Source organism: Staurois parvus, unplaced genomic scaffold (genome assembly GCF_062004578.1).
Source record: "Staurois parvus isolate SC_StPar_1 unplaced genomic scaffold, SC_StPar_1.0 ptg000327l, whole genome shotgun sequence".
Taxonomy (NCBI): domain Eukaryota; kingdom Metazoa; phylum Chordata; class Amphibia; order Anura; family Ranidae; genus Staurois; species Staurois parvus.
This window is the reverse complement of record NW_028318123.1, coordinates 3,594,083-3,655,030: the sequence shown is the minus strand read 5'-3', so window position 1 is coordinate 3,655,030 and position 60,948 is coordinate 3,594,083. Positions and strand designations below refer to the sequence as shown.

The 60,948-nt window shown below is 44.4% G+C and overlaps 1 protein-coding gene across 1 annotated transcript; it reads right to left on the bottom strand.

Annotated features, from left to right (window-relative positions):
• Window positions 1–491: 491 nt before the first annotated feature.
• LOC149457300 (arylsulfatase L-like) lies at window positions 492–44,970 on the bottom strand. The gene is made up of 9 exons (XM_089683870.1): window positions 44,830–44,970; window positions 42,067–42,188; window positions 40,723–40,845; window positions 36,304–36,718; window positions 32,314–32,450; window positions 25,974–26,108; window positions 14,588–14,750; window positions 9,299–9,420; window positions 492–1,330 (listed from the first exon to the last, which is right to left on the bottom strand). Exons 1-9 carry the CDS (start codon window positions 44,967–44,969, stop codon window positions 981–983), a joined length of 1,707 nt encoding a protein of 568 aa, XP_089539996.1. The 5' UTR covers window position 44,970; the 3' UTR covers window positions 492–980.
• Window positions 44,971–60,948: the final 15,978 nt, after the last annotated feature.

Genomic DNA, 60,948 nt, shown 5'->3' with positions numbered 1-60,948 from the left:
ATCAGACTCCTGGGTCCAGATCAATCCTGGGATTCCTCCTCCACTCTCCTCCAGCTAAATTTGAACAGCGACTACACTGCACCCTTCCCGCGCTGAGCTGTGAGTGGAATGTCGACATTCCACTTTACGATTTAGGATATATATATATATATATATATATATATATATATTTTTTTTTTCCCTCTCTTCTCACATGCACAGTTTTAGTGTGTGATGTAATTCACAATTAATGGCACTAATTTTCATTTTGTATAAGGATAATACACTATGTTGAGTTTTTTTGGTTTTTGAGGTTCATGAATATTTGGACATTACACAAAGAGTGAAAATAAGATAATTTTTGGAAGAAATAATTGGAAGAAAAAAAGAGGACTATAGTCTTTTGGAATCAAACTTGGGGATATATATATATACTTTTATGAATTTTATTTAATTTGGAAAAGAAAAGATTTGATAATTTCTTGTGTAGCTTTCAAGGGTGAAAGTGAGTGTTTTTTCTTTGGGATATTTTATTTTATTTATTTAGAACTTTTTAGTGTGCTAATTAGTAATTTATGGTTATAATTACCAGTTCTGTAAATCACAGTGAGTGGATTATTTTCATAGCAGATGAAATAATGTCTAGGCTCCATCCGCATATGAGTGATGCAAAAGTATTGCGGTTTTCATGCAGCGTTTTTGCGTGTTTTTGGAGTAGCACCAATCACTTGAATGGACTGCTCTCTGCTTCAAAAACACATCAAAGATGCTCCTGTACCCTTTTTTGGAGCTGACTTTGGTGCGTTTTGGAATGGTGCATTTTTGCACCAAAAACACTGACAAAACTCCTGTTTCTTTAATGTATTTTAGGTGCCATTGATAATCAATGGCACCCAAACATATGTTGCATGTTTTGGAGAGTTTATAGCACATTACAACATCATGGACAGAATACCGCGATTCTGCTACTCTCAGATGTGAATGGGGCCTAACTGCTAAATCTATCTACCGCTTTCTTTGCTGCACCAACAGAATGGAAAGCTTCCACAGCACAGTTGCAGTCTGGGGTCCCATATATTTTTTAGCCCATAGAGCTGTTGAGGCACTGGATGCAATGTTGAGTTATGATGTGCTGCAGCTAGCTGGGTTTTTTGTATCACTTCTCTATAGGTCATAGAATCAGTGGGCAGAGGATTCTCTTCAAAAGGATCATTGGTAAGGTTGAAAAGTAATGGAGGAATGTGGTGTACAACATTTTCTCCAATGCAAGGACAAATCTTTGAACCATAGCAGGCGTTTTCTCCTTCTAGGAATTTTGGAGAAATATAGTGGACTTTCCAAGTGGTATTACCTATTGACAAATACAAAGAAACATTAGATTGCACAATTAAATCAAATCACCTAATCCGCCTAATTCTTTCTTAACGTTTTGCAAGTTCTTTGTAAGAGCTTACTGTGCTGCTGTTCAAGTTGACACACTGCTTTTATTCTGATTTCCTCATAAACAAAGATTTAGGCTGGCCATAGATGGAGTGAAATTCAGTTCAGCACGGACCAGCCAAGCTGAATGTAGATCTGTGTGTGGCCACTGTGAATTTTAGCAGAAGTCAATCAGCTTCTGTTCAATCGCTCTGTTGGCTCAATCAGTGCCGCACGCAATAGACTGTGGTGCTGATCTGTGTGTGTCCGTGTATTGCGGGAAAGTATCCTAGCTGTCAGAATACAAAGACACAGCAGGAGGTTTCCCCCATCCACATCAGATGTATGGAGGGGGGAATAGGGTCAGTATTTTTCATTCAATCCACTGGCTGAATGAAAAATAATTGATTCATGTTTGGCCAGCCTTAGACAATTTCTAAGTAATTTGTAGCTTATGACTGCTAAATAATCTACAAATGTCAGTTTATATTTGCACTACTGTGTACTCCAAATGGTTCCAGGCCTTATTTGTAGGCCTTACAGTATATTGTGCCGTGACCTTCATTACTTATTGCCATCTTCCATAAATCCAGATAGGAACATCTCCAACACATCATGAATGCTCAAAATGAGCTATTAATCAGTCGCATGAGACTTGCAACTTTTCTAGATTCTTAATCAATCCCCTCCTCAGGCAACAGTGACAAATTTAAAATGGAGTAGTATGCTTTTAAAGCCAGATCACGCCATGAACCACACAGGAACGCAATCTGGGTGCAGTGCAATTTCAGCCTATTCATTTGAATGGGTTGAATTCACGGTGGGCTGCACCAAATGTAGCGCATGCACTACTTCACCAAACATACAGCAACTTTACCAAACACACAGCAACTGGCTCACATGATACTACTATGCCATGTAATCTGGTGCAAGCAAATGTAGCATGTAGCACTGCTGTCCTGACTGTGAGAATTTGGGTTTAAAATTGCACTCACAGTCAGGTCAGTGCTACATGAAAAAAAGAAGGTACCTTTTTTTTTTTCCAGTTCAGCGGTACACTGTGATCGTTCACAAATCTGATGGGGACACCAGCTCTATGGGGTCATTCTGATGGGGACACCTGCTCTATGGGGGTCACTCTGATGGGAAAACCTGCTCTATAGGGTCACTCTGACGGGGATACCTGCTCTATGGGGGTCACTCTGATGGGAACACCTGCTCTATGGGGGTCACTCTGATGGGGACACCTGCTCTATAGAATCACTCTGATAGGGACACCTGATGGGGATACCTGCTCTATAGGATCACTCTGATAGGGTCACTCTGATGGGGACACCTGCTCTGTAGGATCACTCTGATAGGGACACCTGCTCTTTGGGCCTTATGAAGTAAAGATATCCTCAACTGCAGCCCCTGACATCACCAAAGGGCTACACTTATATGTACTGTTATAGAAGACTATCTATGGCCATAATACTAGAGAGAGTTGGAGACTGCGGATATGTTACAGATATTGTTGGAGACTAAATACATTCAGACACAAGGGGAGATTTACTAAAATTGATGCATTCAGAGTCTGGTGCAGCTGTGCATGGTAGCCAATCAGCTTCAAACTTCAGCTCGATCAGTTAAGCTTTGGCAATAAAACCTGAAATCTTATTGGTTTCTATGCAGAGTTGCACCAAATGTTGCACTCTCCAGCTTTAGTAAATAACCTCCACAGAGACTGGGAATAGTGTAAAAGAAACTTCTAGAGATCACTGCCATTGCTTTACAATTCTATGCTCACACTACTGATTGTTGGGATCTGAGGGCCACACAACAAATACCAAAGAGGCCATCAGGCAGAAGGCTGGGCATCAGGGAACTGAAGACTCATTCTGAGCATTAATGATGAGCTGATGATGTTATCTATGTTACCATTAACAGCCTGTGATATTTTATGTAGACTCTAGTTATAGCTTCTATGACAGGGGTCTAGGGGTAGAATGGTTTAATCCTGAAAACCTTTCTACCCAATTTTTTAAATATTTTTTTTGTTCCAGCTTTAACACATCTAGTCAGTTTAATCTTGTGCTCGAAATCAACTTTTCTTTTTCCTTTGCACAGCTACCAGAAATTCATGCCTATCGCCATTATTTTTTGTTCTGTGATCTCTCCTATCTGTCACATTGGATGCCCACTTGAGTGTCTGCACTTGGTTAATACTCTTTTTCTTATGGCTGTTGACAAATTGAGCTCCTCATGCCTTGGGGTCATTCTAATGACTGATATATGTGTAAATAACCAATTCTCCTAGTGAATATTCCTTATGTACAAAAAATTAATGGAGTTCTTAACCGCCTCCTGCCCAATATATATGAAAATGATGGATGGACGGCGGTTCTCTCGTTCTGGGAGGACGTCCTCCCGCTCTATCTGTGCATGCACGCTCCCCGGTGATCGATGGTGCACAGCAGATCACTGATCACAGTAAAGGGCCGATGACACAGGCTCTATCATGTGATCAGCTGTGTCCAATCACAGCTGATCGCATGCAAACAAGGAAATGCCGGTTATCGGCAGTCTTCTCCTCACACTGACAATGTGAGAGAAGAGGAAAGGTAAGCGGCATTGCTCAGAGGGGACATTTGCACTGATCACTGTTGCCCCATCAGTGCCACCTGTCAGTGCCCATTAATGCCACATACCATTGCCCATCAGTGCACATCAGTGTCACATATCACTGCCTACCAGTGCACGTCAATGCCACATATCAGTGCAGCCTATCAGTGCTATCAGTGCCACCTATCAGTGCCAGTCAGTGCCTCCTATCCATACCAGTCAGTGCCGCCTATCAGTGCCAGTCAATGCCGCCTATCAGTGCCACCTATCAGCGCCATAAATGAGTTCTGCCTTTCAGTGCCCACCAGTGATGCCTGTCAATGCCCACCAGGGATGCCTGTCAATGCCCATCAGTTCTACCTACCAGTGCCTCCTCATCAGTGCCGCCTATTAGTGCCCATCAGTGCAGCCTATTAGTGCCCATCACTGCAGCCTCATTAGCGCACACCAGTAAAAGGAGAAAAATTACCTATTTACAAAATTTTATAACAGAAACTAAGAAAAAACTTTTTTTTTCAAAATTTTCAGTTTGTTTAACAAAAAATAAAAAGTGGTGATTAAATACCAATAAAATAAAGCTCTATCTGTCTCAAAAAAATTATAAAACTTTTGTTTGGGTACAGTGTTGCATGATCACGCAATTGTCATTCAAAGTGCGACAGCGCTGAAAGCTGAAAATTGGCCTGGGCAGGAAGGGGGTAAAAGTGCCGGTAGGCAAGTGGTTAAAGTGGTTGAAAACCTGGCATAGAATATGAACAAAGCATATCCCTCAGTGTGTCTCAATCCAGAGCACTAAGTGTAATTTCTGTCTGTCAGCATGAGTCAATTCTGATGAGTTTTCCTGACACCAAGAGAAAAATGGTGACGGGAGGGCACAGCTTGTGCTTGACAGCCTCGGCTCTAACCCCATGTGCTGTGTGAATGGGGTTGTGTGTCCCTGACTTCCAATCTGCTTTTAAAGTTCTCCTCACTGAGGTTCACTTCAGCTCCCCGTCCCCTGCATGTCAGAGTTGAAATATCCTGTGTAAATTGTGCACTTTGAATGGATGTAGGGGACAGATGACTGTGGATAAACAGGTACATCTTATGTAGGATGATGTGTTTCATCTTTGTGTATCATCTGAGGCCAGCCACTATAAACAATAATCCTGCTGTGTTTGACATTGTCTTGATTGCAGCACAAACTGATTTGGCTCTGTAACACTGACCTTATCTTAAAGGGATAATAAACATTTCCCAAAGAGAGACTCCTTATTAAAGACAGTAATCCTGTTGAATGGATACATGTTTTTGCCCTGTCCACCTCACAGATCAGCTCTTGTAGAAATCTCTATATCACATACAGGGCCGGACAAGAGGAAGTGTTATGGACCACCTGGTGTACTCTAGCAGTCTACAGGACAGGATTCCCCAGGGCGCGGAGTCTAAGCCCCAGTCCGCTTGTTCACCAGAGCCCCTGATGGTGGGGATGGGCTTGGAGCGGACAGTGACCAGGTCGAGGCCCCTGAGTACACCCACCTGAGGTAGAGGAATCACCAGAGGTAATGACAGGTAGAGAGCCTGACGTGAAGAGGCAGACAGGTCTGGAGAGTAGCAGCTAATCCGTGCGGGTCAGATGGATGGCTGAGCAATAGCATGGTCAAAAGGGCCAGGTCAGTAACAGAGGGGTCAGCGTAGTACAAGGCAGCAGGCAGAAGAATAGTCAGGTCACTCGCCGGGATCGGTACCAGTAGTTCAGATCAGGTAGGGATATCCAAAAGAGAGGTCAAACTTAGCCAGGGGTCAGAGCAGGAGAAGTCAGCAGGGGTCAGGTCCAGGCAGGTCAGCAACGAATCTCAAACAACAGGAACACAGGAACAAGATCAGACCATACGGCAACTTCTGTCTGTGCAGGGCTGGTTTAAGTAGCCCGCTCAGCACCTGACAGGCACAGCCTAGGTCCTAGTGCCTGCCCAGCACCATCATAGGTGACGGGTGCGCCTGGGTCCTAGTGCCCTGCTGCCTGCATGTCTTGACAGACACCTACGCATGTGCAGACCCATGAGTCGTGATGGTCCCTGACAGGAAGGCTCAGGAGATGGTTGTTTGTTAAGTTCCTGCTGTCTATCCCAGTGACACCCACCATGACTGCACTGGGCCCTCAGGTGGGAGAGTGGAGCCCAGTAAATATGGCAGGGGTCATGCTAGGGGGCAGGGGGACATTTTGGCAGTTATGGAAGTGATCAGCTGCTGCACAACTGCTTGTATCACTTCATCACTTCTACATTGAAAGCCAAAAGTTGGCTTTACTAAAGTACACACACCACAATACTGGACAGGAATGTGTTAAAAAAACACATGGCTGTAGCAAGGATAAAAAATCCAAATCGCCAGCATGTGGCTGGGGATTCAGATTTTACCTCCCCCCTATCTTGGCACCGTGCCTTATGCAGGAGCCAGCCCTGATCACACACTGAGCCTCTCTTGAAGGGGAAAACACACCACAGTGCTCCACAACAGTGTGCCAGAATTGTAATATGGAAAATCTAAAGTTTTTGGCCTTTCAAAAAGTGGTCCATTTGGGGGATGAGATGTGATATCCCTGTTAGACCACAAAGAAGTGGGTTGGAATGTAGACTTTGCTTGAGGTGATTGTAGCAGTATTAGTGCATTTGTGACAGAAACAATTGAGTACTGTCCGTGATACTTTTTTTATTTGCACTAACATACAATTTTCAGTACTGCTCGGACCTTGAAGGGGGTAAACTCTGAAAGCTGGTCCTGAAAAATTGTATCTTAGTGCAAATACAAAAAGTATCATGGACAGTACTCAATTGTTTCTGAATGTAGACTTTAACATTATTTGTTTTTTTTTATAGTGCTATGAAGCTGAAATTTTAGTCTTATTTTATCAAGTTTTTATTTCATTAGAAATATTGTTATATATAACTTAAAAATTAGAAGCAGTATTAAAAGTTTGTTCCCTATTCTTTTTTCATTGAAATCCATCTCCTGTGCCAATCTGTAATATATCCTTTGATGTTTTTGGTGAAGGGTTGGTTTTGTTTATTTTAAGTTACAAAAAGAGTTTAACAATATGTGTGGCAACATGGGTGGGGTTTACTAAAAGGAAATGGATGGTAAAAATATGGGAGTGGTTTTGGGGCTCCCACCCCCCAATGAAGAAGGATGAAATAGCCTTTGAAACGTGTTGGGTTTCTGGTAGGGAGTGAGGGAGCAAGGAGCATCTCTACTTGGTGGCCTGTTTTCAGGTGCTGGTCTTGGACAGGAATTAGCAGTGGAGTTCTATCTCTTTAAGTGCAACACAGGAGGGACAGAGCTTAATTTCCACTATCTGCTGCAGACTATGCTGGGATGTTTTTACATGTGAGGCACACTAATTTTGAAAGCGTTGCGGCTGCATGTCTTGATCAGACAAATCAAGAGGGGTATGGTTTGTACTTTACAAGGTAGGTGGACAGAGCAAAAAATTTCTCTGTTGCAAGAGAGACAAACATTTATCCATTTAACAGTACTTTTTTGAATTTGGAGAAGTTTCTCTTTAGAAGTGTTTCTTACCTCTTTTACTGTACTGTCAGGGTTACCTTCTCCTGTTACAGAGCCAGATCGGTTTTTGCTACAGTCAAGACAATGTCAAACACTGAGTTATCTAGCAGGATTAGCCCTAGTTAACACCAATGAGACTTGGCATGCGACATGTCACTTCAAAACTGCATAAAAAGTTGCAGCGACTCCAAAAAAGGTTCTTGCACTATTTTTGTACAACTTCATAATGACTTGCATGCATTATTGAAGTCGCAATGAGTGGCGGCAAATGAAGTCGCACAGCATAGTCGCATGACTTTTGGCTCCCATTGGTGTGAACTGGGGCTTACTGTTGTAGCACTATCCTCTCAAGAGCTGCTGGCTTTGGGTTCCCTTTTTTTCCCGCACAGCCAGGCAACACGCATTTTATAAGTTGTATCCAGATGCAAGAAACAGTCCATGGGCTTGTTTTTTTGTATTTATTAGGGATTTCAACTTGGATAGGGAAAATGGGTATGGGATGCCCAATCTGATTTGAAGAATGACAAAAATGAGCACAACTTCCTTCTCTGGCATACTGAAGCAAAAAAAAATTTGACTGTATTTCCTCAGGAACAGCAACGGTCTTTAGCAAAGTAATCCCCTCATAGGAGTCTGGTGTCCCTGGGTGGATTTTTAGCAAAGACCCAATTTGTAAGAGCTCTCTGTCCCCTTAGTGAACAAAAAAACCAGCCCACCTGAACACAGTATCTTATCCCAAGGCAAGGGACTGGGTAAGCACTAAACTGTCCTCTGAAGATTTGTCAAGAACTTGCATCTAGCAGACTTCTCCCTTATAGGCCCTGGGGTTATAGAAGTACTCACATTGTCCTTGTCCTGCAGCTATAGCCAGAACTGCTTTCAGGCCTTCCGCTGGGCTGGTTATTTTCCAGATTATGCAGGCAGTCCTTCCCTAGTGGACTGCAGGGCAGCGGAGCTTCCTCTTTCAGCTTTCCTCCTCCCTCCATCCTGGAGGCAGAACCCCCCTTTTCCTGGCCCCCCTCTCCGGCTACACAGCAGCACTTCAACCATTCCTCTTCCACCTGACTCCCCTGCTGGCCAGCCTTTCTCATATTTATAGGCCAGTCTGCCATGCTGCCAGGCCTCCTGCCTGAGATTGGTCAGATTCCCATGAATATGCAGATGAGCTCCTCCTTGCCTTTACCTACTGACTCCTAGAAGCTTCTCCAAGCTTCTAGAGCAGGGGGAGGTACCAGAGGACTGACCTGTAGAGCCCTCCAGCCTGACCTGAAATACATTCTCTAACTCACACCCAGGCTTCTAGCAAGCCTCCAACTACACTTAACAAGCTACATTTTACATTTAGGAGCAGCGTCTCTTTATAAAGTTTTTATAAAGTTTTTAGTAACCCTTTTGTGGACTGTCACTGTTACTTTTTCCTGTTGTGTGGACATTAATTCATATCGGCTGTAGGTTGTTGTGAAGAGGAGTATCTTTACTTTCTCAATTGATAGGTAAGGGTTCATATAGAGCCAGCTATATGTGGAGTGGTTCCTCTTGGCACATGCTAAAATATGATGCATTGCAGTTGTTAAACTCTAGGAGTTGATCCTGCATGCATTTACATGACATACACATAGAGTGGATGGTACTTGAAGCTCCCTCTACTTGACATAAGGTGGAGGGACAAAAAGAGAATTATCTAGTGTGTAAGCAAAATAAATAAATAAGAAGCTACTTTTTTGTAAATTATATATTGTATTTTACTTACTGTTTTTGTCTTGCCATCGTACTGCATGCAAGTACTCATTACAATAATGAAACATGAACTCATGTTCAGAATTAGGTACAGTTCCTTGCACCAGAGGCATTAGATCCTTTCCATCAATGATCCTAGAACCAAGGAAACAATAACTCACAATATAATGAAACAAAAGATTACAATTAGCATACACTGCCATTAACAATAACAAGACCATAAATCAAGGGTGTTCAACCTGTGGCCCTCAGAGCCCTGTGATGTGGTCCTTGACTTTATGCCTGAGATCGGCAACCCATTGATCATGATCTGAGCTTGCTGACCCGCAATCCCAAAGCATCAGAATGAATCACGCCGGCAATGGAGGAAGTAGGCGACAGTAGAGAGAACAGGAGCCACATAAGCCAATGCTTCCTCTGTAGAGCTGACTCCTGTCCCAGGTGAAGTATACCAAGTGCACCTCACCTGGGACCATTCCAGCAGCCTAGAAATGGAAAGCGATGCCAGCAGAAGCTGGAAGAGGAAAAGAAGGTCAGTGCATTAAACAACATATGCACTGTACTTTTGCAATGGGCATATTAGCACCAGGACCTGCATTCAGGGGTTTTGGTGCACTTTGCGAAAGTGCACCACAGCCACAAAATATAATAGAAGTCTATGGCAAAGTGCAGCTAACCCATAGGAAAGCCATGGGTGCACTGTGCTGCACCCATGATGTGAGTAAACCACAGCACATAAATGTGAAAGCAGCCATATAGGGGCTCAGGACAGTAAGGACTTGTTTAGGGCAGAATTTCTCAGGGGGCGCGGCACTGCCCCTTGGAAGAAGGGGCACGCATGGCATGGGGACCTGGTGGGTTCCGAGAGAGGCTGCGGGTTTCATGATGGTGTATGTACAGCCGACTCTCTTTCCCAAGGATTTCCAGAGCTGTGAAGGTTAGTGTCTCTCTCTGTCGCCATAGGGCATGGTGGCTGGTGTATGGGGGGCACTAGTAGTGGAAGGCTCTCTTGGGTGGGGGGGCTGGGGTGTTGTTGGTCAATGTCAGTCTCTCTCTGTGGGGGAGGGGGGAATTTTTGTGTTGCCTAGGGCAGCACAAAACCTAAATACACCACTGCCCCAACCACTGGTGTAGCGTCAGAGGTTGCAATGGTGATCCTGCCCCATGTTCCAGAGGGCTTGTGCAGCCTCCCTGTCATATTCTGTTTTACACTTGGAAAAGAGCAGTGGCATATACAGGAACCAATCTTCACCATTTTCTCCTGCAACCACTGAAAGCTGGCTTCTCCTCTTCTCCCTCTCACCGTTATTCAGTGACTGCAGAGAAAAAATGTTTGTTATGCTATCCAAAAAAATAAAAATTCTGAACCACTTCATTTCATTGTGGCCCACAATCAGTTACCAAATCACTTAAGAGGCCTTCGTTCTTCAAAAGGCCTTAAATGTTCTTCTGTGAGGCTGTACACAGAACCGCAATGTCCATCTAAACTGAAATGAGCCCTTCCCCCTTCAATGCTAAGCTCCATCTCCACCATTAACCTGGCTAGTGCTGGACGTTCAGTGGGCAATAGAGACGTTGACATTTAATTGACAGGGACAGGGTACAGGAGGCTCTACAGGGACAAAAGGGATTAAAGTGATACTGAAAGCAATTTGTTTCATAAAAAAAATAACAAACATGTCATATGTACCTGCTCTTTACAGTGCCTTTGCACAGAGCAGCTCTGATTCTTTTTTTCTTGGGTCCCCCGCCGGCACTCCTGGCTCCTTCCTCCTGCCAAGTGACCCCAGAGCAAAGAGCTTACTATGGGGGCACCCAAGCAGGCTCACTCCCAAGCCACTGCTATGTGTGTCCATTCACACACACAGAGCCGCGGCTCGGCCCCAACCCCTCTCCCTCCTCATTGGCTCACAGGCTGTGATTGACAGTAGCAGGAGCCAATGGCTCCCACTGCTGTCTCAGCAAATGAGAATAATCCATTGGTTATATAATTCTTGCATTAATAATAAATATAATATAAACAGTGCTACTCATGGATTGGATAAATATCTTTAAAACACATAAATCTAAAAACACAGTTTAAAGAAAACTTGCACTGAGAAATAAATAAAGCTTGCCACGACTGACCTCATTCTGAAACTGTCTGGCTGGCCTTAGCTTTAAAGTGAAGGTTGATTTTTTTCCCTTAAAATAATAAACAAGTTATAGTTACCTGCTTTGTGCAATGGTATTGCATAGAGTAGCCCCATTCCTCCTCTTCTGGGGTCCCCGCCAGCATTCTTTGTTCCTCCTCTTCTCCGTTTGCCCCCATGTGCGTGCACTACTCGAGCCAGGCTGTGTGCATCCATAGACACATACAGTACAGCCTGGCTTGGCCCAACCTCCACTCCCTCCTCACATGACTTGATTGACAGCTGCATGAGAGAAAGGAGAGAGGAGAGCTATAGCCAGGCACCGCAATAGATCAATAGGGAACTCAGGTAAGTGTTTAAAGGGAGGGTGGGGGGGGGGGTTGCTGCATTTGGAAGGTTTTTTAACTTAATGCAGAGAGTGCATCATGGTAAAAATCCTTGGTCTTTAAAAACACGTTAAGAACCTAAAGCTGGCCATATATGGGTTATTTTTTGGACCAGAATATTCGTTCGAAAAGTCGTATGAAAATTCTTTGCACACTGGATGAATGCACGAATGTCCTTCAAAAATTGTCTTTTGCTTTTAACATTTGATTTTTGAAAGGAATTGTATTTCTGAAGGACAGCCACATACACTGTCTGAAAATTTGATTGAAAAAAGTTTTCCTTCCTGCCCCTTCAAATTTTCCTGTCACTGTAGTCAAACGTGAACATCTATTTGACCCCACTAATGATTAAAAAATTAAAACAAAAATTCTTAGAACAAAAATTCTCTAACAAAAATCTATACGTGTATGGCCAGCATTAAGCCTAGTACACATGATCAGAATATCGGACAAATGATCGTCAGTTTTTTTTTTTGCACGCTAATCTCATATCGAAATGAAGAGGTTACTAAGGTTACAAAAATTCTCATAACACAGAATACAACTCTGAAGTGATGTAAAGTGTTGTATTGTGTGTTGTAATGTATTATTTCATTTCTGAACATGTGTGGTCTTGCTCTTCCAATTTGTTTTGGAAAAATATTGTATTGATTAAACGAAAATTGTACAATCTGGTACCGTACAAAAAAATGTTTTGTGCTTGTCCCTTCGACTAACGATAGTCCCTTTGTACTAACGATCAGATTATTGTACAATTGCTTCGAAAACGTTTTTTTTCATCTGATTTTCTGATCATGTGTACTAGGCTTTAGACACTAAGAATCACGTACTGTATATAAGATCTGCGCTCAGGCACAACGACAAAAATACAGAAACACAAAACCACTAAAAGCAGAGGAAATCAGTGCATACAGATTCCCAAATCTTATTGGCAAGGGGCACAAGATGAATGCTTAAAGTCCAACGTCATAAATGAGTCCATATAGCACTAGGGCAAGCTCTTCTGGCTGTAGCAGGCTCTGTGTGAAATTAAGGAGGAAAAAAGTGCCTCTAAATGCAGTATGTAATGATATTTATTGGGAAGCAATGTAAAAGCACTCACACTGTATAAAATGTAAGAAGGGAGCGTGCTTCAGCCCTTAGTGGTTTAGCGTATGCTTCAAAACGCATCGCTTTGCATGCTGGTCTCTCATACATTATCACGCTGACACCAACGTTGCGCTCCAAGGTGCACTCCAGATGCCATCTTCAGAGATTTCATATGCCTGCCAGCTTTTCTGTGACATCCATAGTCTCCTGCAGCGCGGATGCGGCCAGTGCACCGAGGACTTGGCTATCACTCTACTTACCAGAGCCTTCATCATTTTTATACAATGTGAGTGCTTTTATATTGCTTCCCAATAAATAATGTTACATACTGCACTTAGAGGCGATTTTTGCCTCCTTATTTTCACAACTAAAAAAATAGCAGCTAACACCAAGAATAATGATACAAACCCCAAAAAATCCAATAGTAAAAGTGTCACGCTTATAAATAACAAAACATTAAATAGTGCAAATCTGTGCAAAATAAACATGCAATAATAAAATATAGTGCAAATGAAAATTCCCCATAAAAAGTCCATCATATGAAGTGCAGTTCCAGTGCCGTTCTCAATGAAAGAACAAATCCATGTGAACCAAAAACAGAATGTGAAAGACGCTCCACCAATCCACCACTGTGTATGCAAATACACCCTTACCAAATTATATGACCACTGGTTAAGGTATGGTCATATAAACTTCCAAACAATCCACGCTGGGATGTATATCTTGAACAGTAGAGCTCCCCTTAACGTTACAGGGGCATCCACAAAGGTAAATGGAAACAAAAAGGTCTCTCATAGTGTAGTAAATAAGGAAACTTTGCAATTTATTAGAATTAAAAATACTCACAGGAATAAAGATAAAAGCCAAGCAGTAATCATATATTCTCACAATGTCTTTCCTCCCCTGCTCATGCCATACAAACATTCACTTCTGGGTCTCTATCTGCTTAACATCGTCACCTCCCGTGGCCCCTTTGACGCGTTTCTTCAAGGCAGACGCCATCAGCTTGCCACTCCCTCTGATGATGTCTGCTATGACGAAATGCATTGGGCAGGGCCACGAGAGGTGATCATATCATTTGGTAAGGGCGTATTTGCATACACAGTGGTGTATTGGTGGAGCGGCTTTCACATTCTGGTTTTGGATCACATGGATTTGAAGGGACTTACATAGCTAGTATTTCTTTGAGAACAGCACTGGAACTGCACTTCATATGGGGGACTTATGGGGAATTTTCATTTGCACTATATTTCATTATTGTATATTTATTTTGCACAGATTTGCACTATTTAATGTTTTGTTATTTATAAGCGCTACACTTTTACTATTGCATTTTTTAAGGCACTAAGGAACTAACATGTAGCCAAGAAAAAGGTCAGCAATGGCAGCCTCCCTACTTCCTCATATTGTTTGAAAGTGCAAAGTATTCTGGAGGTAAAAATAGTTGGTTATAGATAGAAATCTTGATGTTTCAGCAACTCCTAAGCTCCAGCCCCAAGTGTTTTCAATTCATAAGTCTTTGTTGGTTGGATTTATAGTCTACAATAACCAATCTGATTGGTAATCAACATTTGTTTGTCTGCTCATTCTCAAACTTTGCAGTAACAGTGCAAACGTGTTCCATACTAACTACATACAAAAAAAAAAACTTACTAAAGTGTAATAGCAGCACAATAGTTTATTGAAATATCATACCTGTCTTGGGGCAGAGTGCCTCCTCCAAGCTTCGTTACAGTGGTGAATATATCCATTAGACTTGTCGGTTTATCAACAGAGGTATTTTCAGGAATAATACCTGGCCAGCGAAGTATTCCTGGTACTCGTATTCCACCTTCCAGTCCACCCATACCTTTACCACCTGGAATGTACAGATCAAAACTGCAAGTATAAATTATACATGGCCAATAAAAATAGAGCTGTAAATTAAGTTTTTTTAACCAATTGAAGACCAGAATGTTAACCCCTTAATACCCAGGCACATTTTGAATGACAATTACTCCATCATGTAACACTGTACCTACATTAAATTTTTGAAATCATATTTTTAGACCAATAGAGTATTATTTAGTTGAAATGTAATCACCACTGTTTTTTTTTCTATATAAAGGAAAAAAAGACCTGTTTCAGTTTCTGTTCTGAAACTTTGCAAATAAATAATCTGTCTTCACAAATTTAGACCAAAATGTATTTTGCTACATTTTGTTGGTGAAAAAAAGCAATTAGTTGTATATTTAGTCTGTATGAAATTTATAGGGGGAGAGTTACTAAAGCTGGTGAACTCAGAATCTGGTGCAGCTGTGGATGGCAGCCAATCAGCTTCTAATTTCAGTTTGTTCATTTAATATGTGGCAATAAAACCTGGAATCTGATTGGTTTCTATGCAGAGGTGCACTAGATTTTGCACTCTCCAACTTTAGTAAATAACCCCCATAGAGTCTACAAAACCATGGTATATACAGCATATAAATATTAGCAAATTTGAAAATTGATCAATCTTGCTGTACTGGCAGGCTATCTCAATTCTTGAGGCTCTAAAATGCCAGAACAGTACAAGGACCTCCCTTTTTGGAAAGTAGACAGTCTAAGGTATTTAACAAGAGGCATGGTGAGTTTTTTGAAGTTTTTAAAAACTGAAGAAATTAAATTACATTTGTTTTTTTTCACAAAGTTGTAAGTTTAAAAGTTATTTAAAGTTATTTCTCACGTAAAGCATAGGCATACTTACAATTAGGCTCCATGTACACTATCATTTTTTTAAGCTTAAAATGCTGGTAAGTATTTTTAGCAGCGTTTTAGGAGCGTTAACATTTTATTACTGTTTTTACAGTACATGCAGGAAAAAAAAAGCTAGAAAAAAGCTGTTAGGAGAGTTTTAGTAGCGCTGTAGCATTTAGGAGCGTTCAGAGTTTTTTTTCTGCTGGCAAATCAATCCAAGAATGCAAACAAAGCTCCTAGAAGCTGAAGCTTGAACATTGCTTCTAGCCTACAATAGTGTGCATGGACACATAGGATAACACTAGTTGTAGTTTTTTCTAGGGGCAGAAAAAAAACCGCTCATAACTAGCTACTAGGAGGAGCTTAAAGCAATACTAAAGTTTTTTTTTTGTAAAATAACAAATATGTTATACTTACCTGCTCTGTGTAGTGGTTTTGCACAGAGCAGCCTGGATCCTCCTCTTCTCGGGTCCTTTGATGGCGCTCCTGGCTTCGCCTTTCTGTCATGTGCCCCCATAGAAAGCTGCTTGCTATGGGGGCACTCGACAGAAAAGAGGAGCCAGGAGTGCCTCATTGGTTGAGACAGCAAGTGGGAGCCATTGGCTCCCGCTGCTGTCAATCACAGCCAGTCAGCCAATGAGGAGAGAGGACGAGGCCAAACCACAGCTCCGTGTGGGAATGGACACACAGAGCAGTGGCAACCAAGCAGACATGTTCCTGAGCCGCTGCTCCGTGTGTCCATTCACACAAGGAGCTGTGGTTTGGCCTCGTCCCCTCTCCTCATTGGCCTCTCCTTGTCTCCTCTCCTTATTTGACCAGTGCTCCAGGACCAGATCTAGCCGGTCTGATGTGGGGGGGGCAGTTAAAAACCAGTTAAAAAGGGGGCAGGGGATGGGAGAGTGTAAAGAAACAGAAATCAGTAGGGCAGAGTATAGTTGCTTAGCAGGGCGGTGTCAAATGTGTGGATGTGGGAATTCAATTATTTTTTTGTTCAACCTGCTGGTTGAACAAAAAAAATGACTGATGTATGGGCTGCCTTACTGAGCCTACCTTAAAGTGTAAGTTCACCTTTATAAAAAATCTGTAAGGTGACATAACGCTGCACCCTTCCTACACCCCCCAAGCCCTGTACTTACCTCGCATGATCCTGCGCTGTCTCTGTACCGTGCAGCCAATACGGACAAGACAGATTCTAATTGGTCAGCACTGTCACATGAATGGCACTTCCTGTCAGCACTGCAAGGAGAGGAGAAAAGCCACAAGGATTTCAAATCCCCCAATTAGTGGAACTGCATGCAGAAGCCTGACAGCGCAGGATTGTGGAAGGTAAGTACCGCGGGACCGGGGGGATGGATAGGGGTCCAGTGTTAGGTCGTCATCTTACAGATTTTCTATAAACGTGAACTTACACTTTAAAGAAGAACTTTATTTAAACCAACAGTTGAGAGAATAAGCATCTTTATCAGGTCTATGTACAGCATACTGTATAAGTACATGGGTCAGGAGCAGGGGCGGACTGACCATTGGAGAACTCGGGCACTGCCCAAGGGCCCAGGGTCAGTAGGGGGCCCCATGAGATGTCCCTGGTAACTTTCATAGGCTTTTTTGGGTGTGGTTTGAGTGTGGGCGAGGACACAGGGGCCCTATGATCCCCTGTTGTCCGGGGGCCCCATGAGTTGTCAGTCTGCCCCTGGTCAGGAGGAAGTAAAAGAAAAATGTATAGAATGTGCAGTCAGGATGACGCCATGTTACCATCAGAGTTCTCCCTTATATCAAAGTCAACAGTATTCCTCTTACACATAGGAGTCCCCCTTAAATCTGTGTCTTAAAAGTCCCACTTTACATCAGAGTCCACAGAACCCCACCTTACAGCAGAGTACCGCTCCTAACATCAGAGTCCACAGAGCCCCACCTTAAAGCAGAGTCCACAGAGCCCCACCTTACAGCAGAGTCCACAGAGCCCCACCTTACAGCAGAGTCCACAGAGCCCCAGAGTTCATGGAGAACTACAAGATGCCGGCCACAAAGGCCAGCGGTAGATGCAATTAATTAATTAACAGAACTCTGTGAATGAATGACGTGGCCATGTGGGCAGAGCCACACATGGATACACTCTTTTCAAATTGTGACAGCGGGTGTGGGGAGATGATCCCTGCCCCGCTGTCACAATAAGAAGCTGGAATAGGGGAAAGGCTGCAGGCTTCTAAAAAAGGGCAGAACATGTAACATATTCCCAAAGGTGAACTTATCCTTTAAAAAAACCAATTGAATACAAAAATTACAAAATCAAATTACAATAATGCACATATAATAGGAAAAAAATAAGAAAAAAGGACATTAAAAATAAAAATGACACATGGCAGAACATGAAAATGGCAGAGGACTATGCGTTATTAATAAACACATGTATATCCATTCCACATTCATATTGAAAGGGGAAAAAGATTGCAGCTCAAAGATTCCACTGGGACGTCAACTGTGAAATCCCCTGCCTTATTGCACTCCCTCTCCATTGGGGGGTTTATTTAACCAGAAGGAGAGTACTTGGATCTTTATTATGATGGGCTGTGTAGTGTTTAGGAACACTATGTCCCCCTATAACCTCTTTCGATATTATCAATATGTTAATTGAGCTGAACATTCAAGGCACTTGTTGTGCTCCCAATATACTGCAAGCCACAAGTTATTGCAGCAAATATACAATGTTGGTGTTCATACCGGTGATAAAAGAGTCAATGAAAAAAGGCCTAGAAGTGGCTGTAAGAATTACCACATCCTAGTTTATTAATTAGACCTACTGAAATCATGGAAAACAGTAGGTTGGGAAGGTAAATCTAATAAATTCAAAGTAAATGTATTTCTATTTACAAATGTGGAGTGTTCTCATTTTTCCAAGCACATTCCCCTGAGTGGCTACAGAAATACAGTATATGACAGTGTTTCTCTACCTTTTTTTCAGTCAAGGCACCCTTTAGAATTATGCACAATCTCAAGGCACCCCATTCTAAAAAGTAAAAAATGAAACTAACAGTTTTATATATTGCAGCAACATCCACAAATGTAGGACACCCACTGTTTGAGATGATATGTTCTTCCAAAGCAATTACACCTTTGCACACTGGTACCGACTAGTATTCCAGTGTTTCTCTTCTCCCTCAGTTTCTGGGACAGGGGAGGGTCAAACAAGGATGTCGTGTAGACATAATTGGTTGTTAGGATGCCAGAGGCTAGAAGGTTGTATTGGAACACAATGAAAACTTGTGTATTGAGTAACTAGAAGGCAGGCTTGCTTCACCAACTGGATACAATTTTTGGGCAATTTTTAGGCATTTTGCCAAGGCAACCCTGAAGAAACTTGAAGGCACTCCAGGGTGCCTGGCACCTTGCTTGAAAAAGGCTGATATATGATGTAGTGACATCATATATGCAAGATTTGAGCTAATCACTTTTAATTGTTCTATAACTTCTCATTTTGAGGGTCATAGCATTCATAGCAAACTTTTAATCTCGGCACTGGTGTGGGAGCACTGAGTGTTCTTTTTTTCACCTGGAGGAGTTTTTTACACCATTATGTGGAGATTTATATGAAAATTATTTCACCTACAATTCACAGTGGAGTTATTTTGTTTGCATGGGAATTTTACTATAGGTTTGTTATTTGTTTTGTTTTATGAGCGCTGCACTTTGGTTTGTTTACATCAAGCAGGATCCTTTTTTGGATGTCCATGTCACTGTCCATGTAACGTGGACTATTCCTATTGACTGTGCAGCCGTGGGGTTCCCTCAGAATCCAGAAGATGAATGACAACATTGCAGGGGGACAGTAGGATAAAATGAAAAGAACAATCATTTTCAGCAGTGGATTAGCAATCTCCTGCGCTGCAAAATTTTGCAGGATAGGTTAAAGAGCGGTGGGAGAGATGTGATGGATGGGGGCTTCTTTTGCATGGAGTGGGGCTTTAATAAACTAATTTATTTTCCTCTGGATGTGCATAATAATGGTCTTCAATCAGGAGAAAGGACATAAGATAATGGGTGGAGAGGTTCAGGATGCTGCTGCAGAGGGAGAAGCAGCATCTCCTTGCCTATGGGTGGAAAGGATCTAAGCCCACAATATGAATAAGATGGGGATGGTGTTTCCTTGATCTGGAGGAACATGTTTTGTTCACCCAAGGATAGCTTACATTAGGATCCAAGAATAGCTTAGATAGCTTGATCTGGAGGAACATGTTTTGTTCACCCATGGATAGCTTAGATTCTCCAGAAGAAGAGAAGGAAATGGAGTCTATAACCTCCTCCCTATTGAGACCAAGTGCTGCTGAGCAAGTCAGAGTGCACCTAGTTGCAGAGTTCTGTATGTGTCTGCTAAGATCTGTATGTCTGCCACATTGCTATTAGAGACTAACTATAAGAGCTGTCAAGGCAATGTTGTACATCTATGCTACAGTTAGTATATGTTTTGAAAATCCTGAAAACCTGATTTGTCATTTATGATTCCTATTATGTTGATGCACTACATAAGTTCCAGTCAAGTGTTTATTGCATGCAGACATGCAAGTGTGTGCAGTTACTCAGCACAGAACCTAAGCTCTGAGAGCCTGTAAGAGCAAAGTTTGGAGACTGTTGGTAGAACAGGGTGAGGTGTGACACAACCACAAAACACCAAGAAAGGTTGATGCATTTTTCCTCCCCTGGGTCAGCTATGTGGTTACAAGGGTCTGAAAGGACTGGACTCCTGGGGAGAGATGTGAGTGATCTCCCAGACTGAGCTCGGAGACCGAAGGGTGAATCCTTTTATCATGCCAATTCAATTTATTTTTTTTGGGAGGGATAGAAGCTTCAGCACCTCCACTTACCTGTTTGGCCTTGGAAACTCCCAGTGCTTTTAATAGTCTCGGCTCTGAAATGAAAGCACTGTCTATCAAATTGCTCTGCTGTTTAAAGAGAAATCTTAGTCACCACAGCTTGCAAACCAGTCAACATTTTTGGACAGATTCCACAGTTCAGGTCCACTTTTAATGGTGTATGTAAATAGAAATATATTATGGATACAGGTCTGACTACTTACAAGCTTCTTTATTATGTGATAGTGTAGTCTGATTTTTACATCCTCTGCAGGCTACTTGTTAGTGCCCCCCTAGCTTCTAGTTGTGGCTGTTCTATGCAGCCTGGGCTTACAGTAAACCAAGGCACTCTAAAATAAAATGAAGGTTCTGTTCCATTCCAGATGCTGGCTGCAGTCTACAAGCACTGTGTACAATGATGGGTTATGGACTTCAACTTCTAGATTCCCTGATCCGTACACCTCCCCAGGTGCCTGGAGCGACTCTTGTGCAAGGATTTGCAAACTACTGCAGTTGCAGGTTAAAGTTCCATGATCTAATTGAATGCCTAAGTCCCATGGAATGGGGGGACCAGACCACCTGATATATGACATACTGAGGAGGAGCTATACTCACACCACCAGGAGGGCGACCACTTCCCCTTACAATCACCAGTTTCATGGCTGATCAGGTTTACACTTACACACTGTCAGGGCTCCGGGTATGACTAGAGGGGTGTGAACTGACACAGGGAACCGCAGGCTTCAGATATGGTATAAATAAGACAATTTATTAAGGCTAACAATACAAATACAAACGCAGTGCACCAAACCCCAAGCTAACACAAATACATACAACAAGGTGAAACAAACCCAAACCTAAACGGATATAGATACACAGGTACATACACATATAGAGTACAACGTAGTCAGGCAGGCTGGGTCGATAACTATCGGGCAGGTAGGTACAGGAGGAGCAGGCGGAGAGTAGTCAGGGTCACAAGCCAGGGATCAAACAGGAGAAGTCAGCAGAGGTCAGGATCAGGCAGGGTCGGCAACAAGTCAGGCAGGAACAGGAATTCAGGTTACAAGATACAGGGGCCCATGGAAAACCACACACCAAGGCACAGACTGCAGGTCTGGCCATCCCTTAAATACACCACCTGCAATCAGCCCCAGGTGACGGCTAATTGCCGAAGTGAACCTCTGGTTGTTGAGAGCACCCGCTGGCCAGTCCTGGTACTGCAGCCCACAAGGCAGGTGAGTCCCACCACTATTGGCAGGTCCATTCCTGACAGTACCCCCCCCTCAAGGAGCGGCCTCAGGACGCTCCAAACAGTCCTAGCTGGGCAAAATGTTCCACCACCCGGGTCCGGTGACTGGCAGGATATCAAAGACTGGCACATCGGGCTGGGCACCGGACGGAGGCACTTTGGGCTGGGCACCGGACGGAGGCATTTCGGGCTGGGCACCGGACGTAGGCACGTCGGGCTGGACGCCGGATCACCAGGCCACCAGGTGGAGCAGTGAGCACCGGGCCACCAGGCGGAGCAGCAGGCACAGGGCCACCAGGCGGAGCGGCGGGCACCGGGCCACCAGGCGGAGCTGCGGGCAACGGGCAACCAGGCAGGGTGGCGGGCACCAGGCCACCGGGCAGGGCGGCAGGCACCGGGCCCCCAGGTGGAGCGGCAGGCACCGGGCCCCCAGGCGGAGCGGCAGGCACCGGGCAACCAGGCAGGGCGGCAGGCACCGGGCAACCAGGCAGGGCGGCGGGCACCGGGCCACCAGGCAGGGCGGCAGGCACCGGGCTCCCAGGCGGAGCAGCGGGCACCGGGCAACCAGGCAGGATGGCGGGCACCGGGCAATCAGGCAGGGTGGCAGGCACCGGGCCCCCAGGTGGAGCGGCAGGCACCGGGCCCCCAGGTGGAGCGGCAGGCACCGGGCCCCCAGGCGGAGCGGCAGGCACCGGGCAACCAGGCAGGGCGGCAGGCACCGGGCAACCAGGTGGAGTGGCGGGCACCGGGCCCCCAGGCAGGGCAGCAGGTACCGGGCCCCCAGATGGAGCGGCGGACACCGGGCCATCTGGCTCAACAGCGGGCATCGGGTCACCAGGTACAACAGCGGGCACCGGGTCATCAGACATTGGATCGTCTTGCTCGACCGCAGGCACCAGGTCATCTGGCTCAACAGCGGGCATCGGGTCACCAGGCACGACAGCGGGCATTGGGTCACCAGGCATCAGGTCATCTGGCTCGACAGCGGGCACCGAGTCATCTGGCAAGGCAGTGGGCACCGAGTCACCAGGCGTGACAGCTGGCTCTGAGTCAACTGGCACGACAGCGGGCATCAGGTCACCAGGTATGACAGCGGGCACTGGGTCATCAGGCATTGGATCATCTGGCTCGACAGCGGGCATCGAGTCATCAGGCACGACAGCGGGCACTGGGTCATCAGGCATTGGATCGTCTGGCAAGACCGCGGGCACCGAGTCATCTGGCAAGACCGCGGACTCCGAGTCATCTGGCAAGACCGCGGGCCCCGAGTCACCAGGCACAACAGCGGGCTCTGAGTCAACCGGCCCGACAGCGGGCACCGAGTCGTCTGGCCCGACAGCGGGCACCGAGTCGTCTGGCAAGACCGCGGGCTCCGAGTCGTCTGGCAAGACCGCGGGCTCCGAGTCGTCTGGCAAGACCGCGGGCTCCGAGTCGTCTGGCAAGACCGCGGGCTCCGAGTCGTCTGGCAAGACCGCGGGCTCCGAGTCGTCTGGCAAGACCGCGGGCTCCGAGTCGTCTGGCAAGACAGCGGGCTCCGAGTCGTCTGGCAAGACAGCGGGCTCCGAGTCGTCTGGCAAGACAGCGGGCTCCGAGTCGTCTGGCAAGACTGCAGGCACAGAGTCGTCTGGCAAGACTGCAGGCACCTAGTCGTCTGGCAAGACTGCAGGCACCGAGTCGTCTGGCAAGACTGCAGGCACCGAGTCGTCTGGCAAGACAGTGGGCTCCGAGTCGTCTGGCAAGACAGCGGGCTCCGAGTCGTCTGGCAAGACAGCGGGCTCCGAGTGGTCTGGCAAGACAGCGGGCTCCGAGTCGTCTGGCAAGACTGCAGGCACCGAGTCGTCTGGCAAGACTTCGGGCACCGAGTCATCTGGCAAGACAGTGGGCTCCGAGTCATCTGGCAAGACAGCGGGCATCGAGTCATCTGGCATAATAGGATCATCAGGCTGGATCAGTTCATCAGGCTGGGTAGAGACATCATGCTGGGTAAGGACATCAGGCCGGGTAGAGACATCAGGCTGAATTGTGGGCGCCGAGGCACCAGGCTGCACCACGGAAGGCGGGTTCTCAGATGGCAGGCTGACCGGTTTGGATACTGGGAGGATGGTATTGGTTGGAAAGAATTTTCGCCTTTTCCTGGTTTTAGTTACCGGAGCACTGTAAGTAAGCGCAGGTTTGTAAACGGATGGAGCAGCTGAAGACAGAGAAGAGCTGGAGGATGGAACAGAGGAGGGAGCAGTTGCTACAGAGGACTTCTTTACAGGGTTAAAGGCAGGATAGGTGCAGCGAGTGGGAGCAGAGGACTGATATGTGGTAGTTAGCAGAGTATACTGGGCCGTCACTGGGGGTGCTGTCGGGGATGCAGGAAGAGTGCCTTGAGCGGAGGAATGACGTTGTAAGCTGACTGAGGCTGGGTGCAACAAGTCTGACCATGTCTGCAGTATGGGTTGAACAAAGCTCAGCTTACACAAAGCCTGTCTGGTCAAAGACTGCACTGCGTTTATACAATCCCTTAATACCTGTTGTGAACATGCAGCATAATGCTCCAAGAAGCAATCCACATCATCCTCTAATAACCATACCAGGGACTCTACCTGGTCTGCACTAAATGGTGGCAAAAAGTCATTCCTGCTTTCAGGGGTACCAGATAAAGCCAACTCTGCACAAACCTGAATCAAAGGTTGCACCTCAGAGAATTCTGTGCCCTGATCTACTAGAACATGAGCGACCCATATACATTCTAGCAGTTGATCCCGGGTATACTCCTTCAGAGTCTGATAAGCATACTCTCTGTCATCAAAAACCAGCAAGAACAAATACACAACCTCATCAAGATGCATCCTTCCCAGCAACAAGCCAAGATGGCTTCCCTGTGCAGCCACTTCTGGTCAGGATGGCCTTGGTGTAATGTCAGGGCTCCGGGTATGACCAGAGGGGTGTGAACTGACACAGGGAACAGCAGGCTTCAGATATGGTATAAATAAGACAATTTATTAAGGCTAACAATACAAATACAAACGCAGTGCACCAAACCCCAAGCTAACACAAATACATACAACAAGGTGAAACAAACCCAAACCTAAACTGATATAGATACACAGGTACATACACATATAGAGCACAACGTAGTCAGGCAGGCTGGGTCGATAACTATCGGGCAGGTAGGTACAGGAGGAGCAGGCGGAGAGTAGTCAGGGTCACAAGCCAGGGATCAAACAGGAGAAGTCAGCAGAGGTCAGGATCAGGCAGGGTCGGCAACAAGTCAGGCAGGAACAGGAATTCAGGTTACAAGACACAGGGGCCCATGGAAAACCACACACCAAGGCACAGACTGCAGGTCTGGCCATCCCTTAAATACACCACCTGCAATCAGCCCCAGGTGACGGCTAATTGCCGAAGTGAACCTCTGGTTGTTGAGAGCACCCGCTGGCCAGCCCTGGTACTGCAGCCCACAAGGCAGGTGAGTCCCACCACTACTGGCAAGTCCATTCCTGACACACACTAAACGTATTTCTTTGGCTGTGCACAATTTCCTGGCTTTAGCATTGCAGAGTTTCCTTGCACTTAAATATGCATTAATTGTAGTAGATTTTGAGAGTGTAAAAAAATAATTTACAATTCAACAGCTTCACATAGTTTCAAGCGGTTGGCAAAACAGTGTGGCAAAAATTGTTTCAAATTATTTTAGACTAGAGTCCAAGAGCACCTTGGACTCTAGTCTAAAATAATTTGGAACTATTTTACTGATACTGGGTGAGCTCCACAGCAACACCTCCTGTATAGTAATTGAGACTTTCAGACTTGTTATAGGTAGGATGTAAGGATCTACATCCTAAAATCTACATCCGGACTACAACAAGTCTGAAAGTCTCACTTACTTACTATACTGGAGGGGCTGCTGCGGAGCTCACTTAGTATCAGTACAGAGTACAAACTTTCAATATTCTCTAAATAGGAACAATAAAACATTGTAAAGTCCTCATAACATGTCTGAGTGAGGGGATGCTACATTAACATACAGTCTGTTCATTGGTAGGGATCCATTTCCCTCCATATGCTCTCCCAAAGGACTTCCAATAATGCCTTGTAATAGGCAGGTCACACTTTATGACCTCATCACACAGGATATAGGGCGCAGTGGCCATAACATCATCACAAGTCAGTGGGCACAGCTACTAAATAAACAGTGTACTTATCATATTATTACATTAACTTCAAGTACAGCACATCTTAGCAATAAAAAAAATTTAAATAATGTTGGATGAGTCTTTACCTCTGTAAATTCCATTGTGGCCTTTCAGATGAGGTCTTCCATTCATTCCTTCCAAATATGCCCCATGGTCTGACGCAAAGTAGGTAAACGTGTTATCCCTTAAGCCTTCTTTATCAATGGCATCTAAGATTTCCCCTTAAACAACAAAAAAGTTTATAATTTTTATATCCAAAGCTAGCTATTAAAGCCAAAAATCTAAATTGTAGAACAGGGTAGCTTACCAATCCTTACCAGATGTGGTGGTTGCATTAGTTTCTATTATTGTTACGTACCTGATATGGGAGACTGAAATGACGAGGTCGGCCTCACTTGTGTCACTAGTCCTGACCCCGCTGAAGTAGGAACAGAGGGAGTCTAGGACCCAGGGAACAAGAGTGCCAGTAGTTGTTTGCAGCTCTTGCTGATAAAAACATTGGAAGGGTGATGATCCTCTGATTTTGGCACAGTAGTAGTAGGCAGAGCAGGTTTTGCAGATTGCCAGGCATGCACCAGAGCAAGGCAGGTAGTGAGGACAAGAGATAGGAGTAATGTCATGGAATAGCCAGGGTCATCCAAAGTCGGGCAGCACGGTACAGAATCAGAAGGAAAAGCCAAGGTCAGGAGCAGAGCCGAAATCAGGAACCAGTATCAGGAGAGCAATCAGAGTCAGGTGAGGAACAAGCCAGGTCAGCAACAAAGGAATCATACAGGAACATGCAGGACACGGGGGAGCTGAAGACCAGTCAGCACTTAACATGAGCAGAGACACTCCTTAAATAGGCCGTCTGGTGCCAATCTTGTGCATGTGTGTGTGCGCGATCGCGCATTTCCGATCACGATTTGTCTTGCCGGAAATTCCTTACAATTATGACACTTTTATTTTCAATTAGTACCCACTGGGTGAATGAAAAAAAACATGTCTGTACCCAGCCTGCATTTTTAGCTTGTTACCTTTATTTTCACCTAGTGATTCTGTCATACTTTCTGTCCTAGGATGAGAATGCTCACTGATTGTACTGAGTCTATGGAAGAACAACATTGTCACCTAAAGACGGGTAGTGTGTTAGGACTACAGGACAACTTCCTCTCTCCATAACATAGGGGAAGGTTTTTTGTGGTCCACAGAGAAAACTGGGAACAATGCTGACAACAGTGCAGCAGAAGCAGCATGTAGACGAAGTTATAAGCTAATTGGATTTCTGGCAAGATCAACAGGGTTTTTTTTGCACTTTTGCAGATATGGCAGGTTGCTTTTTATTGTATATTTATGTAGTGCTACCCCTGCAAGGGCCGCTTAATAATGTTAGTCCCTAGTGGTTGCCCTGACCTTGCAAGCTTCCCAGCATCTCTGAAACTCTGGGTTCATACATATTATAGCAGTATGAAATAGTAATGAGTCATGATTCTTTGGCGACACCTCTATATTAGGCTTGTTTAAAAAAAACTGGCCACAGAATGAAAGTTTAGGAGGTACATCCCCAGTTAACGCATAAAAGCAAAACACTGATAAAATGGAAATAACAAAATAGCAACAGTTAACAGATTATACAGTAACAAGTGGTACATTGTAAATATGTAACTGCAATACCAGCATCAGTAAGGGGAAGAAAAAGCTTGTTCACTTATCATGTCCCTCTGGGCCACCTGTGTCACAATAGGAAATACAAAGAATATATATATATATATATATATATATATACACACACACACACACTGGCATAAATGGGTATAGGCACCCTAATTTGACTAACAATGGCTTAGATGCAAAAGAGGTCCCTTTAACTAGAAATAGCAACTTAAGTCCTGAGTTGTTTAAAGTTCCTGATGTGATAGTAGCCATTGTCTTCTGCTAGCAACGGTGGGCCCATATACAATAGTGATTAATGGCAATTCAATGAAGACAACAGATAGGCTTTGGTAAATGCTCAAAGCAAAGGTCTCCTGGTAACTGAGGTGTAAAGGTGTCTGCATGCAGTGTTGTCATTAAGAGGTTGGGCATCTGCCTGCTCACCAATTTCATAGATAGCATGGCCTCCTAGGTACAGGATTCTTCCCAGGCTCTTGGCTGTTCACAGAAAAGTGCAGAGTTACCACCTGACAGCCTTTCAGAGGGGCAAGCAGAGATGACTGGCTGAAGACTCCATATTAACAGTCCTAATGCAGAGAAGTTGATAAGATCCTGGTGTGGCAATCGTCATTACCACTGTGCTGAACTGGTATGCAAAGTTCCGCATTAGTAGTCAGCAATCTGTCTTTGGAGGAGAATGGCAGTCCCCCTGTATTCAGTTCTGAATCCTGCACCAAGAGAGCAAGCCAGTTCCTTGCTGTAGAATATATTTGTTCTCCCAGCAACCCCGTGGTTCCCCAGATCCCTGGTAGTTGTAGTTCAATCAGCACACAGAAATACACTATGTATTGGCAGTAGGAGCACAGGTCACAGGATCCTCTACTGTCAGCAGAACTGGATCCACTCTGCCAAAAGGAAGTTATGCAGCAGTCCCAGTACTGGGCATCAGGGGGAAAGAGAATTAACCATAGTCTCATCTGTAAATGTTCCTGAATGGCATAAGGATATAGCCAGCACTTGGCTACATTGCAAACACAAAAAGTAAGAACATAGTTCATTGTCCGAGTTTACATACAGTATACACTGTTGCCAAAAGTATTGGGACACCCCTCCAAATCATTGGACTCAGGTGTTCCAATCACCTCCATGGCCACAGTTGTATAAAGTCAAGCATCTAGGCATGCAGACTGCTTCTAAAAACATTTGTGAAAGAATGGGTCACTCTCAGGAGCTCAGTGAATTCAAGCGTGGTACCGTGATAGGTTGCCACCTGTGCAATAAGTCCAGCTGTGAAATTTCCTTGCTACTAAATATTCCATGGTCAACTGTTAGTGGTATTATAACAAAGTGGAAGCAACTGGGAACAACAGCAACTCAGCCATGAAGTGGTAGGTCACGTAAAATGCCAGAGCGGGGTCAGCGCATGCTGAAGCACACAGTGCACAGAAGTCGCCAACTATCTTCACAGTCAATAGCTAAAGACCTCCAAACTTCGTGTGGCCTTCAGTTTACCACAACCGTGCAAAGAGAGTTTCATAGAAAGGGTTTCCATGGCCGAGCAGCTGCATTCAAGCCTTACATCACAAAGTGCAATGCAAAGCATTGAATGCAGTGGCGTAAAGCATGTTGTCTCTGGACTTTAGAGCAGTGGAGATGTGTTCTCTGGAGTGATTGCTGCCATAAGTCCCTGATTGCTGCCATAATTTGCTGATCACCGCCATTATCAGTATAAAAAAACCCTAAAAATCCCAGTATCTTTCCCGCCATTTGTAAACGCTATAACTTTCACGTAAACCAATTAATTTACACGAATTGAGTTTTTTTTTTAGCAAAGACATGTCGCAGAATACATTTTGGCAGAAATTTATGACTAAATTTGATTTTTGCATTTTTTTTTACTGGACATGTTTTATAGCAAAAAGTCCAAAATATTGGTTTTTTTTCCTCAAAATTGTCAGACTTTTTTTTTTATAGCGCAAAAAATAAAAACCGCACAGGCGATCAAATACCACCAAAAGAAAGCTCAATTTGTGGGGAAAAAAAGGATGTAAATTTCATTTATGTACCATATTGCATGACCGCACAATTGTCCGTTAAACTAGCGCAGCGCTGTATAGCAGAAAAATGGCGTAAATTGCAGTATTTATACCATAGTTTGTAGACTCTATAACTTCCACAAAAAGAAATCAATATACACCTATTGGGATTTTTTTTTACCAAAAACATGTAGCAGAATACATTTTGGCCTAAATTTACAACCAACTTTGAGTTTACTATAAATTTTTTATAGCTGAAAATAAAAAATATTGTTTTTCTTCAAAATTTTTGGCCTTTTTTTGTTTATAGCGTGAAAAATAAAAAGCGCACAGATGATCAAATACCACCGAAAGAAAGCTCTATTTGTGTGAAAAAAAGGATGTAAATTTTGTTTGGGTGCAGCATTGCATAACCGCGCAATTATCAGTTGAATTAGTGCAGCGCCAAGTAGCAAAAAGAGGCCTGGTCATTAAGGGGGGTAAATCCTCAGGAGCTCAAGTGGTTAAAAAATAATTTTAAGCCTGAAGATTACACAAAAGCATTATATATTTTCGGAAAGCACATATGCTAGAGAATAAAAAAAGTGGTAATTCCAATTTTTTGTGTCCCACAATATTATTGCAAAGGTTTAGGAAATGCAAAATTTCAGTAAAAATCACACTAAAGTGAATTTTAGGGCAAACAAACGTAATGAATTACCCAAAGTTTTGCTAAAATATAAAAGATGAGGTTGTGCCGAGTAAATAGATACCCAACATACAAAACCTTGAATTTGTGTGCACCTATGAAATTGTGTCAATTATACTTTCTATATTTTCTATAGATGACACTTCAAAAGCCCCTATAGGTCATCAGTTTAGTGTTATGGAGGAGGTCTGGTGCTAGAATTATTGCCCTCACTCTGGCGTGCGTGGCGATATCTAACATGTGTATCGCAGTCGACATTTTCACGCATAGGCACCCCAATGTGTGCATTTACATTTGTACGCACATTTGTGTGGGGGGTAAGGGGGGCCTCAATTTTTTTTTGGGGGGGGGGTTTGTGTGCTTGGGTGTAACTTTATTTTTTTTTTTACAAGAAAAAAATGTTTTTACTTAAATGTTTTTTCATCACACATGGACACGAAGTCCCCTATGTGATGATTTTTTGGTGACAGGTTCTCTTTATTGAGACATGAATAAGGTCTGAAGAAGGAGCCTACTAAGCATGCTTTGAAATGCGTTACCACCCACTTCAACTCCTACATCCGACTCTGCTCTCCATGCCTCATTTTGATACACAGAAACATCCTAGGCTTTACTTCCTGACAGAGTTTGCTGCTGGACGGCTGGATGTTCCACCTGGATCTAATTACCATACGTCGAGTCTTTTCAACTGTTTATCTTGTAATTGCAGTTTATCTATTGTTCACTAATAAATTGTCAATACTGCACTTAGAGGCGCCTTCCTCTCTTTTTCATGTTTATTGCATTAGAGCCTTGCTTCCACTCTAAGAAGAGCTGCCTCAGTGTTACTGCTCCCATCCATCCATCTCTGATATCCATCTGGCATCTTTATTCTACAGCTACAGAGGTTGGGCTCTAACAAGCGCGCCCTATACAATATACATATCATGGCTCTCCCCAGGCCCACAGATGGGTAAGCAGAGCCCGGTTACATTGCAGGATTGCCCCCACGGGGGGGGTGTCACTGGAATCAGGGGCTGTGGAAGTGATCAGTGGCAGTGGAGCCATCTGGCCACTTGCACCTGACAGGCAGGAGTCTGCCTGTCAGTTTTATATACAATCCCAGTGGCCCCTACGGACCTGGCAGCAAACGGGTTAAAGGTAATAAGGTAGGGGCGCCCACCCTCAGAGCAGGGGAGGACAGACAACTCATGGGGCCCCCGGGCAATAGGGGATCATGGGGCTCCTGTGTCCTTCCCAAACTCAAAAAATCCTATGAAAAAGGTACCAGGGGTATCTTCCCAAACTCAAAAAATCCTATGAAAAAGGTACCAGGGGTATCTCATGGGGCCCCCTACTGACCCCGGGCCCTCAGGCAGTGCCCGAGTTTCCAAATGGTCAGTCCGCCCCTGCCTCAGAGTAATATTTCCTACAAGAGAGTTAGAGTAGATGTAAGATACAGAAAGCAGAGAGGAGAAAGAAGAGAATAGACAAAAAAATAGGAAGGAGAAAGCGGGTGTCATAATAACTAAGACAGGAGGGTAAAGGGGGACCGTCTTCTACTTCAGTATGCAGGTGAAATGTATGTAATCCAAGAGTCCCATTTCCTATGGAGTTTAGAGAGATTACTATGGAGGGTGCAGGTGAGTTTGTCATTCACCCTTATCCAGTTTAATTTGCGTTTGGCATAATCCATGTTAACCAGTCTGTTTCCAGCAATGCGCTATAGTGATCCTAGTTACTATGTATAAGATCAGTGTTTGGGCCGTATTGGAATGTCAGAATCCAATTTCTAAAACAATGCTATCACTGGGGCCCTAGCCAGATTGACGTCTGTAGCCAAACGTAACCGAATGTAAAAGGTGGAAGAGTTTTATCCCAACCCTGGACACCTTAGGACACTACCATCACACTTGATACATCATACCCAACTGTCTACATTGACGAAAGCAGTTAGGAGACGCAGACGGATGCATCTTTGCTATTATAGTTAGCATATTGATTCAATTTAAATTACTCTAATTTCTTCTACATCAAAAACACATTACAAAGGCTATACATTCCTTTTAAATAGGGTAGGAATGAACTTACCGACCATCCAGTCCATTTCCTCTATATTGTCTCCATACAAATCGTGTTTGCTTCTTCCTCTAAACTTCCTAGTGGTAAAATGAGGAGTGTGGATATGCAGGAAAGATACAAACAGTAGAAAGGGCCCACTTTTATTCCTACAAGGCAAGAAAATAGTTGTGATATGGAGGGCCTGAGATCACCAGCAAGTCACTTGTAAAAGTTTAGGGCTGCCACTTCAAGAAGTTCAAGACAAGCCACAGGAGTTCCGTTAAAGCAGTGTCTGAAAGTGAGAGTAATTTAGACCCCTTTCACACAGAATGGAATCCACTTGCAATCCACTTGCTCAGCAAGTGGGATCTGTCTGCTGATCCCCACTGAGCAGGCAGATGGCAGTCCCGTGTCTGCTCCGCTTATGCAGAGCGACAAGGACACAGCCTGTTGTCCTCTATGGGCAGTCGGATGCAGGGGCAGACTGACCATTTGGAAACTCGGCACTGTCCGAGGGCCCGGGGTCAGCAGGGGGCCCCATGAGATGCCCCTGGTACCTTTTTCTTAGGCTTTTTTGAGTTTGGGCAAGGACACAGGGGCCCCATGATCCCCTATTGCCCAGAGGCCCCATGAGTTGTCAGTCCTCCCCTGGTCGGATGTAATTAGACCACCTGTCCATTTGCACCCAGCTGCCATCTGATCTGATATATTGCACAGAATGGGAACGGATCCACGTCTGACTGTTTTTGGCATTGGATGTAGGATAGAGGATAGATAGGATAGAGGAAAATGAAGGTTCCGATTGGGTCCACCTGAAAAATAGACAGGCAGACCCAGTCGAAATATTCATGTGAAAGAGGCCTTAAAATCATTTGGTACAATCCGTGCATCCCATTCTTCGGGCCATTCTGCAAGAGAGAATCATTTTATTTGGACCTAAAGCACACTGTTTTGTCCATTGAGGACAGCCACACCAGCAGCATCTATTCACCTTCTGATGATTCAGGGTAAAGAAAACCCCCATTTTCAGGTTTGGGAAAGCATGTGACAAACAGGCTGGTCAGATCCCTAGCCCTTTAAGGACCAAGGGGCGTATTTGTCCCATGTTTTTAATTGTCAGTATCATCTGATTAAGAACTTAAAATACTTTTTTTTTTTTGGTTTGAGTCAAAATATTAGTTCTTATCAACAAATGGATCTAGCTTTTTGCCAATTATTTCATGAAATGGCTTAGTTACAGCAACTGAAGTGTACGAACTTTAAAAACAAAAAATTGATTCTTTTGGCGTTCCGTAATCTTATGGTCCTTAAAGGGCTAGGGCTTTCACATGGGGTACAGTAGAGACTTCTCAGGCCTGCATAAGTTCTAGCTTAGAGCTTACACAGGGAAAATGCTTCCTCACTTGTGGCAGCTGAATGAAGCAAGGGAGGAAAAGAAGCAAAAAGTAAGGTCGGATTTGCAGCTTAAAGTCTAAGTGTAGCTAACATTAAAAACTGACTCCTCTTTTTTAGTTGAAATCATCCACCCTTCCAACATTTAAAGATCCTGTTTCAGTCATAGAAGCTGTAGTATGGCTTTTATGAATGGTGCAGCTAGGTGAAAAGGGGGGGCATAGTCATGCTCTCTTGATGAAATCCCCTTAACCATGTTCTACCTCTGAAAACAGCAACGGGGCTGGGGGCACAGGGACAGAGGAAGATTTCAACTAAAAGAAGAGGAATTAGCACAAGGGGCACATCCTACTGATTGTGAGGTATACTATATTGCCAAACGTATTGGGACATCTGCCCTTACATGCACATCAACTTTAATGGCAACCCAGTAACAGCTTCAACTCTTCTGGGGAGGCTGTCGAGAAGGTTTAGGAGTGTGTCTATGGGAATGTTTGACCATTCTTCCAGAAGCGCATTTGTGAAGTCAGGCACTGTTTTCTGACGAGAAGGCCTGGCTCACAGTCTCCACTCTAATTCATCTCAAAGGTGTTCTATCAGGTTGAGGTCAGGACTCTGTGCAGGCCATGTCTTTATGGACTTTGCTTTGTGCACTGGTGCTTGATTTTATACATCTGTGACAGTGGAGGTGATTGGAGCACCTGAATCCAATGATTTGGAGGGGGGTCTCAATACTTTTGGCAATATAGTGTATGTGTGGTGGCAAAGAGGGTGGGATTTAATGCCCACACGCCACACATATGCATATGTACAGTATTTACACTATATTGCCAAAAGTATTGGGACACCCCTCCAAATCATTGGATTCAGAAATCATTTCCATGGTCACAGGTGTATAAAATCAAGCACCTAGGCATGCAGACTGCTTCTACAAACATTTGTGAAAGAATGGGTCACTCCCAGGAGCTCAGTGAATGCAAGCATGGTACTGTGTTAGGTTGCCACCTGTACAATAAGTCCATCTGTGAAGTTTCCTTGCTACTCAATATTCTACGATCAACTGCTAATGGTATTATAAGAAAGTGGAAGTAACTGGGAAAAACATCAAAAAAAAAACTCAGACATGAAGTGGTAGGCCACGTAAAATTACAGAGCGGGATCAGCGTATGCTGAAGCACACAGTGTTCAGAAGTCTACAGAGTCAATAGCTAAAGACCTCCAAACTCTGTGTGGCCTTCAGATTAGCACAACAGCGCATAGAGAGCTTCATAGCTCAGGGCTTCCATGACTGAGCAGCTGCATCCAAGCCTTAAATAACCAGGTGCAAAAGTGTTGGATGCAATGGTGTAAAGCACGCCGCCACTGGACGTTAGAGCAGTAGAGATGTGTTCTCTGGAGTGACAAATAGTACTTCTCTGTCCAGCAATCCAATGGAGGTGTCTGGGTTTGGCGGTTGCCAGGAGAACTTGCCTGACTACATTGTGCCAAGTGTAATGTTTGGTGGAGGGGGGATTATGGTGTGGGGTTGTTTTTCAGTGGTTGGGCTTGACCCATTAGTTCCAGTGAAAGAAACTCTTAAGGATTTAGCATATCAAGACATTTTGGACAATTTCATACTCCCAACTTTGTGGGAACAGTTTGGGGGTGCCCCCTTCCTGTTCCAACATGACTGTGCTCCAGTGCATGAAGCAAGGTCCATAAAGACATGGATGAGCGAGTTTGGGGTGGAGGAACTTGACTGGCCTACACAGAGTCCTGACCTCAACCCGATAGAACACCTTTGTAATGAAAAAGGTGTCCGTTTATGAACCAGCGGTAATAGATCGCTGCTCAGTTCTCCGGAATTCTCGGAGAACACAGTTCTCCTGTGAATGCAGTTTATGAAGCAGTTCTCCGAACGAAGGGAGAACGATCTCCAAACGCTGGAGAATGGTCTACAAACTCTGGAAAACGACTGATTTTACTATAATCTCGCGAGATTACAGTAAAAGATCAGTTTACTAAGCAGAGGTAAATTATCTCTGCTTAGTTTGTGGTCCCTCCGATTCTCCAGCTCTGGGCTGGAGAATCTGTAGGGAGAACACAGATCTCCAGAGAAGGGCTGACATGATCTCCTGAGTGTTATAAACTGAGAATGACCAGAGAATAGCTGAGATCCGTTGAATCGCAGCTATTCTCTGTGTCATAAATGGACACCTTAGAGCGGAGACTGCGAGCCAGGCCTTCTTGTCCGACATCAGTGCCTGACCTCACAAATGTGCTTCTGGAAGAATGGTCAAACATTCCCATAGACACACTCCTAAACCTCTTGGACAGCCTTCCCAGAAGAGTTGAAGCTGTTTTAGCTGCAAAAGGTGGTCCAACTCAATATTAAACTGTACAGACGAAGACTGGGATGACATTAAAGTTCATGTAAAGGCAGGCTTCCCAATACATTTTTCAATATAGTGTATGCCCCTTATGCTGATTTTTCTGCTTTTCATTTTAGCTACACTTAGGCTTTAAGGGGCCATCATTAAAGTGAAACCTGTTGTTTTGCCCATCATGGACAAAGCACAGTTCACTTTAAACCTCTAAAATCTATAATCCTATACTGGTGCTATATTGTAAAAGTAGTAGGTTTATTACCTGGTAATAAATGTTCTGGCCTCCTCAATTATCTGTTTAACTTTTAACTCCAGATCCATTGGCTGTTCCACAATGTCAAAGTTTCTCATTAAAATGCAGTTCCAGTGTGGTATAAATGAAAAGGCCACATTCAAATACAGGAAGACAATTGAGCAAATAAATGCAAAAATAAAAAGTTTCCAGGGAATAGTGATTAGATGAAATAGTTTGATGGCTAGTAGTGTAAGAACAGTAACAGCCAATATATGTGAAAAAAAAATAAATTGTTTCTTTAGTGGAACTTCAGTTTCTCTTGAAGCTTCACAATCATTGAAAAAAGTAAAAGGAATACCAAAAAAATAATCAAAGCCATGGTTTAATGGATGGTGGCAAAAGTCATTCCTTGATTTGCAATTGACACCTAAGTGCCACTTTCCTGTTTAAAACAAAAAAATATCCATAAACATTTCAGTTTTATTAAGACATGACAAAATAAAGATGATTATTAATCCCTTCCTGCAGCCGCCTACCAGCCCTTTAAGTGGATCAAAATGCCAGAAGGAGGGCATTCAGTTTATGTGACCGCTGTGATTAGCTGTCCCATGATCAAAAGTAACCGATCGCAAGTATGCATCAGAAGATTTCTATGACAGTTTAATTATTGTGCTGGTAGCGTGCTCTCAGCACAGTAAACTGTTTTCATATAGACACATATATACAGCCACTTGGCGTTAAAGCCTACTAGCCAAGAGGACGCATGTGGAAGGAAGAGGTTAAATAAAGAACAGGAGAGATTTCAGATGCCAGTGTGCCTAAAAATACTGCTGGAAACTATTCAAAACAATAAAACTTTTATGTCAGGGTTAAAAGCAGAGGAATGATATGTTTCTATTTGGGATGAGTGGGATGATTTTGTTCAAACTGCTTTTGCAACAAAATAACAATTTTGCCTTTGAGTAACATTTTGCAGGAGTAAGGAATAATTTTCATTCATCGAGCTGCTTAGGCAAAGTATGTTTGGAAAAAAGAGGAGAGGATTTTTGGTACAACAGATCTAGGATACTGGATTTTAAATTGCGCTAAAAATTGGGCATGGCTTAAAAGGGGTGTGGTTAAATAGTATCTGAGATGACTTACATAGTGCAGAATGAGGTAATGTTAAATAGGGAATGTACAGTGTGGAGTGTATGACAGTGGGTAGTATGTACAGGGAGAGGAGTGCAGAATGTATGACGGTGGGTAGTATGTGTAGGATGGTGTCAGTAGGTGGTGTCAGTAGTTCTTCATTTTTATTATTTTTTTTTTTTACAATTGTATTATTTTTTTTACAAATTAATGTTTTATTATTTTTATCATTTTTCAAAATGCTTTTGCATGGCCAGTGGATGGTGTCAGTAGAGCAATGGAGTGGGTGTCACAATTTTTTAATTTTTATTATCTAATTTTGTAATTATTTTTTACAACATATTTCTGTATTATTTTTTTCACAATGATTTTGTGGGGCCAGTGGACAGTGTCAGTAGGGAGCACTAGTATATGTTGGGCTGTCATTAGATTGGGATGAATAAACAGAACCTCTACCCCCTCATATCGGAAGGAAGGGAATGGATGGACGGAAGGAAGGAAGGAAGAAAGAGGAGGGAGGGAGGGAATGGATGGAAGAAGAAAGGGGAGGGAAGGAAGGAGGGGTGGGAGGAAAGAATGAAGGGAGGGGATGGAGGAAGGAAGGGAAAGAAGAAAAGGGAGGTAGGGAATGGATGAGGAAGGAAGGAAAGAAAATGGATGGAGGAAGGAATGAAGGAAAAGGAGAGAAGGGAGGAAGTTAGGAAGGAAGGGAGGAAGAGAGGGAGGGAGGGAGGGAGTGGATGGAGGAAGAAAGGAGAGGGGAGGGAGGGAAGGAAGGAAGAAAATGGAGGGAGATAATGGATGGAGGAAGGAATGAAGGAAGGGAAGAAAATGGATGGACGAAGTAATGAAGGTAAAGGAGGGAAGGAAGGTAGGGGAGGGAAGGAAGGGAGTAAGGAAGGAAGGAAGGGAGAAAGGAAGGAAATGGATGGAGGAAGGAATGAAGGAAGGGGAGGGAAGGAAGGAGGGGAGGGAGGAAAGAACAAAGGGAGGGGAAGGAGGAAGGAATGAAGGGAGGGAGGAAGGGAGAAAGGAAGGAAGGATTGAAGGAAGGGGAGGGAGTGCCAGAGTTTCCAAATGATCAGTCTGCCCCTGATATACAGTATATCTATTACTACCATCCTATGGCCTTTTTAATCTATTACAGTTGAACTGCTCTCTCTGGGCAGGGGTCTGTGTGGAAAGGGAACTTCCCTCTCAAGTGTGTGTGTGTGTGTGGGAAGGGGGTTGCGTTGAACTGAGTCTTTGCTTTGGTGAAAGAATGTCTAGCTTCGCCCACACCAGCCTGTACTCACAAATGTCTTCAGATGAATAGATTCCTCTTTCCAATGTCTTCCAGACATCTCTACCAGTACCTCACACTGGATCTTCAAATGACAGCCCCTCAGTCAGCCTCCAGCAACTTTCAGCTTCCAGGCCCTTCAGCTAGGCCAGCTGAGGCCTCAAAAACAGCAAGGCCTCAGGCCACCTGTGCAGGGCTCACAAAGATTAGCTGGGACAGTATAAATCGTGGGTCAGCAGCCCATAAGTCACGATTTACCAGTGGATTGTGGCCAGGTAACTGGTAGATCATGGTCTAGGCTTGCTGACCTGCCATCCCAGAGCATCAGAGTGCAATGCAGAGGGACTACTTGTAAAGTTGAAGCTGTAATATGAAGCAAGAGCCGCTGATATCTCCTCTGTAGTGCTGGCTCCTATCCCATGCAGAGTGATACCAACTGCACTCCACCTCTTACTCCGGCTAGCAGTCTCCAGATTGGTGCCAGCAGCAGGAAAGAAGAGATTTTCAGGTCAGGGTGAAACAATACCCTGTGCATTTGCAGTTTTGGGGGGGTAAAACCCCATAGTTAAGACATGTTTTACCAGCCCCGCCCCAATTACACCCCCTTTAGCTGTAGAAGTTAGGGATGTACACATGCCACAGCAGGAGTTATACGCCCTGTCATAGTTGGTGGGTGTAGTACCTGCCAAGCATGACCCATTCAAGTGAATGAGGCTGCTCTGCAAGTGCCCTGCCATGTTGTACAGTGCAGCAAACAAGGAAACACCTTGGACCCCGCAGAAGCATGCAGCTGCGGGGCGCTTGCAAAGCTTTCCCTTTACCTGAATGGGTTGCGATTGGCAGTCGGTAGCACCCACCAAAAGCAACAGGGGTTTTATTCCTGCTGCGGCATGTGTACACCTTGGGCTGCTACCTCCGGGTTTTAACCCCCCCAAATTTATGTGTTGGGGGTTTGCTGCTGCCAAATGCAACTAAGTGCTCATTCACAAGTGCAGCAGGTGCTGCTTCTCCTCTGAAAAGCGATACAAGTGTGTATGACAGGTGGTGAGGAGGCGATATGTTGCCTCCTCACCCCCTGATTTAAACTAATGACCATCGTGCAATGTGCGCGATTGCGACACAATAGTATGGCAATTAAAGATTTAATGCGAGTGTGAGGAGGTGACGCTGGGTGACACTGTGCCCGCTGATCTTTGCCTTCTCCCATGTTGTTCAGGAAGATCTCCACCTCTTTAAGGTTGCCTACCCCTGGTATAAAGATTAATGCTGCCCATTTACATTACTCCATACCTATGTTCCAGAACTAACCAAGAGGTTCTGGAGATAAAGGGTAAGAGCAATTAAATCTGAATCTGCAGCCTATGAGACATAGAACAGACCTAACCAAACATATGAATCTGCACTGACTACAGTAGCTAGAACTAAATTTGAATAACCCAGAATTGCATCCACACGGATTACAGTGAAACTAGCTAAATTTGCCTAAGGACAAATACAGCTCCACTGGGTACAGTAGCCAGAACTAAATCTATCTATTCCTAGCACCTATCTAGGAGGGTGCTACACTTATTTTTAAATTGTCGTGTTTAGGGAAAAATATGATCGTGATGGAATGGTTTTCATGCACAGATCATGAGAAATTTATCAACCTAGCAGGGGCGGACTGACAACTCATGGGGCCCCCGGGCAATAGGTGATCATGGGGACCCTGTGTCCTCACCCACAGCCAAAAAAAGCCTATGAAAAAGCCAATTAAAGGCACCAGGGGCTTCTCATGGGGCCCCCTACTGACATCGGGCCCTCGGGCAGTGCCCGAGTGCCCAAATGGTCAGTCCGCCCCTGCAACCTAGTATGTAATTCATCCTGCTAGCATTCATTCAGAACTAAATAATTTTTGTGTGGGCTGACACTTTAAAAAGGAAACATTGCCTTCACACCAATATCTCACATTTAATCCTAAAACAAAAGGGTTGGATTAAGATTGACATTCTGAAACATTACATAAAATATGGATATTTCCCAGCAATACTCACCAATAATTCCTGTTGAATAACCCTGTTGCTTTAATATTTTTGCAAATGTTGTTTCATTACTGGGAAGACCACCAGATACAGCATTCCACATTAAAACCCTAAAACCACCGTGACCTGTCATGCCTAAAGACAGGAAAAATGGAACAAGGATGAGAAGCATCAATAGTTAGACAACTCTAATTTAATTAAAAAAAAAATAGATATAGGACAAAATAGAGAGATAATACATTTTATGGGAACAGATTATTTTTTCCATCCTAATAGCAAATTTACAAAAAATAAGCTAGACATATCAGAAGCTGTATTTGATTGTTTTGGTCTGGTCTGTGGGAGGCTGCATGATGGCTTGATTCCCCCTGTTCACCTGGAGGAGCTCTGGATAATAGATTCAGGAAAAGTTTAATCAGCAGCTTAATATTTATGTAGCCCTAGCCAATCCCTGGAGTCCTAACCCAGAGGATTCTTCGAAAATGCAAAAATACCCTGAAGCTGAGAGTGGCAGGGTCTTCTTTCAGAGAGAATGATCACAGCCTAGGGGGCTGTTTGCCCTCCCTGGACACTACAGCCATGTGCTTACCAAAAGGAGGCCCCAGATGGGAGGCTGAAGAGCCTGGAATCACTTAAGGTTACTGAGAGCTGGCTGACAGACTCTTGTCTGAGGATATGGTCTGGTACTTCTGGGAGCAAGTCCCTGCAGGATACTGGTAAGAGCAACCATTTGTCCAGAGGCATCAATGAGTATAGACAAGGGTGAGAGATCCTAGAGACTTAGCGCTGCTGTCAATCCTCCTGTATGTTAGAAGGTCAGCTGAGTGTTTGCTCAGAAGTTACTGTGTCCTGAAGAGCATAGTCTATCTAATTCCTTGTGAAGGGACTTTTGCTTGGACTGTCCACTGAGGATGGCTTAACTTCCTAAATACTGTCATTTCAGAGCCTGATACCTGCTATACATGTACTGTGCTCAGTGTTCATGGAAGCAAGTTGTCTCAAGTTGTTGCTAGGAGTCACTAGAGTATCCCACCATCTCCCACCCCAATCCAAGTTGAATCTTTAATAAATCATTAAAAACCCATCCCCTGGACTGTTTCGTGAGCCAACAGAGTGACTATGCATGTGAGCCTGGTTGTGGGGCAGTTATGGGATCCCAAGCACCTACAATTTTGCTGGCTCCTATGGGGTAGCACTACATATTGTTAACCCTGCTCTGCACCTAATTAGTAAAGTTAATTTTACAGCTTCTCTCTCTCGCTAATCATTTGGCCAATTACACTTCCTCTTGGAATAAAAGATATGTACATTTAATAATAATTTAAAAATGTTATGTTCAATTTACTAATATATTACCTGCTCTTATAGGATATCGACCAGTTAGAAAGGCTGATCTACTTGGGGTGCATACAGAAGCTGCAGCTATATGCTGTGTAAGTTTCACACCTTCCTGTGCTAATCTGTCAATGTTGGGAGTCCTGAAAATGACAATGCTTAAGAGTTAGTAAACTGATACATGAAAAGAGAACAATTAAAATAACAAATGTAAAATGAGCCTGTGCTTGCCCCATGCAAATATGCAGCATCTGAAATTCACTTTTGGTAGTAAGAGGTCTGGTTGTATGACAGATTAGAAGCAACTAGGGACTAAATGCAGAGTAAATAGGCTGACTCTGAGTTCCAATACCACACCACAGTTTCTGCTGGTGATAATCTGCATTCCAGGCTGATTGGACCATGGTTGGAGATTCTCTCCATCACTGCTGATCTTGTCTTCAGGTCTCTAACACCAAGATGAACACTGCATCGCTATCATTCTCAGGGGCCCCTGCAACTGGACTTTGCTGCAACATTGATCTGGAGGTATCTTTATTAATACAACATATCATTTCTCCAGGACTCTTGTTGGGCTCTTTTGTAATAATACCTTTTTATACACTGCTCAAAATAATTAAAGGAACACTTTGAAAACACATCAGGTCTCAATGGGGAAAATATCATGCTGGATATCTATACTCATAAGGATGCCCCATTGTTTGATGGAAATGAAAATTATTGTCAGAGATGCGGGTGTGACCAAAAGTGTGTGGACTGACACAGGGAAACGCAAGCTTCAGATATGGTATAAATAAGACAATTTATTAAAGCCTAACAATACAAACATAAACGCAGTGCACCAAACCCCAAGCTAACACAAATACATACAACAAGGTGAAACAAACCCAAACCTAAACTGATACAGATACACAGGTACATACACATATAGAGCACAGCGTAGTCAGGCAGGCCGGGTCAATAACTATCGGGCAGGTAGGTACAGGAGGAGCAGGCGGAGAGAATGGTCAGGGTCACAAGCCAGGGATCAAAACAGGAGAAGTCAGCAGAGGTCAGGATCAGGCCGGGTCGGCAACAAGTCAGGCAGAGGCAGGAACAGGAACAGGAACGCAGGTTACAAGATACAGGGGCCCATGGAAAAACACACACCAAGGCACAGACTGCAGGTCTGGCCATCCCTTAAATACACCTGCAATCAGCCCCAGGTGATGGCTAATTGTCGAAGTGAACCTCTGGTTGTTGAGAGCACCCGCTGGCCAGCCCTGGTACTGCAGCCCACAAGGCAGGTGAGTCCCACCACTATTGGCAAGTCCATTCCTGACAATTATCAACCTACAGAGGACTGAATTCAAAGACACCCCGAAAATTAAATTTAAAAAATGATGAAACAGGCTAGTCCATTTTGCTGAAATTTCACTGCAGCAACTCAAAATGCTACTCAGTAGTTTATATGGCCCCATGTGCTTGTAGGCATGCCTGGCAATGTCAAGGCATGCTTCTAATGAGACGGATGGTGTCCTGGGGTATTCCCTCCCAGATCTGGACCAGGGCATCACTGAGCTCCTGGACAGTCTGAGGTACAACCTGGCGGCATTGGTTGGGCTGAAACATGGTATTTCAGAGGAGTTCTATTGGATTTAGGTCAGGCGAGCATGGGGGCCATTCAATGGTATCAATTCCTTCATTCTCCAGGAACTGCCAGTATACTCTCGCTACATAAGACCAGATTGTCGTGCACCAGGAGTTACCCAGGACCCACTGCACCAGTGTAGAGTCTGACAATGGGTCCAAGGATTTCATCCCGATACCTAATGGCAGTCAGGGTGTCATTGTCTAGCCTGTAGAAGTCTGTGCATCCCTCCATGGATATGCTTCCCCAGACCACCACCAAAACGGTCATGTTGAATGATGTTACAGGCAACATAACATTCTCCATGGCTTCTCCAGACCCTTTCACGTCTGTCACATGTGCCCAGGGTGAACCTGCTCTCATCTGTGAAAAGCACAGGGCGCCAGTGGTGGACCTGCCAATTCTGGCATTCAATGTCAAATGCCAGTGCCGGGCATTGAGCACAGGGCCCACTAGAGGACGTTGGGCCCTCAGGCCACCCTCATGAATACCATTCCTGTTTTGGGGGTCATCTCATTGTTGCCCATCTAGTGCACCTGTTGTTAATTTCATTAACACCAAAGCAGCTGAAACTGATTAACAACCCCCTCTGCTACTTCGGATCCATCCTGCGGGGATCGTCGGCTTGATTTACAACTTACCTTTTCATGGAGCTGGTCCGGTGTCACCCCGTGCGGCGCGCACCCCCCACACCTGCTTCGGGATGCCACTGATTGGATGTATGTACTATTATTAACCGTTTCTTATATAAAGCCTGTATTGTTTCCATACTGGTATGCATCTATGTACTTATGGTTTATGTTATATGCTGGTTGCATTAGTTTATCTGCTCCCAATTATTTGGGTTAGATTACTGGATAATTTTCCAGGAATTGAATCCTCAATGTTCACAGATTGCCCTGTGTGGAGGCATTGCCAACTTTATTATCAAATCAACTCTTCCACCTAGTGAAGGTACTGGTTCTCTTATTAACCTACAGGTTTAGTGCAATATCCTGTTTGGGAATGATCATTTGTAATACCCCCCCTTTCCCAAAAGAGAGCTACCCCTTATGAATTTAAAAACATACATAATATTTTTCAGAAAATAGATAGAAAATGTAATATCTGTCATGTAACATTACAATCCTAAAAAATTCCCATTTAATTGTTACCTTATTGTATTATTCCCAAAGCATCCAATTTCTCCAATTCCAAGATCATCAGCCATGAACAGTAAAATGTTTGGCTTGTGACTATTTATTGGATATGAACAACTAAGCAGAAAGTAAAGTAGAAATGGCAAAGTGTCCATGACTTTCCTGAAAAAGAATACAAATTGCAAGTGTTACTCTATTACTGGATTACTTAAAGTCGAAGTCTAAAGTATTTAGTCATCAATCAACCCAGAAGGTTAACTAGCGATGAGCTAAACATACCTGGGTTTTAGGCTAATAGGAATGGGGTTGTCCAACAAATGGCATGGGGGTAGTAGACACTAAGCCCAAAAAAAACAAAAAAGTCCACCTTTGGACAGAGTAAGAATAAATAATTTTTTCCACTGTCTTACTAATTATGATGTGGAGCAAAGTACTTAAAATAATAATAATAATATAATCAAAACCTGCTACTAAGTATTGCAGAGACAAGAACCCACAGGGGAAAGAAGTACTACGCAAGATCTATGCAGTGTGACAAAGCTTGTTACAATCTTTATTAAATAGAAAATTGAGACAAATTAAACTACTAGAAAAATAATAAAATATATAATAAAAAGTAATTGAATAAATACCTCCACCTTTCACCATAAAATCTGTTAACATTCTCAAAATAAACTAATTCCAGACAGGAATGGTTTTAAACCATTGCACATAAAAATCACAGTCAAGTAGTTTTTTTTTTTCAAGGTGAAGATGGTGAGCGTGTTTTAAATTAATATCTTCGATGAGCAATTCTGCCAGTACTAAAATAAAGTTCACTTCCACCATGGCTTAAGATTGTGATTGTGCACTGAGTAGTACCTCTTTCCTCTGTGGGTTCTTGTTCCTGGCATATTTAGTAGGGGCTAAGCACTTCCCTAAGTAATGTCTACCAAGCAAACATTTTTTTTTTCAAGATTCCGTTTGGCAAGGCACACATACAGTATATGATCATTACTATAAACAGAAAGAATTGCTGCGCTAGAGATAAAAATCATACAAAACTAGCTGCCAGCACAGTAAATATAGGATACACAATATAAATCACTGATTAAAACAGAAAAGTGTAGCGCTATAACAAGTGAGTAAAATATGAAAACAAAAACTATTAGAATAACATTAAAGTCCACAATATCATTTGTGAATAACTCCCACCAGTGAGTTCATAATAGACAAAATAAAGTGACAAAAATAAAAGAAATTTCTTCAAATTCAAAAACTATGTGCAAGGCAAACACTATGTGTGCTGCACCAACCAATATGAGGCTTACTAGAGAAATTCTGACCCTCACATGAGAAGTCAGAAGCTCTTGTTGGACTTGATTAAAAAAAAGGACTTGATAGTTCTCAGCAATACATTTCCTTTGTACTTATAAGTGGCAAAAAAACCCAATAGTGTAAGTCCAGCATATATTTTACTCAAAATCAGTTAAAACCACTTACATGGATGCTGTACAGGGAACCCACAAAGTCTACACACTCTTTATTGAGTGTGTTGTCGCTGCTTTTGTGGGAACCAAGCCCTTAGCCCTATAAGCCAGTTGGCTAGCCGGAACAACCTATCCAGCAATGATTCTGGATGAAATCTCTGTCCTGTTGGCTGTGCTAGAAACAGTGACAAAGATTTCCTAAAACTCTAAGTAAAGGTGTAGCTCGTGAGCATGCTCGAAGTATCCCAATATCCAGGGCACGGAACCAGTTATCCTTGGTGATCCTTCATATGGGGGGAACAAAGTTTCTGTTCTCGTAGGATGCCGAAGTCACCTCCAATTGCAAGCAAGTATGGGTATAATCACTACTTGTACAAGGCAGGATGCCAGGATCCCTCATAGCCAAAGGCCCAGATGCTGGAATAATTCCTGACTGAGAAAGAAACCCTTAGAGAAGCTGCCTTCATGATTGAGCCTTTACTCAAAACTGGACTGAAAGAGATCCCAGGAGCAGCAAGCACGATGAATACGAATCAAGTATGAATACCAATCAATCATGCAGCCTGGCAGGCCAGGAAAGGTGGGGGATGAGAGAGCGCCCCCTGAACCATACCATGCCACATTCCCTCAAAATCCCCCTTGTCCCAATGTTGATGAGGATAAGGGCCTTTTCTCCACAACCCTTGCCAGTGTTTGTGGGGGTGCAGAGGGATGACTTAAAAACCCCTACTTTCTGTTTTAAAAAATATCCAAATAGGTGTGTCCAAGATGGTGACCGGAGCTGACGTCTGATCCTGAGCTCCGGCGACTTGAAGTTAAATCCGCTGCCATCCAGGCGACAGCGGGCCTTACGCGGCCACCGGAGGCTCTGCGGACCCTGCCTGACATCTGAGGAGGGGTGCCGGGCGTTTTCGTCCCCCCTCCGTCCACTCGGAGATCCGGTCGATTTGCGGCCTACCGTGGCGTGTGGAGCTGCGGTCTTTCCCACTACCGCAGCCGGGATGGGATGCTGCCGCGGCCGAGATGGGACGCTGCCACACTGCCGCTCTGTCCCCTGGCCCCCTGCTATAAGGCCAGTTTCTGGGACAGCCTGTGTGGGTCCCCCTGGCTTATGTGTCAGTCCCGGGGAACAAACCAGGCCCACATAGGTTCCAGTAGGGCCTGGAGGCCCATAGAAGTGGAAGAGCAGCCCTTGATAGGGGTGGAGGCTTCACCCATCAGCCCCCCCTTCCATAGATGGTGAATTGGGGGCTCCTGTGGCCCCCCCTTTCAGGCCTTTAGTGTTGCTGACCACTTGGCCTGATTGTCACAGACCCTCGCGTCCCTCCGGCTGCTGAGATCTTGGGGCCTATGCCTGCTCTACTTGGGACTTTATCACCCTATGGAGGGAAGGTACCGCCACAGTTACATCTGAAGTCTGTATCTACCTCTCCCTTCCCAGTGCGATAATCTTCTCTACAATTTATTGGCTATGGAGGGACACATGATGTGCTCCGCAGCAATGGATCTTATGTGAAGGCAACCCTGTTGGGGGACACGCACACATAATCGGGGAAGATGACTGTGTGATCTCCCTGTGCCGTGCCACCAAAACATATATCTCGGCAATTGGGCTTCTACACCCTGGCGTATAATTTCAACCAGTTGAAGGTGTTTGTGAACTACCTGGATTTCTCTTAAAAATGCACCGTACCCCACGCACCAAACCCAAACACCGGGCTCAGCAGGAATCCCCTCCGCATAGTCACATTAGCAAGCTAACGCCCAGCCCCCCCAGAGCCTGATGACATCACGCAGCTTACAGGGGATCCTGAGTCAGATGGCGATAGCCAGCAGCAGTTCCCATCGGGCCTGACTGGCCCTCTTGAACAAAACCCTGAAGCCTTGCTACACAAATTCCGCGCCATAGTGCGGGAGGAGATTACAGTTGCCTCTCGTAAATTATCTTCTGATCTGGTAAAAGGCCTAAAAGAACTGGGCCAGCGCGCCCATCAACTGGAAGAACATATGGATCTGGCGACTACGGTCTTGGAGGGCCATGAACAGGAGATGGATGATCTGCATGCTGAGCTGGACACTTTAAAGGATAAATTGGAGGATGCTGAGAATAGAGCCCGCAGAGATAATCTCCGCATCCGCGGGGTCCCTGAGGTAATCACTGATCTACAGGGTACTGCTACTGCTCTATTCCAGGAAGTGGCTCCTGAAATCCCCTTGGAACGACTGGAGTTTGACCGTATCCATAGAGCTTTAGCTCCTAAACCCATAAAATTCCACTTTTACCACACTAAAGAGCGTCTAAAGAGCACTAAAGAGCGGAATTGTCTGGCTTTGGAATTTCAGGGTCACTCTATTCAGCTGTTTGCGGATTTGTCCCCAGTCACGATTGCCAAACGTCGCATCCTGAGACCCTACCTCCAGATTTTACAATCAGCTGATATTAAGTACAGATGGGGCTTTCCTTTCAAGCTCTCTTTCTCCTTCCAAGGTCGTCAGTTCCAAGCTTCTTCACCAGCGGATCTTCGCCGTCACTTTCAGGAACTGAAATTGGAGTTACCACACTCCCAGAACTGGGAGGCAACAGTTTCTACACTCCCTCGAAGTTCCCAATCTTCGCGTAAATCTTCTCCTCCAAGTCAGAGTAGCTCTCAGGCTCTTCAATCTCTACAGGCCCAGCGTTTCCAGAAGATTTCTGCGACTTGACATTCTGTGTCCAGTTGGGTTTTTCACATTTATTTTTTTTCTACTCTTGGAGATGCGGGTGACATTGCCCATATGTGATCCTATGCAGTTATGCCTTGTAGCACTTTCTCCAAAGCGGCTAGTGCCTAAATAACCATGTTAGTTCTGTGTAGACGCTTCTACTTATGTTATATGTTAGTTGATGGGCGGAACTGGCGGCGGATCTCAGACCGCGGGTGTGACTCAGCTCACAGGGCGGTCCAGTGGGCGGTCTCACCCCTTCAGTTATTTTGGAGCTTCTCCATTTTTGAAGTTCTAGTATACTGAGATTCCTATGGCCTTACTAGCCAACTATAGGTAAATTGTTCCTGGGTTTATTAGCCTAAGTTGTTTGTTTAGTATTTTCTTGCCTTAACTAAGTCGAGTAGTTCTGGTGGACTATGGTGTCCCCCTCCGAGCTGGTTAGTGGACTGGATTGGTGTCCTGCCCGCTATCCAGCCTTTTTGTGGGTATTTCACCCACAGTGGATTATTAAGATGTTTGTGCTAATCTTACTGTTTCATATGAATATTGCTCGTATACCAGATGGTTTCTTGTTTTCTTCCTTCTGTCCTGTCCTTTTTTCTCTGTTTTTTTGTCATGTGTGTTTTGTGTTTTCATAAAATTTTTTTCAGGGCTCTCGGGGATCGTAGCGGAGATGATCGTTTTCCCTTCCGATTGCCATGTCGCTAAACTGGTTATCCTTGAATGTTCAGGGCATGAACTCTCCGCAAAAACGGGTAAAGATATTTAAGTTTCTCTGGGCTCGCCAAGTCGACATTGCTTACCTGCAGGAAACTAATTTTTCAAATACCTCTGCCCCTAAATATTTCGATGCATGCTACCCTCAGGTTTTTCAGGCTACTGGCCCTACTAAACAAAGGGGAGTCCTTGTTGCTTTTCACGGCAAAACCCCATTTGTTTGTGTGAAGCGTATTGCTGACCCAAGCGGCAGGTATCTTTTATTACAGGACACGATTCAGGCTATCGATGTTACAATACTGACCTATTATGCTCCTAATGTCAACACTGGACCCTTTCTATCACATATCTGCTCCCTTCTGGCTGTTCATCAAAAGGGTACTCTTCTGCTGGCAGGAGATTCCAATTTAGTATTAAACCCATCCCTAGATAAATACCCTGCAGAAAACTCAAATTATTCCACGTCGGCCAAATCCTTCACTCGTACGTTAAGTACCCATGACCTGGTAGATTTATGGCATGAATTCCACCCCCGAGGGAAAAGACTACACTTACTACTCTCACCCTCATCATTCTCATTCAAGAATTGACCATGCTTTTGTATTGCGTAAACATCTTCCTTTGGTACGCTCTGTCTCTATCCTCACGGTTCCATGGTCCGATCATGACCCCATTTTGGTGGTTTGTCGATCTCTCCTCTGTAAGCCATCCTACTCCTCTTGGATTATGAATGACTCTCTACTTTCACTGAAGGAGATTCAGGCGGAACTATTGCGTAAATCCCAAGAGTATTTTCAGCTAAACTCAGGTTCTGTCTCTTCTTCGGTGACGTTGTGGGAAGCTTACAAGGCTGTTCTCTGGGGTCATATTATTCAGATAGCTTCAAGGCGGAGGAAGGATAGACAATATTAACAGAGTCAGCTGGAATCAAAGTTAGCTTCCGAGTCGGCTCAATTTAAGCAGATACCAACCCCATCGAACCACAGGTTGATAGATCATGCTCGCCTGGAACTAGATCTCTGTTTCACTGATGAGGCTGAGCGCTCTTCGTGATGGACACGCCAGAGTGGTATAGTAAAGCAAATAAACCAGATTCCATGTTAGCACGTAGATTGCGCTCTTTCGCGCACCATCCTAAATCGATTTCTCTACGCACTCGTCAGAATGTTCTCACCAGTAATCCTGTAGCGGTATTGGAGGAGTTCCGGCATAAACTAGCCAGACTTTATGCGGAACCTACACGGGCTGATCCCCAATCTATATCTGATTTTCTATCTCATTTGTCCTTACCTACTTTGACTCAGGCTCATAAGGACCTGATGGACCGTGATATTCAAGTATCGGAAGTTCTGCAATGTATTGCAGATCTGAAGATGGGCAAACGCCCAGGTCCAGATGGATACACGGCTTCATATTACAAAAAATTGGCGGATGTGCTTGCCCCTCACCTTCCCGCTATGTTCAATGCAGTGAAGAGGGGTGCAAACTTTTCCCCTGACTCTTTGACTGCTAATGTGGTTATGATCCCCAAATCGGATCAGGACCATTCCTCTTGGGCAAATTACAGACCGATTTCTCTTATTAACATTGACATGAAAATCCTCATTAACATCTTAGCCACTCGTTTGAATTCTTTCCTTTCTCGCTTGATTAAGAAGGACCAGGTGGGTTTGGCCCCCCACAGACAAGCCGGAGATGCCATCAGACGTATTATACAGTTACAACATTTGGCCCGAACTCGCAAAATTGATATGATGCTCCTATCTCTAGATATCAACAAGCCTTTGACACCTTGTCCTGGCCTTATCTCATGTTGGTCCTTCATCATTTTGGCTTTGGTCCCTCGTTCTTGCGTTGGATTTCCTCGCTATATACATCACCTCAAGCAAAACTCAAATATTATGGTTTTGAATCTTCAACGTTTTCGATTGGCAAGGGAACTAGACAAGGTTGCCCACTTTCTCCCATACTATTTATCTTGGCTTTGGAACTGAAACCATTCATATGCATCCTGATATTAAGGGAATAGATGTAGCTGGTTCCCAACACAAGTTATCTATGTTCGCTGACAATACAGTATATTGTTATCGGTTACAAACCCACGGGTTACTTGCGGTTTTGGATTCCTTTGCAGTTCTCTCAAGCCTCCATGTTAACCCTGCCAAGTCCAAAGCTATGTCAATTACCCTCTCACCATCACTTTTGGAGACTCTGAAACATTTGTTCCCTTTTCAATGGCTTTCTGCCCTGCCGTATTTAGGAATCAAGCTTACTCCGACTTATGAATGACTTTACCGGGCTAATATTCCCTCTGTTTTTAATGACTTGACGGAGTTGTTGTCCTCCTGGTCTCACTATCCACTTTCGTGGTTCGGTAGAATCAATGCGGTTTGCATGACTTATCTTCCCAAATTATTGTACGTGTTTCGAGTTTTACCAGTCCCTGTTCCCTCACATATATTGCGCATTCACCAGCGAAAACTCCTGTCTTTCATTTGGAGCTCCTCTCGACCCAGAATCAGTAAACAAATCTTATTTGCTCGTAAGATTGAGGGTGGGTTATCTGTCCCAAACCTTCAGTCTTACTATCTGGTGGCCAATATTGCCCCCCTAGCCCATCTCCATGCTACTCACCATTTTCCCTTGTGGGCTACTGTAGACTTGATGGACTCCCACCTGATTCCACTCTCTTCTTTACCATGGCTTCCTTCTACTCATCGACCCCCATCCCTTAGTCCGACCCTGATGCTAACGCTCCGTCTTTGGGACTCTATTAAGTATTCACCTGGCCTCATTTCTGCCCATCTACCGTTACTACAGTTGCTACACAACCCATTATTTCCCCCAGGTCATGACAATCCTGGACAGTTTGCCTGGTGGCAAGCAAATGGCTTCCATGATATACATTCCATGCTCTCTCCCACTCGGATACTTGCCTTTGAAACTCTGCACTCTTCTCACAATATCCCATTATGGGAACATTTTGGATACCTTCAACTCCACCACTTTATCAGTACTTTAATACGGACACATTCGGGACCCTACAGGTTGACCCCCTTTGAAAGTCAATGTAGACATAGACCCCATACTCCGGGCTTAATTTCCCTGGTCTACTCCTCCATTATTTCTCATAGAACTCCTCCAGTCTGTTCTTACCATCAGCGGTGGCAGTCGGAACTCCGGGGCACTCTAGATCAGCAGGATTGGTGGATCATGACCCAACAATTATACAAATGTTCTAGGAATGTTATCATTCTAGCAAACGCCTATAAGGTTCTCTATAGATGGTATTACACGCCTGCTCGTCTGGCTCGTTTTATTCCCTCATATTCCCCGACTTACTTTCGAGGCTGTCAACAAACAGGTTCCATGGTCCATATTTGGTGGACTTGCCCCAAGGTGTGCAGATTGTGGATCAGAGTTTACGCCCTTCTCCGCACTATGTTTCACACTGACATTAAGTGCAACCCGTATGAAGCGCTGTTATTTAAACCATTAGTGGGCCTACTTCATCCCGAACGGCAGTTGGCATCACACTTATTCATGGCCACCAAGCTGACGATTGTGAGAGCCTGGAAGACTCCCCTCCTCAGCTTCGAGGCTGTCAAAAACCGGATGAACTTTATAATGGTCAATGAAAAGTTGACAGCTATATTGTTAGATACCCATACAAAATTTTTACAGATATGGTATCCTTGGCTTGATATAGCTCAACCGTTGAGATTCAACCAGTCCCTCTTGTCGATATAAAACTAACATACCAGTTTATTTTGTCTCCTTTTTTACACTTTTTTTATTTCTCTGCTGCAGTCCCCCTGGAGCCCCCCCCCCCCTTTTTTTGTTGTTGTTATTGTTGTCTGTTTGTTTGTCTTCTTTCTCTTTGCTCCTTTCTTTCCTCTTGTCTAATCTGTTTTCCTCAGACTATGTGTGCTGATTTGTGATTCCTGTTTTGAGCCCCGTATCAGCTATACTGCATCCATGTGCTGGACTCCTTTGGGAGCCCTGCGTGTTAAGTACCTCTCTTATTCAGAGAGGCTCTTTCTCCTATTCTTCTCACATTTTGTATGCTGCTACAGCAACAATTTATCCTTAGAGTTTATTATGTTATTGGTCTCTAAATGTCTATCATTTCTGCAATTTATTGTGTTTTTTTCCTATATAGCACTCATGTACGCAGTTTATTTTTTCATGTTTTCTCATCAGTACATATTCTGTGTTATTCATCGAATCCTTTGCATGCTATATTCCTGCTGGTCATTGCATATGTTTTTGACTGATTCTCTGCTGTTTCTTATTCTATAATAATAAAATTCTTTGCAAAAGAAAAAATATCCAAATAAACTCAAATTTCATCATATATTTAGGCCGAAATGCATTCTGTTACATGTCTTTGGTAAAAAAATCCCAATAAGTGTATAATAATTGGTTTGTATGAAAGTTGTAGCGTCTACAGACTATGTTGTGTATGTTAGAATATACGCAGCTTTTACTTTCTGACATTTCATGAGGTGCTAAAATGCCAGGGCAGTACAAACCCTCCCAAAATGACCCCTTTTTGAAAAGTAGACATCCCAAGTAATTTGCTGAGAGGCATGTTGAGCCCATGGAAGATTTAATTTTTTTGTCACAGGTTTTTAGAAAAACTATTTTTACACAAAGTTGTCACTTAAATTATATATTGCTCATACATGCCATGGGTATATGTGGAACTATACCACAAAATACATTCTACTATTTCTCCTAAGTATGGGGATACTACATGTGTAAGAGTTTTTGGGAGCCTAATCGCATACAGGGCTCCATATGCAATGACACATTTGAAAGCCTGAAGGTACATAATTTTCTCATTTCGCTTCCTGACTAGTTATCACAGTTTCAGAGGCCCTGATATGCCAGCATAGCACAACCCCACTCCCCCACCCCAAATTACCCAATTCTAAGATCCTATAAAAGTGGTATGCTTGCATAGTAGTTGTCAACATATAGGTGGTACCCCTTTCGGAATAAGGGTGACACTAAATCCCATGCTATCTTGCCACTGCTCTCCATGTAGTCTGGGCATCTGGAGGGCTCCACATGACTATATTTTCCCTTGTAAATCTGAAAATTACATGTATAGCCTAGCCTGTTGCCCTCTCAGAGTTTATACATTTTGATCCCAGATCTGACATGCTTGCTGGGGAGATACTGCTTAAATGCAGGATGTAAAAATTAACGAGGGACTCATCTACGCAGATGTTTTGTTGGGGAGTATACATATCTGCAAATTTCTGGTTAAGGTGATTTATGAGGGGTCAAATTTTGCAGAGCTGATCATATCCAGGGTCACCCCGAGGACGACAGAGTGTATTGCTGTTGAAATGCATAAATCGCATTATATTCTCATATCTATGCCTGGCCATGGCAGCATAGAACAAGGGCACATGATGAACCGAGTCTGTGGACCAATATGACTGCATCTCTTTTTTGATGTTGAGGGTTAGGCCCCAAAAATTTTAAATTCGGACACCGTGATAGGTTTCCATGTGAATAGTCTGACAAGGTTTGAAATTGGGTTGGCTGCAATGTACTGCTCGGCATATAAATTGCTTTGGTCCACAAATGATCGATAAAGATCTTCCATGAAAAAACAGCTCAAGAGGAGTTGTTGAATGTACTGTTTCCACCTGAATTCCGGGTTGGGCAGTGCATGGGGGAAGTATGGGTGCTGCAGAATCTGTGGGCTAACAATCAGGACTTGCAAGAACATCCAGAAGGACACTATAGGCTCTATGAGCCTGTGTTTCAATTATTGGTGGTTGTGGGATGCTATTAATGCTAGCCACCGTACCAGCTTGGACTACACTTATGGGACTTGCCACATCACCAAGTGATACTGGGGTGCTGGTATGTAAAAGACCAGGATATACTAGGCCGCTGGTGCTCGCCAGTTCACCAAAAGGTAGTGCGGCACTAGTACCAGCACTCTGCTGCATATGAGAATCATCGTGCAATTCTAGCATCTCAGAAACCTGGGCATGGGGTCAGGTACACCTAACCTTAGCAGGGACCTCTTCTTCATTGTCTGAGCTACCTGTCGGGGTGCTGCAGTTTTGTATTCTGAGCCTGTTTCTGACAGAGAGGATTCCCCTTCGCTCTCATCTGTCAAATCTTGTAGGCCTCTTCACTAGTGTAGCTTTATTTGGACATTTTGGCCACTAAATTTACAGGTACCTAGTGTGACTCAGGGAAAAAAGAGCACCTGGCTGTCATGGACTGTTTGAACCGCTAAAAAAAATGTACCTGCTAATGCTAGCAGAGTTCAGGCCTGATCTTGCTAACACTGAGGTTTTGTGTGCAATGTATAAGAAATGACAATGATCTACTGACACTGTACTTGTTGGGAATGGGGCTAAACATTGGTGCTGGCAGGTGTCGGGACTGGTCCTGCTAACACTGCATTTTTGGGGACACTATACTTTCGGGGACACTAGAATAGTTCTTTTCTGATCAAAGATACCGATCCATTCAGACTCTATACTTGTAATGGAAGTTTATAGCATACCTGTGATAATGTTGCTTGTAATCAAAGGGTTACATGTGATGGTGAATATGTGGTGGGCAATCTGACGCTATCTGGTAGGGATGCTAATGCTATCCGAAGTCACCTGTGCAACTAATACAGTGATCAGTAAAAAAAAATCTGTACACTATGCTAATGACACTGGTGACAGGGTTAACTGGGGGGTAAATTTGTGCCTGTTTTTTTACTGTGTATGTGTGCTGCTTTGTTTCATGTGGATCTGCTCTCTTATCTTCTTTCCTGGAGCCCTTTTGGTTCCAGAGAGAGAACATAATCTCCTGTGCCTGTGTTTTGTAAACACAGGCACAGGTTGATCTGTGATTCAGCAGAACCAATCAGCATGATGACTGATCATATGCTGGGAACTGTCAGGGAGTGTGGATCATGTATATGTACGTGATTCTGTGCAGCTGGCCCGTACTATAGCAGTAAAGCTACAGTGCGGTTGGCAAATGGTTATTTACATTCTGCTGTCAGCAAGGAATCCCACTGACAGCAGATGAGTCATGGTTATTAAAGACACGATTGAAAGGATTAAATGGAATATAACTGAATCCATTTTGTATATACTAATACAAGATGCTAGTTTAACATATATGAGATATGTACACACTAAACAAAACTGTCTATGCCAGCTTCATGTAGAAATGAGTGTTTTTGCAAACTTTCCAAAAAAGCAGATAAGGTTTACTCTCATTTCTGAAAAGTTGTAACCACAACTTGGGCGTTGGGTCAGATTACAGTCATGGTCTGTATGGCATGATAGATAAAGCAGAAGAGTGAAAATGCAAAACTCATACAAATAATTGTTGAGTTAAGGTAAAAAAATGTACATGTATTTGATTGGATAGTCTGAGGGTGTTTGCCCAAAGACTACAGTATAATAACCCTGATGTTATGCCAATAAAACTGAAGTGTTTGCAATCGCAACTGAGGTGACTTGAGTGCATTCACTTTCCGAGATCTCGTAGCTGTGTCCAGGTGTGACCGTTGGTATCTTGAGGGGGACCCCAAGGAACAAAGGAAAAAGACCACCTACCTACTTTCAACGATGACCACCCGCTCCTTAACAACCAGCTATTATTCACAATGAATTTGGATCCATATGATATTTTTCGAATCCACCCAGTATAATAAATATACGAAACAAATCCTGAATGAAATTAAATGAATCTCAAAAACGACCCAGACCAACACAAATAAAAACCCCATCTACTTGACGAATGCAAATAAAAACAAAAACTAAATTTTTTGGTGTGCACATGTCTACTGAGAACCCCTCCAAGATCTTAAAAAGGATTTCTGTCTTGAAAAGGAGTAGATTAAGAATCCAACCAGCAGACATGTAAACTGCGTAATGTATTGACCCATGGAGAAATGGAGGTACGGCAGAAAAGTGACAGCTATGAGAATGTGGCATCCATCTGAGCACCAATAGTACTGGTCTTAAAATCTCATCTGCTGGGACTGAAATTGCCATCCGTTGAAACAGTAAGATTGACACTGGCCAGCAGAACTTGTCTATTGCTGTTACAGCAATAGATTCCTTCCGGCACAACCAGTAGCTTTAAGGTGACTGATTGTCCAAACATGGCCTGAACAGCTTGTCCTGAAGATCCATGCGTCTGAGACAAAAGCTGTACCCTGCTATCAGAAGGGGAGCAACTTGAAGCTTGTTCTTGAAGAGGACAGTTCCAGCTCTCACAACGCAGACAAGATCTCTCATTTGTCAGAATTATTCTTTAGGGAAGAATGAATATTCTCAGTCCCAACTTCCATAGCACTGGCAAAGAGGCAAGGGTAAAGGTGGGTTCACAGGCTGCAATTGCAGACAGATATACCTTCTAAGGTCAAGACCAGGCCTGGACTGGCCATAGGACACACTGGGCATTTGCCCAGTGAGTAGTGCCACATGTCCTTAGAGTAGATGATCAAACAGACACCCTGCAATGTCTCTCTTCCCTCCTCTGCCCTGTATACCATCACACATGTGGCACGGTAGGACATGAAGCAGTGTGCTTGCACCGCAGTCAGATGTCACTGTCTGCTAAGATGCGATCCCTATAGGTGAGCAGTAAGTGTTCTTTGAACTCTCCAGGGCAGTGAATTAAATGTCAGTGTACATACACCCCACCGCCAGGCAGACAGTGAGCCCAGCTCTTGTATGTTCCTATTTGGGTCTTCCATCCCTGGCAGCAATCTGAGGCATGCACCAGCCGGAGAGGGCAGGATGAGCTCCTGTTATGATCCGCCAGGTGGTGCCTCTGGCTGCCCACTTGACAGACCTACCCAAAGCGTGGAGTCTAAGTCCCGGTCTGTGCTTTCACCAGGGCCCCTGATGGTGGGGATGGACTTGTAACAGACCAGGACCAGGTCACAACCTCTGAGCAGGCCCACCAGTGGCAGAGGGAACCTCCGGGGATGTATAGGTACCGGGAGAGCCAGATGTGAGGAGGCCGGCAGGACCTAGGAGGATGGATCACGAACAGAGGTCCCGTGGGGGAAGCGAGGTACAGAATCGGCAAGGCGGAGAGTAGTCAGGTCACACGCAGGGTCAGCAGGATAAGTCAGTCCGCAGATAGGTCAAACAAGCCGGGAGTCAGGGGAGGAGAAGGCAGAGTAGTCAGGGCAATCCGAGTCAAACACAGGAGAAGGCAGCGTAGTCAGGACAATCCGGGTCAAACACAGGAGAAGGCAGCGTAGTCAGGGCAATCAGGGTCGATATCACAGGTTCAGGAACTCAGGATCACAGATAGACCTTGCGGCAATCTGTGACAGTGCAGGGCATCTTTAAATATCGCGCCCTGCACTGTCATTGGCCGCCCAGGACGTGCCCCTGGGCTGTCATTGGCCGCCCAAGGCATGCCCGCGGCTCCTACTGCGTATGCACGGCGTCCTGTCAGCCGCGGCCCGCCGGGAACTGGTGCTTGTGTCCCGGCGTGAGCCGCCGCTAGTGCGCATGCTCCAGGGGAGGCGCCGCGGCGGTCCCTGACATTGCCCCCCCTATGGGCACCCTCCGGGAGCCCCACTGATCTCTCCACCGCGGGTGGCTACAAAAGAATTCCCGGATGAGGCTGGGGGCGTGAACATTCTGGATGGGTTCCCATGAGTTCTCCTCGGGGCCATAACCCTTCCATTTTATCAGGAACTGCGTCTGGCCCCCCCTCTTTCGGAAACTGAGAATCGTTTCTACTTCATACTCTTCCTGTTCACCTATGGTGACTGCCTCGGGAGGTCTGGATTCACAATACGGGAAGGGATCCGGTCTGGATGGTTTCAGGAGTGACACATGGAACACAGGGTGTATCTTGAAGGTTTCCGGAAGCTCGAGTGTGTAGGCCACCTCGTTGATTACCCGTTTAATTTGGAACGGGCCAATGTACTTCGGTCCTAGCTTCCTTGAAGGACATAGCATCTTCAAGTTGGCCGTAGCCAGCCAAACCTGATCCCCCGGTTGGAGCAACAACTCTCCTCTTCTTTTCCTGTCAAATGCCTTTTTACTGTCCTCTTGGGCTTTTGCGATGGCCTCCTGAATCATCTTGTTATTGACAGAAAAGAAATTCAAGACATCTTGAGATGCAGGTACCGGATTTTCAGGCATCAGATCAGGAAGAAATGTAGGATGAAATCCATAATTGGTAAAGAACAGGGATTGTCCCGTAGCTGAGTGGTTCGAGTTGTTGTAGGCAAATTCCGCGGAAGGCAACAGTGTTAGCCAGTCGTCCTAAAGGTAGGACGTGTAGCATCTTAGGTACTGTTCTAACGTTTGGTTGGTCCTTTCCGTTTGCACGTTGGTCTGGGGATGGTAAGCGGATGAAAGAGACAACTTGATTCCCAACGCTTCACATACGGCTTTCCAGAACCTTGATGTGAACTGGACTCCCTGATCCGACACTATATCCTCGGGAACCCCATGTAGCTTTACTACTTCTTTAATGAAAATCCGTGCAGTCTCCGGCGCCGATGGTGTCCTTTCCAAGGGCACAAAATGTGCCATCTTCGAAAAGCGATCTACGATCACCATTATTGCAGTGTAGCCTTGAGATGGTGGGAGTTCGACTATGAAATCCATGGCTATCATTTGCCAGGCCCGTTTGGGTATTGGCAACGGACGCAACAATCCCCAGGCCCTGTTTCTGGAGGGCTTATTCCTTTGGCAGGTAGGACAGGTCTGGACGTAGCGCTTGCAGTCTTTGATCATGTTTGGCCACCAGAACGAGCGCTGCGGTAGTTCCAGAGTTTTCATAACCCCGAAGTGGCCTGCCATTGGATGGTCGTGGCAGTGGCCCAGGACCAAAGTTTGGACCCTTCCGGTACCACGATCTGATCTTCCTTCCAAAGCAGACCCTCGCGGTTCTGGAGGGGCTGGCAGTCCTACGGAAGCGTAGTTAAGTCTGGAGCGAAGTTCCGTTTGAAGAACGAGGAAGCTCCCGGAAGTTAAGATTGTGTCAGGTATCGCTGTATCGTCGGGGTCCTCAAACATGCGGGACAGAGCGTCTGGTTTCGTATTCTTAGAGCCAGGTCGGTACGTTATGTGAAAGACAAAATGAGAAAATAAAAGAGCCCATCTCGCCTGGCGTGGTCTCAGTCGTTTTGCCGTTCTTAAGTATTCAAGGTTCTTATGATCCGTGAATATTAGGATTGGGCGTGTGGCTCCTTCCAGTAGATACCTCCACTCCT

Excerpts from the sequence above, each read along its gene's own strand:
- LOC149457300 (XM_089683870.1), bottom strand. The coding sequence starts at position 44,969 with ATGGACACTTTGCCATTTCTACTTTACTTTCTGCTTAGTTGTTCATAT. Across the intron at positions 40,846-42,066 it reads TCGATATCCTATAAGAGCAG|GCATGACAGGTCACGGTGGT; the intron begins GTAATATATTAG and ends TCCTGTCTTTAG. Across the intron at positions 26,109-32,313 it reads GGAAATGGACTGGATGGTCG|GGGAAATCTTAGATGCCATT; the intron begins GTAAGTTCATTC and ends TTGTTGTTTAAG.